At 42.1% G+C, this 72,089-nt stretch overlaps 3 protein-coding genes across 7 annotated transcripts in view; all 3 read right to left on the reverse strand.

Moving 5' to 3' along the window:
• Positions 1–3,496: 3,496 nt before the first annotated feature.
• On the reverse strand, positions 3,497–18,326 carry LOC120549217 (polypyrimidine tract-binding protein 1-like). Of its 3 annotated transcripts, none has more exons than XM_039785937.1 (16): positions 18,209–18,326; positions 17,364–17,417; positions 17,065–17,095; positions 13,095–13,155; positions 12,753–12,925; positions 11,982–12,128; positions 11,518–11,688; positions 10,984–11,094; positions 10,601–10,775; positions 10,343–10,423; positions 9,962–10,116; positions 8,556–8,589; positions 7,389–7,481; positions 6,998–7,214; positions 6,679–6,756; positions 3,497–6,508 (listed from the first exon to the last, which is right to left on the reverse strand). In XM_039785937.1, the coding sequence occupies exons 1-16, from the start codon at positions 18,214–18,216 to the stop codon at positions 6,376–6,378; spliced, it is 1,722 nt and encodes a 573-aa protein (XP_039641871.1). In that variant the 5' UTR covers positions 18,217–18,326; the 3' UTR covers positions 3,497–6,375. The 3 variants fall into 3 exon arrangements, with proteins under 3 accessions (XP_039641871.1, XP_039641870.1, XP_039641872.1); XM_039785936.1 differs by having other exon boundaries at positions 10,322–10,423; XM_039785938.1 differs by lacking the exon at positions 18,209–18,326 and adding an exon at positions 17,637–17,729 and having other exon boundaries at positions 10,322–10,423.
• A 3,073-nt stretch (positions 18,327–21,399) lies between these two features.
• Positions 21,400–48,214, reverse strand: palm1b (paralemmin 1b). Of its 3 annotated transcripts, none has more exons than XM_039786024.1 (7): positions 47,679–48,214; positions 32,781–32,969; positions 32,617–32,659; positions 31,650–31,730; positions 25,816–25,931; positions 24,964–25,034; positions 21,400–24,718 (listed from the first exon to the last, which is right to left on the reverse strand). In XM_039786024.1, exons 3-7 carry the CDS (start codon positions 32,656–32,658, stop codon positions 24,339–24,341), a joined length of 690 nt encoding a protein of 229 aa, XP_039641958.1. In that variant the 5' UTR covers position 32,659; positions 32,781–32,969; positions 47,679–48,214; the 3' UTR covers positions 21,400–24,338. The 3 variants fall into 3 exon arrangements, with proteins under 3 accessions (XP_039641958.1, XP_039641959.1, XP_039641957.1); XM_039786025.1 differs by having other exon boundaries at positions 32,781–33,006; XM_039786023.1 differs by lacking the exon at positions 32,781–32,969 and having other exon boundaries at positions 47,679–48,211.
• An 8,541-nt stretch (positions 48,215–56,755) lies between these two features.
• plppr3a (phospholipid phosphatase related 3a) overlaps positions 56,756–72,089 on the reverse strand; it is a 23,197-nt gene continuing 7,863 nt past the window's right edge. Inside the window, exons 4-9 of the mRNA XM_039786994.1 lie at positions 71,318–71,447; positions 69,798–69,993; positions 66,530–66,587; positions 63,220–63,393; positions 61,460–62,284; positions 56,756–61,011 (exon numbers count right to left, since the gene is read on the reverse strand). Coding sequence (XP_039642928.1) covers positions 59,995–61,011; positions 61,460–62,284; positions 63,220–63,393; positions 66,530–66,587; positions 69,798–69,993; positions 71,318–71,447 — 2,400 coding nt within the window. The 3' untranslated portion in view covers positions 56,756–59,994. The remainder of the gene's footprint in view (positions 61,012–61,459; positions 62,285–63,219; positions 63,394–66,529; positions 66,588–69,797; positions 69,994–71,317; positions 71,448–72,089) is intronic.

A 72,089-nucleotide genomic window follows, 5' to 3' on the forward strand; every position in this document is an offset into this window, starting at 1 on the left:
TAGCCTCAACTCACTGAAAACACTTTTTATTTTTTTATTTGAGAGAGTTACCTGACCCTTTTGGATATGACATGAATTATTAATTTGGGTCCAAGCAGATGCATTAAGATGATATATTGCAGTTTGCAGAAAGAAACTGGAAATTGTAGTTTTGTTCGTCTCCGTTTGTGAATGTTTACTTGTAGGCTTATTAATCACCACTACAACCATCTGTGTGACTGAAGGCGGTTTATTTGCATCGCAGATGGACATGGTAAAGAGCTCATAAAGTTCACTGTGTGTTTGAAAGCTGCGGCCTGATGGATGGGCTCAGAGAGAGAGGGAGAAAGAGGGCTTCGGATGGATCGCTGGAACAGTGGAGTCATTTTCCATCAGTGTCAATTAGGCCCAAAGAGCAAGCGAAGGCAGCGCCGAGTCTAAAGCCTGTGAGCCATAAACCTCCAGATAGCTCTGTCTGACAGAGCGCTACCACCCCTGCTGCCTCTGTGCTGCGCGCGTGTGCGTGCGTGCGCAAGACTCCTCTACAAAAACATATCCATCTTAGGTATTTAGCCTCAGCGCCAATGCAGGGAGATCTGGTAACTACACTGTTTCCACAAAGAGCTCCGTCATTTTTCTAACATGTGTCGATAACTTGGGCAGAATGAGCTCCAGGGAGGACCAATCCCCTCTCAGCAAGATGGGAATTGATTTGCAAAAGGTTCATTTGCATTCTCTGAAAGAGCAAAGGCCAAACTAAGAGAACTAGCCCACAATCTAGACTCGAGAGAAAAGCATGTTCTGCAGTGTACAAACCCTTTCCCCAAATCAAACTGACTTACTTGTCCCACCCTCCCCACCCCTAACAGGCCCGTGTTATATATGTTTGAAACTGAATCTCTCTGCAGCTCCATCCTTCACATCTTATTGTGCTTCTCGGTTGGATCCTTTATGCAAAGTGTCCTACTTTTGCCCTGCCTGCAAAGTAATGCCTATAATTTGGGCTGCATGAATTCAGGCAGGGAGAGAACCCATGCACCCCCATAACCCAAATACAGCTGCATGTTGTCCGCCTCTGAGGATGAATTATTCAACATCTGTCTGAGGCGTGCATATGTAAACAGGTGGATCGTCTCCTGATGGCTTTAAAAAAAAAAAAAAAGCCACTACAGACCAAAGACATCCTTTACCTCAGCTTCAGGCTTTTACTCCTCAGCGGTGTCACCCTGAAAGTGAGTTTAAAGCTTGTGTAAGCTGTGCAGGCTACACACTGTATTGGCTGGATTCAGATATGAAGGCCTCTTAAGTGATCCTAAATCTAAAAGAAATGTGGGTCAGCGAGTCGTGTATGGATACATGCCTCCTTAAAAGGGCATTAAATCCTGGAATTTATAGCCGGTTAAGTCTGTGATTGCTCTCTGCAGTTTAACTCCGCTCAAGAGAGATATCAATTATAGACACATGAGTTATCTCCCAGCTCCAGATCTTAAAAACATAAAAAATAAAAAAAATAAAAAAAACATCAATGTCTTTTCAAGCTGTTGACTAACAAGCAGCCATTCACATTCAGCCAACTTTCATGTTTCACACATCAGACACAGCTTTTTGTTTCTCATAGCGACTAACTGGCTTTTGTTGAGATTGAACATGTCACAAATTATATATACAGGACAGTCTCTTGAACCACTCGAGCCCCCATTCAGTCCCCACCAGGCATTGCATTTGTGTGTGGCCTTGGTCTTTGCCAGTATGTGCTTGATTAGAGACCGCAGTACTATTGTAAATAAATGTTGCCAGATGTGGAAGGATCACTGCCTCACATGGTTTCATTTAGGCCCGTGTACGCAGCGATGGATGAAGCCAGGCTCTGGATTCGGCAAAGAAATGGAGAGGAGGTGGGGTACGTTAACACGCATGACACACTGAACTAGTTTACAGTGCAAATGGAGTGACATTTTTGGTGTAACGGAGCTTATACAGTAGGCCTATGGCTTCTTTTCTTTGGTGTCAAATAACATTTGGAAAATAAATGTGTGCCCTTGCTGTACATCTAGTGCTTGCCAGTTTCAGCTTTTAAAACATGCGTCTCGACAGATTCAAAATTATATCAAGTACCATATTTTGTGTGCCAGAGACTTCTTCTTCTTCTTCTTTGATAAACCAAAAACATCACAAATCTATGTTTGGAGAGATTTACTTTGAGTTACCCTTCCACCCAATTATGCAATCTCTTTGCATTTCAGTATATTCCAAAGAGGATTCTGTGTAGACTGCTCCTTGCTCTAAATTACTCTCAGTGCAGAGTGAAATACTAAGATGCTGCAGATAAACAAGGGTCTGAGGTATCAGAGCAGCATCAAAGCGTCAAGTTGCTGCCACAGAGTTCCCTGACTAGTAGGGATTTATTATTTAAAAAATAAAATAAGTTCCTGAATATATCTTGGCACAAGTGACTTCCAGTACCTCAAGGGGCAACATTAAAATAAATGATGTGCTCATGAGTACAACCTTCTTTTAGCATCCTTAAAGCTGCCGTTGAGATTTTTTTTGTCCGGTTGGTTATACTCAGCAAGTATGAGACAGGTCTGTCTTTTTTTTTTTTTTTATATGACCTTCAACAAGCTTTCTTCTGCAAGTAACAAGACATGTGCCTTCGCTGTGGAATTCAAACTAAATTGGAGCAAACCATATTTAAGACCACACTCCACAAACTGCTGGGATTAAACAACAGAATCCAGCTCCCAGCAGCCACAAATAACAGACCTGCTGGACTCAATTCTCCTCTCATTTGTCCCTCTCTGAAAAGGCAGGGAAGATCTGAGGTTAATCCTCTCTACCGCTCTGTAAGGAAGTCGAAGAAAAAGAAGGTATAATGCCAGAAAGCCGAAGGAGGCACTTGAGATTAAGCCACTAACTATTGACATTGTGTGAGTGGCAGGTAAAGTCACCTCTGCTCAACAGCCCTTTGGTTCCCAGCAGAGAGCAAGACCTCCCCCTGGTGGTTCAGGAGGTGTAGGACTACTCGGTCATTCAGGTCTCCCCCCACATCCGACAGACTTTGTGCTAAATGTGGATGTCAGATCTATCTGATAGCCATGCTTAAGTTTTCTCTTAATTATTCATCTCATGAGATAGTCCGACTTTGTTTCCACAGCAACCCAGCTCATCTCAGAGTCAGACTAAGCCGAAAAGGTCAAAGCAGAGGCACAGGAGGATGAAGGATTATTCAGAATTATTGAGAACAGCAAGGATCCAGCGTCGCCTATCGAATGAACTCTGCACCCTGCCATCGTCGCAGCAGATTTATCAATGGTTTGTAATGGGATCGAGATGAGCAGTCAGTCAAGTTGCAGATGGGATGAGTACGAAGTTGGAAACATAGTAAAAGATTAAATAACCCACCAGAAGTAAATAACGATGGGAAATGTGGGAAATGTTACGAGATGTTAACCGACACAGAGCAGCAGTTCCACAGGACAGAGAGGAAGAGACAGAAACCAAATGAGGCCAGATGAAAGAAGGAACAAACTAAAGATTTATTGAAGGCAGCAGAAGATGCAAGAGACAAGAACAGAATAGCAAGGGGGGGGGGGGGGGAGCGGGGCACATACGGAGACACTTCTGTGTTCAGATAGATTTAATGTATTTGTGTTACAAAAGTTTTTTTTGTTTTTACAGCTCCATGGAGCTCAATAAGGTGTGTATTGTTTTTATCAAAATATACATGTTTTGAACGTAAAGTGGATATAATCCAAATGATTTTGTGGTACAAAAACATGAATATATACAACCATCAATCCCGCTTCATACAATAACCCCACCCCCCATATAAAAAGGAGAAAAATAAAAGCTTTTAACAAAAAAAAAAATTGAAAGGCATTTTACTCTTCTACACCATAGCTAGGACTGCAGTTCAATTAAGTATCCATTCTAAAGCAATCTCTACCAAAGTAGGCTCTTCGTAAAGTCAATCCAACAAAAAAGGAGATACAATATACAGTATAGGCTGAAAGATATTTTAACTTCATGTGACATTTGTCCAAGGCATCTGAGAAACGGGGGGGAAAAAAAAGAAGAAGGAAACTGAAGCCTTGTGTACATAAGGAAATGTGGGAGAGAAAAAAAAAAAAAAAAAAAAAACTTTAGAAGTCACAACACTACAAAACAGCAGGGGTAGAAGATACTTTGGTCCTTAACAGCAATAACCGCCTGTAGCTACATGAAGCTTCATTAAACCATGCATAATAATCTTTTACAAAAATAGAGACAGAGCGTATCTGTATCTGGTCCAAAACTACAGTGGTCGAGGCTGTGGAAACTGGTGCTTGAGGCACTCAGGAATGTGACAACATTTAAGACTTGAGCGTGATGGATCTATCACTGAGGAAAAGTGCACTAAAAGGACCCGACTGTGGTGTAAGTGGACACAGACAGGAACAGGCGAGGGCTATCCCACATGTTATCCTGAATTTAAGAGAGAAAAAAAATGATAATGCTGGGTTTAGGATTTTTAGACACAGTCCAAGACTGTTACTTTCAGCTGAAAATGGCTCCAAGCTGCCCTCTCGCAGGTAGGATTTCCTGAATATAAATGGGATAAAGGCATCTTTGCAGACTGGAAAGATAAAACACCTGAACGAGAGGTAAACCGGGCCAGAATGGGTTTCAGCCTCAGAATAAAAACTCAAGTAGTCAAGGCACTGCGATCAAACCCAGCCACTACATATAGGTATCAGTTAAGCTTAGAAGAGCTACACATGTAAATACTAACATTAAAAGAAGATAAATGAATATATAGTCATCCACATATAGATGAATAAATGATTAAATGATGCCCCAAACACCATTGTCCCTCCTGAGATGGGACTAAATGGAGGCGAGTGGGGACTGTAAGACAGGAAAGCTGGATACAGCTCTAAATCCTGCCACAATACACCTAGCAGACCTACGTCACCTAGCAAGGATATTAGGCATCTAACTGACTTACATTCATAGTTTCTACATACATATAATGGGGATATATGCATACAAATACCTAGATAAACATTTGTGTTTAAGAATAAACAGAAGATTGAATGAGCCACTTCCCCACCCCCCATTTTGACAATGCTGGTAAATACCACAAGGAATTAAAAAAGGCATTTTGTGAGCCACTGATTATCCAAAAGCCAGAGCGATGCTTAAGGCAATCTGGTTGGGGCAAAGTAAGGCACAAGACTGCAGATACAGATATTGAAAGAAAAACGCATCCTTATTGAATGACCTCAGATAGTGGTATGGATCCCCCAAAAGCAAATAGGCGGGTAGTTACAAGATAAAATCAAAATGGATACTGGGAAATAAATTGTTTGGTGGTCTGTTAGCCAAAACTAAATCCTTTGTATCAAACCGTTTCTGACTGGCCAAACAGGTACAAAGTGGCATTTCAAAAAAGGCACACACATATCCACATGACTATCATAGTAAAAGGAATGCAGAAGTGTGTCTGGTGTGGATAGGATTCATCCACATAAGCATACATCTGTGGTGGAGGGTGTCTTTTTTTTTAGCAATTTGGTCTAAAGTGACAGTTTAGCTGCCCCTACTTTACCTCCAATGCAATAACTTGTTTCATTGCAGAATGTTGCCCCTTTCCCAGGGTCCCACTTAAAACTTTATGATGGAACACATTAATGATTTGGTTTGAGTACCAAGAACTCTGTACTAAAAACTGGAACCAGAAACACGCTTTTCCATTTACGGATTCCTAAAATAAGTTTGTGACCATTTGCTTACCTTGTCCGTTACATTTGCGCCAATGCCCGTGAGTAGGGTTTACATCGTTACAGGCAGGACCTACTGCTTACAAGTGTAACTAAACTTCACAAAAAGGGAGTAGTGATACAGGAAAACTGTCACCACCAAGCAAAAACTGTAGCATACTGCGGCATGGTACAAGAATGGATTTAAAAAATAAAATAAAAAAAAAAAAAAGGTTCTGGTCAAAATCACTATGCCCCAGCATCAACTAATGTTAGCAGGACTCACTCGAACAAGTGTAAAACGGCAAACGATCAATTTGTGCGTGGCAAGATGAAATCTTGTCTACATTTTGAAATACCTTGCATTTTATGCTGAATTACAGTTTATCACAACTTTAATCAAGAAAGTAATGCGGTTCATTTAACATATTTTGGTAACTTATGACAAAAATTGGAACCAGGAATCAAATGCAGAAACGATAAAAATGTGCCCAACCCTAATAATGATGGGGAATGATTAAGAACGGTGAAGCGAGCAACATTCTACAAAGAACCACAGCCATATACATGTAACGGTGGCCATTTCCACTGAAGGCAACCTTGACAAAAGTAGCATTCAGATGGCAATAGACTTGGAGGGAGGAAGGAAAGGCACTCAGATGGTGGACTTTGAGAAGGACACTCGAAGATGGTGGTTCTCTCCCAGATCGTGGTTGTGGAACTCGATGAGGGACTCAATTGCCTCCTCGACTGAGCCCATCTGGATCAGGGCCATCTTGCGGTCTTTCCTGTTGAATGAAGAGGGAACAATGTGTTCTGAGCGGCTCAACATGCTGCCCTCTTCTTTGAAGGTTGCTTGCCATTTTTACTACATTTTGACTGTTTTTTTTTCCTCTGCTCTACAAGACATATTTTTCAGACTCTAAACAATAATTTGAGTGAATGGACGGAGACTTACTGAAAGAACTTGAAGGCCTTGACTGTGGCTCCTGAGCTGGCAAAAAGCCTCCTGAGGTCATCCTCCACCACAGAAGGCCTGAAAGCAGAGGGGGAAAACAAAGAAGTTGACATTCCCTTTACTTATTCATATTTTCTAGATCTAGATCTAAAAATGAACTTCTATAGAGTAGCAAGTTTAGAAAACACTGCCACAACTACTCAATCCCAAGCACTTGATAAGGAAAACAATGGGTCAGGACAAGAAATGAAAAAGCTTACAGCACAAAAGCTGCTGGGTAGTGTGGGAATGAAAAGGAGACTCTTGCAGCAGCACTTACGGTATGTTGGAGAGGTGGAGTGTTGCAGAGGGTGGGAAGATGTTGGAGTAATTTTTGGAGCCAGGCTTCTTGAAACGGTGCAGCGGTGAGTTGCTGTAGTCCTTTGTGAGGCCCTGGTCCTCGTGGCCTTCTCTGGGCAGCTGCACTGTGGTGTGTTTCGATGAGGTCACACGCATGGCCCTGCCGTGGAGACGCTGGCCATTCAGGTGGCTCATAGCTGAGTAACATTAAACAAGACAAATTAATTCCTGCCTCGTTTGCTCAGTTGAGGCCCACTAGGTAAAGGCTCCAAACAATGTATGGTAAAACTATGCAAGGAGAAAGCAAGATGAAAGAAAATGATATGTCAAAAGAAAGCAAATTGTGTTTTGCAGGGAACAAGTGTAGCTACCTAGCTGAGCCTGTGTGCTATCAGACATCTGGATCAGAGCATTCTCCTTTTTATTAAACAGGATCTTGACTCTCATGACATCGCCGTACACACCTAGGGAGGAAAAAGGAGGGGTCACAACACAAGTGCAACAAAGAACACAGCCTTAACAGGAGCTACACAGCCAATCACAGCAACAAAAAAACTATTTAAATCATCACATCAGGGACACAGATAGTCATATTGCTACTAAATTAACACTTATCTGATTAATAAGTAATTGTCAGGCTATTCTACTAATTGTATGTTCAATTCTGCATGGGGTCTCTACAACTAATCCTACATAAGCCCTCTTAGATTACAATTACACCGATGCCGGCAGCTTAAATGGTTATGCTTGAGAAGGCAGAGGTAGTGATCTGAAGGCAAAAATCAAAGTGTAGTAAAATGAGGTGTTCTGATCGGTTTGATCGCTCTACAGTGAAGAAAAAGCTGATTTCTTGACACACTTATGGGCATTATAGAGAGACATGCAGGAATAAACTAAACATGCATTTATCTACATTAATGTAAATGAGACAACCGCAAAGAAATATGGCGACATAATCAGAAGGATATGTCAACTCATAACCACTAAAAAAAAAAAAAGCAGCAGCATTTCATCTGATTATGTACCGTTACTGAGCGACTCAAGGCAACCATAGAAAAAATCAACCTGACAAACTGAATTTGCTCAGTTCTCATGGCTTGAAATTAGACCAAATAAAGTTTACCGTTATCCTCTTACTGGGGGTGATGCTTTAGAATTTAGATCGGCTTCCCACTTCATTCCCAAACAAAATGATCCCCGCGTTTCTATTTAGTGAGGCAATAATTCCATTGAGAGGCTGTGCTCTTTGAAGAGGAGAAACTATCCATTGCCCATAGACCGTAAACCACTGCCGTAATAAATGAAATGCTGCAGCTTTGCGTGGTGTTCTCGCCTTACTTTGCTCACACAAACCCACAACAACCAAAACAGGTCATACAAACCCCAAAACAAACAGACACCCCCACCCTTCATAGCCCTGTAGCCTGATGAGCCATCAGTGGTTAAAAAAAACAAAGCCAACAACATGAGACAAGACATGCCCACCTTGCCAGGTAACAGTAGTAATAAAAAAAGGAGATGAAAGGATGATAACGTACCGAAAAGAATAAAGAGGCAGTGTGGCGTAACGCTCTTTAGAGACAGCAGGGGGAGCAGCGGGGCAGGGGGCCAAAGGGGGATAGGGAACAGGGGACAGGGGAAAAGAGACGGAGCGGAGGACAGTGGAGTGGAGTCAGGACATGTCCGCAGGCCACAGGCAGCGAGGTCCACAGGAAGGCCACAGTACCATGGAGGAAGGAGAGGCATGAGGGACGAAGAGAATGAAGAGAGGACAAGAGGAGTAGAGGATTTAAAGAGAGCATGAGAGAGGAGGAAGTAAAGAAAAGAGATGAGGTGGAGGAAAGAAAGATGGCGAAGGGACAGATGATGGCAAAATGAGGATCCAATGTCGTGTTTTTGTTGCGTTTTCAATTTGTGGGTGGTGTCCAAATTGGGGATGATGAATTGGGGAGAAAGAGGGTTGGGTAGTAGTAACAGGAGTGGCAGAGGGGAGAGGGAGGACAGAGGGAACAATTGGTCGTGGGGCGTGCAGTCAGTTGGCAAGAGTTGAGGTGAGGGGTTTTTAAAACAAAGAGGGAGAGGGGGGACAGAGAAGAGAAGAGAGAGAAAAAGGAAGTAAAAAAAACAAGGTCAGTATACACAAAGAAATGTAGTGCTTCAGACAGTAGAACTGGCTAAATTAAAATGCACTGTCACTATGGGAACACTAGGAGAAAAAGAAGAGAAAAAAAGATTAACAATGAAATACAGAAAAAGGCAGAGACAATATGTACTTTTAATTACAGGCTGTTTGTTTAGATTATTTAAAATTACATTAGAAAAAAACAGTCAAATCTGAATGTCAATTTTAATATTCCTGTTCCAACTTAAAAGCTGATCTTAAACGAACATCTTTAAAGTAATGACTACATAACTACAATAAATGTAATGAGCGTGACAGACTACTTATACATTCTAAACACTATAAAAAAATAAAAAAGACCTAAATCATGTACATGGTTCGTTTCTTTAAAAAAAAGATACTAGGAAAAAAGTAATATTGTCTCTCCAACAACTCAAGAATGATTTCAACTAATGGACAAAATGAAGATATGAAATGGTAAGTTTAAAAAAAAAAAAGAAGTTAGTGTTTTGAATAAACTTAAAATTCACAGTGAGCAAAGTGGCAGGTCAGAAATGCAGCAGGTTTGGTCAAACAGAGAGGTCCTGAAAGAGAAGAGGGTTTGATGACCCCTTTTAATTAAAAACCGTGGTTAGGGGACCCCAACTAGTCTGATCACTTATGGGTGTTGGGCAATTGGGGACAAAACACTGGAGCTCTTGCACAAATGGATCCAGGCCCATTAACCATAGTGTAGACAAATGGCACTAACACGTTTGTTTCTCAGCACTGCACTGACAGAGGCAGGATGTAGAACTGTTTAAACCTAGCAAGTGTACTGACCTCAGGGTTCAGATTGCTGACCAACAGGACATGGTGTCCCCCAGAGGCCGTGAGCCCCGACAGGCCGAGGCGGCTAGCGGCCGCTGCAGCAGCCGCCATGCCACCATGGCCCACACCCAGGGACGCCAGGCTGGGCATACCAGGCATCGACAGCCCTGAGGAGGAACAAAATTGACTTTCACTTTTATGTATTGCGATCTACATGCTGAAGCAAAGATGGTAAATAACAGAACATAAATACCAGGAAATATATGAACAGTGTTAGCATTAAGGCCAATAACATACTGCAGATAGCAGGCAAATGTTTGGAGAAGAGGTATAGGTCTCACTCAAAATTGAATAGCTGGTAGAAGAACTGACCTTGTACTGTATAGTACTGACCTGATGCCTGCTGGATGGCAAAGGTTGGGGGGAAGGCATGAGCTCCACCATAAGGAGAGGCTGAGATTAGGCCTGGAGCAGCTGGGACAAGAGAAAACAAAAAGGAACAAAAATAAGAACATAAAAATCTAAATTTGTGCTTGCGATATGATCAGCACCCCCAAGCAAATTAGAAAATGCTTGGAAAGTGTTTACACATTTGGCAGTAGTAAAACCTAGAAGTGCTAATTCAAAAGGCAACTGGACTATGCATTTTACCAAAAGCAGCCATGGTCTGATGGTCAATGGAGGGCTGTGAATCCGCATTGGGGAGGTCTGGTCGGGTGTAATCCCTGCTCTTGTCATTGTTGTACTTGACATTGAGGCTGGTGAGCTTGGAGAAGCTGATTCTCAGGGTACAGCAGGCATTGTAGATGTTCTGTCCATCCAGAGACTGAGACAGATATTGGAGCATTAGACTTCAGACAACATAAGCAATGTTTTTCACTTGCGATTTTAACTACAGTTTCATGTTACGTCAATTGGTCCCACAGGGTTTACACTGAAGCTGCAATGTGCAAACTCAACCCTACTGCTAAAGTGGTGGCGACAACGTCAGACTGAAACAGCATGACTAAGAGCAACAGTTGTACCAGTCTTACCAGTTTGGAGTGCTGAGCTGTTAAGCCATCAGCATACTGGATCAGAGCCTGGAACTGGTTGTTCTTAGTGAAGGTTATGATTTTCAGCACTGTGCCAAACTTCGAGAAAATCTGGAGGGGGAGACAGCACGATTAGGGTCACATCACATTTTCTTTAAAACTGTACCAGAAAACAAAAAAGGGAATACAATTGCATATGCTTTCAAATCTACCACTATTACCAACATGCATATTTTGTTTATGTAGCGCTAGCAGATTAGCAATGTATTTAGCTGAGAACGTAATAAATGTGAGCCACAGAGAAACTCGGTAACGAGGAACGGAGAAACAAACTCATCAAACTATCAACAGAGTAAGTAGGTTGAGTACACATGGTACAATGCAGTTGTGTGTTCCGCTGCCAATTTTTTTATTGAGTACAATAGTAGAAAACGAGGTAGGTCTGCTTATATAATTGCATATAAATAAAATAAAAAACATTTACAATTTAGGTAACTGTAGTTGCTCAAACAAATTACAAAAAACTGCCTGTACCTGGTGTAGTACATCCAGGGTGACGGGGTAGAAGAGATTTTCCACTATGACTCTGAGTACAGGGCTTTGCGACCCTGCTCCTCCCATGCTAGCTGGATCTGCAGGAATGGCCATGCTGGCCATCCCACCTCCATGCAGTGCATTGACTGCCTGCAGAGCTGCCTGTGCACGCTAGGGAGAAAAGAAAGCACAATTTGTTAGCATGGCTGGAGAAACATGCAGTAATAAGTTAATGAGTTAATTAGTTTAAGGCAACTGAACAGAGGCCATTTTTAACATGCCATTTCTGTGGTTTACCTATAAAATTCTCACAAACCTATTGCACTCTTCAGTGTCTTTAAAAAAGGATCAACAAGTTCCTACCAATAAATTTGAGACTCGTGGAAAAAATTAAGATTTCTCCATTCAGCAAACAGTTGACGTGAAAAGCAAGTGTGCGTGTATGTGTGAGCACAAACCCTTACCACTTGGTTGGGGGAGTTGTCCGTCTTGAGCTCCTTATGGGTTGAGTATTGCATGTAAATGGGGTGGTTTCTGATGACAGGGGTGACAGAGGAGTAGTAGCTCACCATCGTCTGTGCACACTCCTCGCTGTTCAGTTCCAAGAAAGCCTACAGGGGAGGACCAGAGAAACTTCTTAGGCAATGTTTATTAAGCATTACAAATGATTCAGCACGTCCGTTTTAACCCTTGCATTTTTACTGCCCATCACCGGTTTTTACTTTCAATTTGCCATCTTTCTTCTTTTGACCGGTTGTTGAGGCTCCGTCTAAAACTCTGCCATTTTCGACACATGGATCTAAAATGGATCATTTTTTTATAGTTTATAGCTGACTTTACCAGGTGACCTCTCTATTGGCTGTTGAAACAGGTGACGTCCCGTTCGTTCTAAAACCAGCCTCTGTGCCTCGACCGGCTGAGTCGCAGCAAAACCATCAGTTTGCTTGAGTCGAGCTGGGACGGGATGGTTCTGACCTCTGCAACTTCTCCCTGCGACATTCTAAGATGGTTTCGTCTCTTCGCAAATCTTTGGTCTGAAATGGACTTAAGGAAATCTCAAATAATTCTCGTCCTACTCACTAAACCATGAGGATGTAACAAAAAGGGTAATGGTCATAATATTCAGGTCAGGACAGAAGACTAGAAGACTGATCCCTTGTGCCAGGCTTAAAGAGAAATTCGTACAGGTTTGGTGAGCAGACCTGCACACATCCAGTACACACATCAGTCCTTACCTGGTTTTTCCCTTTCAGCATCAGCAGATTAGTGACCTTCCCAAAGGGCAGTCCCAGGCCAATAACTTCAGCCTCATTTATGTCGTTGGGCAGTTTGCGTACATGGACCACACGTGACGGAACACCAGGGCTGCGGACGTCACCTTTGAATTTTTTGCTGTCGTTGCCATTGGCTGCAGGGAGAGAAAAAAAAAAAACCCGAAGCAGATACAATCAGGGGTGGAACAGAAGGCTCTGGTTCGCCTTGAATAATGGATTGATCGTCATGGCAACACAAACAGAAATGACAAGCACTTCAATAAAAAGGATTCACCCCTCCATGGCAACCCCCCCTCCCCTTACCTGCATTCATGATATAGGGCCCGTTGGATATGCAGGAAGAAAAGAGTTCGTCGGATCCCCTCTGCAGAAAGAGAGAAAACAATGGTTCACTTCACTGTATTCACCAATGAAGACACAGCATAGCAGGTGGAGAGCCCAGCTCTCATATTACAGAGCCATTGTGTGATAAAGCAGGAAGTAATCTGATAACCAAAGAGAGGATTGAGCAAACCCGCTCGAGTAGAACTGCACCTCCCTCACCAGGAAGAATTAAATGACCTAGCTTGTCAGCAAGGATATTTGACTTCATCATTATCATGTCTTCCCGTCCCATTTATACTATTCTCCAACAGGATTTCCTAATTCCAAATCTTAGCCACAGTCACGATGGCCTTTATTTTCTGACTTAGGGCAGTGTGTCAAATGATCACTTTTGAACACCAATCACACTCAAGGAGGAACAGCTTCTACTCCGCTTAAAGCACACAAGTCAGCAGTAACACCTTAGCTTGACAGCAGCTGTCAGTCAGTACAACCCATCTTCTCATTGTTCAGCATGAGGAGGAAGGATAACGCACAAGCCCTCTAGATCAGAAGACAAGATGGGCATACAACACTAGTTTACTGTCTGCTGAAACAGCATCGTCTGTCCTCTCTCTCTCTCTCTCGTAGATATAAAGTGCTGTTTCAGGGCTGTTCTCATGGTTGTGTGCGAGTTTGTGGTTGTGCGAGATGAAGTATAGCAGTCACAAGAAGTGGCTCAGCAGCCTAAGCCCTACAATGAACGTCCTGTTCCGGCTGAGACTAGGGGCATTGTTACACGGCAGCGCACACACATATGGAGCCCCAAGGACTCTCTGGGAGTTCAAGAGCCCCGAAGCGCTTTAACAACAACCAGTCATGCAGGTTTGCTAGCATTCTACTTCACCCTTGTGAAGCTTGGCCTTTACATGTGGAAAGTGGAGGAGGGGGGGGGGTCCAGTCAGGCACATTAAATGGCAGAAATAAGGTGATTTGAAACAGAACCATTTGGTGGTCCCTCTTAACACTTTGAAGGGGCGGTGTGTTGCCATGAGAGCACAAGATTGTAAGCAGTAGTATAAACTACCCTTGGACTTCCAGATGGTTTGGCTGAGTCAGTCACTCTCACTCTAAGGCCCACACAAACTGGGTCTGCTATCTCAATTCATGAATGTAGAGCAACAAGAGACATTCCTGTCTTTTCACTGTGGCTTCATGATCAGGGGCCTCCCAGTTTGGCAAATGTTCAAATCTTTACATAAATGGAATGCATAGTTGGCAGGCTGAGGTAAGAACTAAGGTCTTTAAAGTTTTTTTGTTTTTTGGAATGGGAGTGTCCAGTTAACTCATTAAACACACACCTAATGGTTAAAATATGAATGTCAAGACATGTAGTGAGTTAGCTGAAAAACCAAAAATATTTTTGCTTGATAAATGGGCCAAGGCCAGATGCAAGCCATGAGAAATGAAGGAAGTGGCTCACCCCCGAGTCAATGTTTGTGGGCGGGCAGCTTCACATTATCAGTCAGCAGACCAACTCCAAACAGGAAAAGCAGCGAGATCAGGCCTGCTTCCAGTGTTTTACTAAACTTCCTCCTGGGGACTGATGGTTAGTGTTCTACGGCAGGACTCTCTCTCTCTCTCCCCCTCTCCTTCCTCATTTTAAAAATAACCACAGAGCTAAGACAGTCTAGTCTATAGTACAGAGCAGTATCATCAAGTCACATACAAAAAACAGAGGATTGTGTAATACATAACTGAATAATTTACCTATAGCTTTGGAAGGGAGTGTGGACAAGTTAAGTTACAAAGTAAGGCTAGGCGTTTAATAGAAAACTAGTCAAAGCCGAAATTCAGAACTTCTAACCAAAGTTATTTTTTTTTTTTTTTTTAAATCCTATTAAGTTAAGCAGACAAAACGTGACCGTCATGCAGCTACGACAGTTACGTTAAGACACCAAAATGGCGAGGATATTACAAACACCCGTTTATTTTTTTTACCTTTTTAAGAAACTTGATTAACATTAAAATTGAACTCTTCCCCCAAGACATCTTAATTTCAAGCTGTGTGTGCTTTGTTAGAAATATTCAGTAAATAACTATAAATATATCGTCCATTCCTATTAAAAAAGCCACTAAAAGAAAAACTGCTTGTAAAAAGAGCGACTCCAACACCGCGCCAAAACCTGTTTTTCCAACTAAAACCCACTAAATGTGTATCGACTTGTTCACATCCTTTGTTTGCTCGGGACGCTGACAGTATAATAGCAACCTTCAGGAGACAATGACACATTAATGGCCCGCATGCTGAAACTGTTGAGCGGCTTCCTCTAACTTACAATGGCAGTGGCCTACCTTGAACTTAATTTTAAAAAGGAAACATGGACTGGGGGTATTTTCCCTGCTCTATACACCACACCTGGTTTGCATTGCATCAAAAAGGATGAGAAAAAGAACATGGGTTTTTGCAGCATTCGGAAAAAAAACATCACCATGTTGTAAGGAAACTAAATCTGACGATTTATTGTACTTGTGTTGGCATCTACAAGCAACCTCATTTTGGACTCTGTTGGGGGGGTGGTAATCTCTCAGGAAAAAGCACAAAGGAGAGGAGCACAGGTACAGACGTGTTTGTTCACTGTGATCCGCCTCTGCCAGTGGAGGGGGCAGGGAGCTGTGCCTCACCAGGGGGCTGGAGGGGGGAGATTGGAATGCGACCGCGGAATGCTAGACACTCTGCCCAGACGGAATAATTACAGATTCCAGCAAGGCAGCTCTCCATAACTCAGCATTTTCATTACCACAGTACATTGAATCCAAAAAACCCATTAAAAGTTAAAGAAAGAATCATATGAGGAGTCAAATCTTGAGTACCGATCAACACATTAAATTGTACATTGTTCACGTTTAAAAACAAACAGGCCTTACTGAAATGAATAAAACGGGTTGGGTGTGACCCTGTTACGGGTCTGTGTATCAGAGTGCTTGTTTAAACAGTGTAAAGACCTTTGGCCGGGAGGATGAGGACAGTTGCGGCAGGATGGTTACAGGCCTAAGTTTGAGTTCAATTACTCCTCCTACACATAGCTGCCTCAGGTCCTGTTAACAAGGATTACTACTTAGGTTATTTTTGTTGGTTATGCAAGTTAACAACCAGCAGTTTGCTAAAAGCAAATGTGACCCCCCCCCCCTTTTAACACAAACATGTAATGAAGGGCTGCTATTACAGTTACATTGGCATACAACAGCTTCCACATCACTGGAAATAAGAGCAGATCCATACAAAAACACTAGTTTCACTGGTGTTTGTTAAATAGTCTTCTGCTAGAAACAAGGCTGAGTAAATATCAAGCTACGGGACAGGATTCAGCTGCTTTCTTAACATTCCAGTAAGGACAACATGCTATTAAAAGAACACAAAAAAAGAACACAAAAACCCCCCAAAAAACAGGAAGTTTCATTTCCTTACAGCCACAGAACACAAGAGAAACAGGCCTGGAAATTATAATACCCCAGCTCAGAATCTATTCTAAATGACTAATATTCCATGTCCAGTCTTGGGAGTTGCTGAAACCTCTATGTGCTGACCATTGTACATCAAAAAAGATGAGCCAGTCTGCAACTGAAAACTTATTACACATGAGAAATGGCTTTGGCCAGCAGTCCTGTAATTATAGGAAGCTCTTGCAAACTGTGTCTCAAGTCCCCAGTGTCACCACAGTTCTTTTCCATTTCCGTTCGGACTTGAAAAAAAAAAAAACGCTACAAAAACCTACTGGAACCACAGTTTTACAATTAACACGACTCACAAAATGTACAACTACAGAGTTTACTTTGAAAAGGACATCTCAGGAGTTTAACACAACTACATGCATTTGAACTTGTGATATTCATTTTCTAGTCAGTGAAATGAGGTGAAGTGACAAAAAGTACAGCTGCAATATGAAGAGGATAAAAAAAAACTGCCTACCTTTGTGCCAACTGATATGTCATGGACACCTCTGTGAAAGAAAAATAAAGTTCATTATTATGTGTACACAGGAAAAGACAATGGACCATGATCCATTATGAGATCCAGTTAAAACTCCTCACAACAGCAGAATAGTATGCACTCTGCAAACTCTATTCTTTACAAAATGACCGATACTACGATTCAACCATAAGCATACTTGACTTCCTCATTCATTTACGAAACTTGAAATTCAGAACGCTGTACACTTCAATAATTCGAGCTAAAGCCAGTCACGCTAAAATAAACAAAATACTTACTCAATTTCAGGGACGTAGCCGGATCCCAGAGGATACAAGTCAGCGTCTAGGCGGCTGTAATGGGTTGGCAAAGCAAACTTCAGTGTGGACACTTGAGAGCATACTTACAAGAAATAATGACACAAATCTCGAATAACAAATGTAGCTACGTCGAGCGTATTACTGAGGGAGTTCGATGCAACAGTGCATTGAAAGTCCTTGAAACGGTCGAATTCAGCTGATCAAAAGGGTAAAATACGCTTGATTGTAACAACTTGGCATTATGTATCATACCCTCTTAATTCAACCCGGTATAGTCCCTGATTAAATCAACGGGAAATGTTAAAGCCAGACATCTTCAACATGGCACTGGCACTCTGCAGACAAATGAATGCGGAAATGAGACACGTTGCTTTAGCTAGCGCTCGAGCTCCCTTATAACCAAGTTACGTTACGACGGTAACGTTAAGTTAACCAATGTTAACTAATGTTTGCGTTACTACGAGTATGTTCCTGAAATAAAAAGTGTGTTCACACTCGTTAACTAACGTTAACGTATGCTTAGCGTCAATACCGTTTACATAAAAGGATAAAAACATGTCCGTTCAAACGTTTCACATAACTAACGCTTGTTAGCAGTGGCGATGGCTAGCAGCTGCTGGTTAGCTCAACGTTACGGTCCAGCTAACTGTTGCATGTTTTGATGAAAAAAAACACGGCTTAAAAACTTTCCAGGTCTAACGGTTAAGTGAAACAGCAATCGGTATCAAATTATTGTAATAAGCAACTGAAATATGAAAGTGGAATACACAGTGGTCGGTTTGCCTAATAAAATTAAGTCTTAAGTGTGGTTCTTTTTCACTTACCCGTCCATTGCACAAGAAAAAACTGCAGGTCTGAAGCGAAGGTAGGGCGGCAGACTTGCTTGATTTTCTTACAAAATGGCTGAACACACGGAGGCGAGCGCTGATTAGTCCAGGCACTTTCAAGAGCCAGAAATAGGCGGGGACAAGCTTCTACTTGAGTCGCGATTGGACAAGACGGCTATCATTTTGCGGAAAAAAAGGAGGACGCGGCAAATTTCCAGAACATCATATCAAGTGGTCAGGTTTGTTAGATTTTTATGTGATGAAAAGCGTACTTTGAGTCATCAAATTGGGTAAATAAAAGAAGCCTGTCGAGTTTTCCGGGGCTAGGTGGCGAGTATGGAGTCTCAGTTAAATATAAGCAGTTAAATAAATGGGCTCTCATAATATCTTATGATTATACAGTCAGCAGCACAAACAAACTTTCAAAGATGAGTAGCCTACCAAGGAAGTGTTTTAGTGGCGCATTTAAACGAGCACCAGAGTCCACAATACCGATATAACAAGCAGTGGTAGAAGTATTGAGCTCTTTTTAATGACCAGCCTACTAAAGGTAGCAATGCCATATAGTGTAAATTTTAATTCACCAAGTCCTAGCTACACTTAAAGTACAGAATCAGCTAAATGTAGGCATAGTATTAAAAATATAAGTAGGCTACTCATGCAGAAAGATAGCCCATGTGAGTGTTATGTAGCCTATTTAACGTATTTAATTATCAATGTGCATTAATATGTAAGTAGCATTTGTATTTGTATTGACAAGCTGGAACCAATAACGTTACTTCATGTACTGTATAGGCTACTATCGGTACATTATAATCTACAATAAATAGCCTATCTAAATAAAATGCTCACATTTTGTGTGCAAAATCTTAAAGGTAAAGGTAAAAAAAATGCTTCTGGAATGTAGTAGAGTTGAAGTTGCATTAAAAGGAAATACTAGAGTACCTCAAAATTGTGTAGCCTAGTTGAGTAAATGTATAGTTAAATTGATTTCACCACTGTAAACATGAGAGAATTCAGGATTAGGATAGTCAAGCGACAATATTTGCATAGTGGATTGACCACTGGCCATCAAGTGTTGGGAGAATCCAGTCACATTGTGACCAGAGCTTTGTGGACCTATTCAAATTTACAGATTAAAGTAGGCCTATTCGGATTCAGGGAACCAACGTGCTGCAGTTTTCACCACTCAGTCTAATGTGTGAACAACACTACTGGTTTTGGTGGGGGCACAACCCAATCGAGATGGTAATTGCCCTGATATTGTGGTTTGTCGGCTCCAGTATCGATTCAGGAAAAGATCCTGAATACAAAACTTGTAGCTTGAAATTGCAAACGAAAAGGGTTCTGGGGTTACAATGAAACAAAGAGACAGTAGAGTAGATAAGCACCCAACAGAAGCATGTGCACACTGGTATCATCACAGAAGGAAGCAAAACACAAGTAGGAGGCAGTTTTTACCAACACACTGGCCTGCTATTTTTTACAAAGAAGAAAGCAAACACAGAAATCTGTAAATCATACAGTTGTCGGAGTTACCGGTTTGTATCATTGTTTTGGAAAATGAGGTGAAAGAACAGAATGATGGGGTGTCTTAAAATATAAATTTGAGAAGTAACAGGAACACACATAAAGTGGCTAACAGCAGCAGTACAAAGTGTCAAGATGCCGCAGTTGGTAATGGGTGTGTATGAGATGTGTACAGTAATTTGTTCCTGAAAAATATGAGCCACCAACAACAGCTGGTGCTGAAACACTGTCACTAACACCAAGGACCACATGTTGATTTTAATGGTTCCTACAGGTAGTGAGGAAAAATAGCCTAGTCATTTTAGTTTGAATAAGGTTGGATTTTAAAGGAAAATGAGTGTTATTGTTTCTTAACTTTTTGTTTACGTGCCATAGCAGAGGCTTACATTTAACAAACTAATGACAGAGGAAAGGTAATCACTGGTATATGTTACCATAGCAGCAATTATAATAGGGCTGATTGAGATGGTTTCTGTTTTGGGACTTCTGATCCTATCATACTACCTTTCAAATTCATTTTAAATTAAAAAATTCCATCTCCTTTTTAATTTCAATGACTTTTTATATTCCACAGGTCAATCCAGGACATGACATGTTTTTCTTGTGTGTGTGTGTGTGTGTGTGTGTGTGTGTGTGTGTGTGTGTGTAAAAGTGTGGTAGCCTAAAGCATTGTCAGGGGTGTGACCTATAAACAGCACACATTCTATTCTCTGTCTGGTGATGTGGAACCTTCTGCTACTTCTATGAAATGGTAAAACTCTGTCTCATCACAGAGAATGTGTCTGCAAACTCACGTTCATACTGGGCTGACAATACTTTTGATATTATTTATGGAAGCCGGAACTGCTGCAGCATATAGCAATATAAGTATCTGTTTCGTTGAATAGTGCATACCTGACCTCCATCTGATGAATGCCCTGTTTAAATGACCCTCTGTTTTTTTGTCCACCTACCCCCAACCATGTTGCCGTGGGTACTTACCTCCATTTCCTTTGCCCACAGCCTTATTGGCTGGAACATCTGTCTCCAGTTCTTCAATCTCTTGCTCCAGTCTGTGTGTCTCTCTCTCTCTGTCTCTGTCTCACACACACACACCTTTGCTAATAATATGTTGCTATAACTTTCTGGGGTCCCGGACCCCCTGTTGAAGTTCTTTGCCTTACAGTATATTTGACAACATTGTAACAGGATCAACTTCCAAAACAGTGGACTTATGCTCTCTAGTGGCATGTTCTAGGTAGTGCACTTTACAGAATAACCCAGCCAACATGTAATTCTAATAATGCCGAAATCCCATTTATGCTCAATAAACAGGTACTTTTGGTGGAACCGCTCTCGATAACGCTCTGTTTTGAATGTTTCCATCCGGTCTATAATCTCTCTTCTCAAATTACAGCTTACTCTTCTACATTATCCATGCTCCATAAATGAGTGGTAGTTCAATTGTGTATTATTTTCAGTGTTATTTTTACCTGCCAATTGCGTAAGTCTTATAATAAATGGATGGTTTGTCTGAGTATTATTGTGTGTACGTCTCCACAGAAGGGGGTCCATCTGTGACTCCCATCAAGATGCCAAAACCACACACATCAGTAACCATGGCTTATGTGTACTATCTACAGCATGTGTACATGTGGTTGATTACATACACACTTATCTGACTTGCTGTAAACAAACAGTAGTTTTATTCAAGATTAAACATTTAGACGACCACAGAATAGATGAACAGGCATTGGTCTAACACAAGGTTGCTTTTTCTGCTGCTGTCCCAGAGACCCACATTTAGGCAAAGCTTTAGCTCAACAAATTTACATGTATAGGCTACATATGTATGTATGCAGATACATGCACATGTGTACTGTACATACATACATACATACATAGAATGTCATTTAGTCTCCTGCATAAAGTTTGTATCCCCTTAAAATGTTAAACTATGGGTGCAGTTTGGCTTTTAATACGTTTTTTTGTATGTGTGGAATAAAAAACAGAATCTGTCAGTTACAGTGAAATCAACAAGTCTTTAAAGTTATAACAGGATACAAAGTGTTTTCAAGACACCAACAGTAGTCTGCATATGACCTATTTTCTGAGCTGCATTTATTTATAGTTATGTGAAAATTGTGAATATTCTTCCATAGTTGTGTAGTAACCCTCTAGAGTAGAAGGCAGTGTTTCCCATTGGGTCATCATGACCAGGAGTAGAGCAAGAAAAACCCCGGTCTAAAAATGGCGGCAGACAGACAAGTCCAACCAACTGAACCTGACAAAGGCACCAACAATACACAGATGTAGTCATCTTTTAAAAAAAATACACACATCAAATACAATATACCGCCCTGCAAAGAGGCCATAGGAAAGAAAAACATGAGTCAATATCAGAAAGAAATTTGCAAGTTGTACAATTACAGTGGAACTGTACATATGGAAAGCATAGACTATATTTCATCTGTCCATGCCTGTTGACCTCCCTTTGGAATGTTCGAAGGGATCATTTCTCTGGTGGTAAATGTAGGCAGGACATGAGAGAATGCATCTGGCACTGAAGGTTGCAAAAGACTTATTCTACAAGTGTATGCAGGAGGCAGATTCCCACAATCCCCCTCATCAGCGATTTGAGTAAGACAGAGAGAGAGAGAGAGAGAGAGAGAAAGAGAGTTGAAAAGTTGGTGGATGGAGAGTGTTAGACAAGACTCAGGATTAGCACCAACTTCAGAGGTTTTCAAACCGCGTGTATCCGAGCATAGAAGGTAGGGCTGTGTGTGTTTGACGATGAGGGTGGCGTTAATGGTGATGGTGTGTGGGTGAATCAGAGATATGGATGAGTCAGGGTGGGGGGTGGGAGTAGAAGCCTTGGTGACGTAGCATCACAGACCCAGAACGTCAATAGCCTCTACTGTCTGCCAAACAAATGAGTAAACTAGGGCCAAAATGTATTTCAATAGGCTTTCAGGGCTTTGAATTGCTATAGTATACATGCACGATGTATCTTGCTAGCATCCTGCGCTGTTTAAACTGGTTCGACAGATTTTTCCTTATAGAATATGACCTATTTCTAATACTATAACTACTAAAAAAACTTGGGTACCTGGGTACAACCAAATTCTTTATATTGTGTTCTTATGGCTGAAAAGATAGAGGGTGTCATTATTAGTGAGAAAAGTCTATTCAAATGCCCCAAATCTTTTACTGCAAATCTATTCAAGTACTATTAGGCCCGTTTCTACAGACAAAGAGTCAGGGGTTAAACTGGGAGCGAGCAGGACAGAAACCAGCAGCCGACCAACACACAGTGAAATTACAGTATCATTAGATTTTTATTTGGTTCAAAAAGAGACAAAAAGCTTCGTTTTTTTGTTTTTTTTTTAACGGTAAACTGAGTTCTCATTATGGTAGAACTAATCCCAATTTAACCCCTGGATTTACATTCATGTGAACGTGATAGCGTATAATTAAGACCTAACAAGTGACAAGACAGTCAACACAGTTGCAAGGCTTCATGCAGTGCTACCTTATAAGATTTACATCGATTCTACTGTTGATAGAACACAATTATTTCAGCATTTCTAATCTTTGCGCAATGGTTCGTCACGACTCTGTCGATCATAAAGCAAGTGTGTCCATCTTATTAAAAAAATTCAAAAGCTGTGATCTTCGTGTACATGTGTCACATATATTATCTATGAGAAGCTAATGTGGTTTGCAATATGGTCACTGTTCTAATTAGCCGCTTTGTCTCCGTGCTGTTCTTTTTAAACTTAATGAACATCTCTAACAATGGCAATTATATCAACTGTTACTGAAAGACTTGTGTGACTAAAGATATGAGCACATATGAGTTTAAGAAAGCAAAGACACTTGTTATGATTGTAACGCAAATCTGGTAGTGCTTACAAGCTTACATGCAAGTTAATGGTTGGAGATGATATAGAGAACCAAAAACAATAAATACATTGTATAAAACATAATTTCATATCAATATATTAAAATACTATTTAAAATAATATCTTAGACAATATTGCAATATGAAATTGACCGATAAATAGTTGGTAGGCCTACACAGAGAAATATATATATATTTTTAAGTATCGGTATCCTTCATAGTTTGCTGTTTTGACTTAAATGATTTAAAGATTCCAGATTTCCCCCAGCGGGTAGCAGTACAATCCAGAGAGCTAATACATTTTCTTTTTTCCAACAATAATAACAATGAACTTACAGTACACAGTCCCATAATAAAGATATACATACTGAATACAATATAAATGTCAAGACAGAAAAATAGAAAAATATCAATAGAAATCAAAAGTCAAATACATATCAGAGAAAGTATACAGAGAAAAGTGTACTTATGAGTCTTTGTGGTTCTTGTTGTTGTAGCTGGAGCTTGTATTGGCTCTCATTGTTGTTTTATTGGCTGTGTAACTGGACACACACACACACACACACACAAATACAGACACATGCAATGGCACACATTCCTGCACAGGTGCAGGTCTGTACTTACCCACACACCAATCACACACGCACGCACACACACACACACACACACGCACGCACGCACGCACGCACGCACGCACGCACGCACACACACACCTCACATGACCGTGCAGCACTTGCAGGTCTGTTTCTTCTCCTTTTCCTTCTCTCCATCCTCTCCACCTCCGTTGGCCTTTTCTTTCTCCGCCATGCTCCCGTTGGGTGGAGCCTGCTCTTCTGTGGCTGCCTCTCCTCCTGCTTTCCCCTCCCCATCCTCGATCACAACAAACTCAGCCTTGACGTTGCCATCCACCCCTTCCATTCCCAAGGCCGTGCGGGTCTCCTGCTCCTCATCAACGGTTTTGTAGCCCATGAACACCAGGGTGACGGGGTTGTCCGCGCTGGCCTGGTCAGGACTGGGACCCAGCAGCTTGGCCTCAATCCCTGTCACCTCTCTCTTGGGGGTCTGACCAGAGCTCTGCACTACTCCATTCTCACCTATAGGGAGCACCAGAGTATCATTGAGAGGTTAGGAGAGGAAAAAAAGAGAAAGAAAAGAGGGTGGTCAGGGAAAGTCAGAGAGACAAAGAAAGGGGGAAATATTGTTGTAATTACTTCTGGCAGAGAGGAACAACTTAATAGAGCAAATGAAGAGGCCGTTATTAGCTCGCTTTCTCTTTCCGACACAGGTGGCTGCGTTGCCATGGTTTCCTGTGTGATCATATGTTGCCATGGGTACTTACCTCCATTTTCTTTGGCCACACCCTTATTGGCTGGAACATCGGTCTCCAGTTCTTCAATCTCTTGCTCCAGCCTGGCTCACACACACACACACACACACACACACACACACACACACACACACACACACACACACACACACACACACACACACACACACACACACACACACACACACAGAGTAATTAATTAAATTTACATTAAAAAGACTATAATGCTACTGGCTGACACTGGCTATATATAGGCAAACTTATTACCAAGATGTGTTCTTTAAATCATTCATCTTATCGACCATATTAGCCACAGTGTCCTTACAATATTTGACAATAGCATTTCTAGAAAAAGGCAAAATAAAAAATTTACAAAAATGCTGACTGGTTATCCATATGCCATTACCTATACTTGGACTTGGCACTCAGACATATACAGACAGGTTTCAATGTCCCATATCTTGAGATTTGTATTAGTCTGGATACTCAATTTGGATTACATCATCTGTAAATAGCAACGCATAACCCTCACATGACATCCAAAGCATCATCAACCCTGTTAGCTGACTGTGACTACATTTCAAAACATAGTATAGCTGCACATATCAACCCCTTCTGTCTCTAATGTTGTCTACTGTGACGTAACAATTATATTGCATGATTTAATATAGCTGTGACTTGAAGAATGAGAGGATACATCCTCATTCGTCCCGCAGCTTTTAGTTTTGCTTTATTGTTGGAAAAAAGCACCACTTGAGCAAACGTTAGCATGCCTACATATATGACCCATTCACTTTCTTTCATTCACTTTCCGCAAAGATCCGTTTTCAAAGATCGGACACGCAAGGATTTTTAGATGCTGACCTGAGAATGACTTGCTCCAGGAGTTTGGTCTTCACCTCGTCCTCATGCAGACGTTTCTGAGTCTCTTCCTCCGCTGGAGCTCCATCTAACAACCAGCGTTCCCTCAGTGCCTTCGACTGCAAGAGGACATCACAGACAGTGCTTTCATTTTTCTATAAATTCTTAATTTGTTGTAAAAAAAAACAAACAATTAAAAGGAACACATTTTACTACAATTTCCCCCTGTGGTGTTGAGTGTGTATGTCAGCTATTTTGAAAAGAGAGTAAGCAGGGAGAGGGCTTTTGATCATGCTTCTTTCATCAGGAGCAGTTGATTAATTCATCAGCAGAAATGCAACCAAAGATTAGGGGTATTTTGACTGAGAACGACGAGTCCTTTAGGTGATCTACAACACAAATCTAGCAGTGAGTGCGTCCAGCACTTCTCTGCTGACTGCTGCCACTTCTGTCACATACTTGTGTACATGCCAAGTGGACTATGGCACCCAGCCAGGAGCATCAAAACCTCTGCCATTCAACAGAAAAATCCAAACTATGATATGGTAATTCTCCTGTTACATTCAATTGAGCATGGGATTGGAAATCTAGATAAGTCACCAACAGATAAAAGCACAATAGTCCTAATCTTAAACCGCATCTTCCTCCGCATTTCCTACAGGTTGACAATAATGACAAGAAAATCTTTATGGGCAAGATGAAAGCAATGACTGCGACTAAATTGTAAACTGTTAGTCTCATTGTCGTTGCTGTAGATAAAGTTAATTTGAGGACAAGACAATTAAATACTACATATGAACTGAAATGAAGAAGAACACAGGAATAAAAGGTATATATTCTGTTCTGAAGTGGATCTTTCACTTTATTTTCTTACTTTCTACTTCTTTAACTTTTTTTCAGTCTGCTTATTTCCTCCATCCATTTCCAAACAGTCCTGTATCATTATTGACTGCCCATCCACATTCCCTCCTGTAGATAAGCCAATATCAAAGCAAATGCTTGGCATGCTTTGAGGTAAATATAACAGTGTCTTACTCGCAGCTGTCGCAACCGTGCAGCTATATTCAACCGCGCTTTGCCATATGGAAAAGAGCTAGAAAAAAGCTCTTGTTTTCACGAGATGGACTGAAAATCTGGACCTGTGCTTGATGTGAATTCCTCTCCAGTGATGCAACAAGAATTTCTACAGCAAAAACTCCCCCTGTTTTTTTTCTTCTTCTCCAAATCGACCCCCGCCCCTTCCTCTGCATGCATCTCTATCCATCTGAAAGTTCATGAACTTTTCGGAACCTTTGTGCATGGCATGTATAAGGTTGTAAATGTCAGAATGTATATTCCTCAATTCCAATCTGTGTTTATCTGCTTTTATCTGTTAAAGTGCCTGTTTCAACTCTTACTTTCCCCATTGAGTAATTCAGCTCCAGACATCCAGCTCAACAGAGCTTTACAGCACACACACTCTCACGGTGTAATTCAACACTCTTCATACCCCAGTCCTGCATGGTCTCTTGGGCACTGAATCCAACTACGCTTCTCTCTCTCTCTCTCTCTCTCTCTCCGTCTCTCTCTCTCTACTTTTTCAATCTTGCTCTCTCTCAGCCACACCCTACTACCCCAACGCCTGACATCACTTAATGTACTCACTCATGCACGCGCACACATGCACACACGCATGCACGCACACACGCATACACACATACACACACACACACACCAGTCTGCACGAACAGTCGTAAAGCTGGAGCGCTGAAGTTACATCTCTCTCCATTGTTCTTTGGAGTAAAAGCTGCTAACGTAGCAGACAAAGGGTGGAACTGTGACACACATATACACACACACACACACACACACACACACACACACACACACACACACACACACACACACACACACACACCTCCAAATGTACTGAGCAGCTGTTGTGGTAGGAGCTTTATTTAAACATTAATTTTGCATATTTTCTTTTACAAAGTGAAAACCCAAAAGGTTTTATTCTTTGAGAAGATATAATTCATGCTGACTCTATTTTACCAAATATTGTTTTTAAAGGAACAGTTCAACATTTTTTGGGGAAAAAAAGCTTTCTTGCCATGACCTAGATAGATATTGATATTAATACCACTTTCATGTCTTTACGGTAAATATTAAACTACAGCCAGGAGGTAGTTAGCTTAGCTTAGTACAAACACTGGAAACAGGGGAAAACAGCTAGCCTGGCTTTAAGTTTGTGTTCCTAATTACTTTGTAGAAGTATGTCAATGGCCAGTATACTGGTCTTTTCATTTTGGAACATTACTTCTTCCCTATAAACGGTGCATTTTACATATTTGATGGATAGTATGTTGACAATCAGAGGTTTTGATTAAAGAGACTGCCATCTGCTGCATGCCTAATCATATCAGCCATGGCTGGCTAATTAAAAACAGAACTCCTATTAAAGCTTTCTGTGTTAACAACATTGTATTACGTCATCTCACCAATTTGTCTGTGTGATGCTGAAGGCCATTTGTGTGATTTAATGGTGGGGCAGGTACACCCTTATAAAAATTTAATGTGTAAACGGAGACATTTATTGGGTTTTCCACATGAAAGCCGCCTCTGGAAAAGCAATACTTGCTGTGGTTTGCACAAAGAGCCTTCTAATGCTCATGTAGCATGATTACACTTCCCCTCAATGTGTGTGTGTGTGTGTGTGTGTGAGAGAGACGAAAGCGGGGTGCGGTGGGTGTAAGAGCCCTTTCCTGTTGGTGGGAGTGGGACAAAAATCTGTTTCCTCTGCCAAAGCCCTCTGTATTGTCTGAGGCTTCTGTGTTCTTTCATGAAGCCACGCACACAAAAACGATCTCACACACACACACACACACACACACACACACACACACACACACACACACACACACACACACACACACACACACACAAAGGTTTGCTCTGAAAATAGAAAAAGTGGGAGCACGCAAGGGCAATTAGCACAGGTCAAAGGCACTTTTGCCACAAACGCACACACGTCCATGCCAGCGCATACACACCGCAACCTTTGCTCATATCTGTGACCCTCCGAATTGTCCGGGGTTGAAATAGCTTTGATAGTGCTGACACATACGCTGACAAAAGCCTTGGCTCTGATATAATGAGTGTGTGTCCACATGCACACACATTTGAATGTGTTTTTTAGGGAGTGTGTGTATGTGTACAAACAGCATGTGGAGGAGCTGCTGGTGTTATCTGCTGTCCATTCTGAACATTCTGTGATATCTCACTATGTGGGACAGATAGATTTAAAAGGAATTGCTGGGTTTAATTGTGTTGTGTGGGTGTCTAATTCTACAGAAAACACAGAACTGACAGTTCAGTATCAGCTTTGTTTCAAGTTCTGGTAAGAGTAAGGGAGAGACATGTAAGTGTTCAGATTAAACCTGGAATGTATTTTATCCATAAACACATTAATTTATCAGTGTGTGGACTCCAGTACATTTCAAAGTGGGATTTAAGTGTTCTCAGAGGATGTCGAATACAGTGCTAGGTGCATATACAAGATGGTGAAAGTTGTGAGTCAAGGTGAAGGTGATGACCAAGGCGAGCTATGACTGCAGTGAAGTTACAGCTAAGGCCCGGGACACATTAACCCGATTATCGGCCGTGGGACAGTCTGGCGAGGTCAGTGACTCAAATCTGTTCAGTGTGTCCCGTGCTGTCGTCCGTCTGGGGGGCTGTCGGCGTTCATTTTGGCCGACCTGACATGTTCGGTCGGCGGCAGGGAAATCGTGACTCACCCGGAAATGACGAGCGCAATGAGGTGACTACAGTCTCTCAAAATCTGATGAAAATCTTTTAAACTGACCTTTGTTGAGCTGAAATGAAGACGGATTCAGCAACTGCATGGCCTATTTCTCGCTTAAAATGTTTTCAGAAACACGTTTCAGTGAACTATTTTAGTACAATATGAGATCGTATTCTGAACGGCCGCCATGACAGTCTGGCTCTCAATATCCGGAGAAAACAAACCCATGTGACGCGTTCGTCCAATCAGCTGCCGGTTTTCATTTCTTGGGCAACATTACAGATTAGCGCCGCCTGCTGTTATGGAGATGTATTACGTCTCGTCTCCTCTCGTCTTTTTGGTCTGTTCTGTGGCAGTTTTTTGGACCTCGGGGACGCGACTGATCATATCAACGGGGTTTTCTGTCAACGGTCGCCCGTCGGCTATATGTGTCCCGGCCTTTAGATGCTTTGAACCGAACCTAGTATTGTTTTTCACAGCAACAAAGTAAAAAAAGAAGACAAAGGGATGGTATAGCATGTTAATCCCTAAACCAAACAGGATGGACAGATTTTCAGATATATAGGAGGACATATTAAAGGTCCCATGACATGGTGCTCTTTAGATGTTTTTATATAGACCTTAGTGGTCCCCTAATACTGTATCTGAAGTCTCTTTCCTGAAATTCAGCCTTGGTGCAGAATTACAGCCACTAGAGCCAGCCCCACAATGGGCTTCATTAGTATGTGCCATTTCTGTGTCTGTAGCTATTGAGGAGGAGAGGGTGGGGGGCAAGGTGGAGGGTGGGGGTGTGGCCTTGACCAACTGCCACTTTGCTCGTTTGAAAGCCATGATGTCTCTCTCTCATGGGTGGGCCAAATTCTTTGGGCGGGCAAAGCAGAGAAAGGGGAGGTAACCTTGCTCCTTATGACCTCATAAGGAGCAAGATTCCAGATCGGCCCATCTGAGCTTTCATTTTCTCAAAGGCAGAGCAGGATACCCAGGGCTCGGTTTACACCTATCACCATTTCTAGCCGCTGGAGGACCAAAGGCAGGCTGGGGGAATGCATATGTAATATCATATATAATGTTAAAAAAAAACTCATAGTGACATTTTCATGCCATAGGACCTTTAAGATTATATAGGGTTGGGTTATACTAGAAAATAACTGCTTCTTACATTGTGTAGTCTGACCACGTTGTATAGAAAAACGTTTTTATGGCCACACTCAAAGGCGGGTTGAAAAATGTGCCGCCATAGAGAGGGGGAAGGTAGCCTACAACTGCCACAACTTGGAATGGCAGGCTTGGATCCACCATGCAGAATGTGTTGATGTGGAATGTATTGACTGGCCATAGAGCAGGACCGTGACAACAACATTGTTTAAATATGGGAATAACGATGCACATTTTTTCACAGTCTGCTAAGAGCATCTACTTTTCTGCTGTCTTAAATTGTTCTATGTGTGTTTAAGAACAACCATAATGAATACAGGTACTCTAATTACAACATGCAATGTTCTTGAGGTGTTGTAAATTCAACTGAAGCTATACAGTGTGGAAAATAATGTGTGATTTAGAGACCTGAGAATGGATTTCTTTCGTGGATCTGCCAACCTAAGGTGGACATAACAGGTAAACTGGAAACACGTTTCCCAAGCCTGCTGCTAAGGACATAGAAGTATTAATGACGGAAAGCTTGTCCAAATCATTACAGTTTCCTTCCCTGTGCAAAGATTTGGATAAAACTCTGAGTGTGTCTTGTGCACACTACAGCGATCAAAGCTCAATGTGGTGCTACAATTTGGTCTTAAATGCACAATATTGCTATATACCAGTGTGATTCTGTTTGCTCAAATGACAATGTAAGGCTGCAATAAAAAAGAGCATCCCAACCCTGCTAACTGTACTGTAACTAATGAAACTCCACCTGTTTGCAGACAATATCTCACATTATTTTAATTTACTATTAGTTTTATTTTAAAATAACCGAAAATCAGTAGAAAAATACAGTAGAAAAAAATAGGCCATGTGCAAAATGTAAATGTGATGTATGTGGAAGTGAGTGTGTGTGTACCTTGAGATGCTGGAGTTGTCGTCGGTCATCATCCAGCTGCCTCCTCTTGTTTTCAATCTCTGCCTGCCTCTTCCTTTTCTCCTGTTACAACACACACACACACACACACACACACACACACACACACACACACACACACACACACACATACACACACACACACACATTACAATTACTCTGCACAAAACAATACTAAGAACATTATGAAACAGATGTTTTTAATGAACACCACACTGTGTCCTTAATAGGGCTGGGCATCAATGCATCAGGTATTAGAACTTAAACTCAAGGATCATATCGACATCGATATCAAAACATACTCAGCCCTAGTCTTTAATGGTAGTGCAGATGATTTAATGGTAACTTTTGCTGACTGAGTACATTATGTGTCAGTCAATGTAATTGTGTCTGAAAAAGAGTGAGAGAGAAAGAGATGGAAGCTGGTGTGCAGGTACTGTATATACTATATATTTATAGGCACATGTTGTTCACTCAATATGTCAAGTCCATTACAGGAAAATGTTTGAAATGTTGATGAGAAACTGTTCGATATTGAAGTGTTGCGATCCTAATGTTGACAATAAAAGTTATATTTATCATACTACATTAAGCACCTTCTATGGAGGCCATTTCTTCTGACATATATTTCAAAGGTTGAATTGTATGTATGAAAAGACAAAGAGAGAGAAGATAAAACAGACCGAAAGGATGAAAGACCAATAGAGATCGGATGGATCTCTAATGGGTTAACGCATTCTCAGGATCTAAAAGTCATGACTCAATAAGAGGGGCGGTCAGACCCTGACAAGCTGCAATGATTTGTTGTTTCCACAGCCATTAGTGTGCACTGTATGTGTGTGTGTGTGTGTGTGTGTGTGTGTGTGTGTGTGTGTGTGTGTGTGTGTGTGTGTGTGTGCAGAAAGAAGGGAAGAGACAGACTGTGTGTTTGTGTATACAAATAACTTACAGCGATGGCCTGGAGTTTTTCCTCTTGTGACACCTCAGCCATCCTTGAGGAAAGAAATAGAGACAGATAGAGGCAGAAAGAGAGAGTTTTTTTTTTTAACCACACATGACCACCAGCAGCAGACATGGCACACAGTGACTAGCATTCCCTCACCAGCCATTTACCTTCCAAAGACTTCCCGGTGACTGAGGTTAAATATCTGTCTGCTCGCACTAAATCAGTGTCTCTTTCCTGTCAGGGAGAGTTGGGGAAGGCATGCTAATGCGCTAGCAGGGCGCTGCTGGAGATTCCTGCTTTAATAGGTTCCAGACCAGAGCTGAGAGTCCAGAGATGGAGGATGGACAGATCCAGAGCTGAAGAAAGAGTAAAAGGACTGCCACTCTATCTCCACTGAGATGGGACAAAGATATCAGACATGCTCTCTCAAAAATCATATATCTTACATCAAGTTTGAAACATTTTTTTCTGTAGCTAATGGCTGACATGATCTCTTCCAAGTAGGAAATTGTTCATGACCTCTCTATTTTTTTTTTTAAACCTAAAGTGAATTGACCAAAATTAAGATTAAAGCTGAAACAATTAGTTAATTAATCTATACATTGATCAACAGTAATATAAATGTCAATTATTTTGATTATTGATCAATCATTGAAGCACAAATGTCAAACAAATGTCCTCGTATTGTGCGTATCGAATTGTGAAGACTTGGCACTTTTCTTTGTTTTATATCATTGTAAAGTGAATACCTTTGGGCTTTGAATGGTTGCTCAGATGTAAGACATTTGAAGACGTCAACTTGGACTCTGGGACATTTTGTATTACAGTTTTCTGACATTTTATAGACCAAACGATTAATTGATTACTTGACAAATCAAATGCAAAACAATCCATAATGAACATAGTTGCAGTCTTCCATTTTGCTATAATACGTAGAAGACCTCTGGAAACTTTATAGCATGGCTGGAATGAGATAAGCAATGTAGCCCAAAACATTAGCTTGTTACAGATTGGAGGCGATGCATGAAGCACACTAAGAGATCACAACATCTTAGCAGCAGTGTGCCTTTTCCAGCCTGAAATCACAACACATATGGGATTCTAATTACTCTCCGATGGTCCAAACTAAACTCTTACAAAACAACTTTGCCACAACAACTCTACAAAACTCCCCACCCAGTGCCAGTAAAATGTGTTAAAACTGTTTGATCATGTCACTCCTCCTGATGAGTGGCCAGGACACCCACTGTTAACTTGCTTGCATCATTTGATTCATCATTCCCAACTAAATACTCACAAAGCTTGAATTGTGAGCATATCAATACAGCAAATCATTCCTATCTTGCCCTCAGGTTGGCCTAGTTGCCACACTTTCTTGAATGCCTTTGCGACACAAAAGGCATGCAATGCAACACTGGCTCCTTTCAAAACATAAAGAAGCATACATGTTCTGTCATGCCTGTAAGACCACTATCCAATCACAGAAGCTGCAGGACTCACTAAAAAGCTCAGGGGTTAGGGTTATGGAAGGACACTCTGTAATATGCAGGATTCATGCACACACTACATATTCAAAACACCACACTGCTCTCTTTCACCAAGCCACATCACCATCACATGGAGACGCTTTGGAGAAGAATTAAGACCACAATCATCTGATCAACCACACACACACACACACACACACACACACACACACACACACACACACACACACACACACACAGACAGTACTGTCCAGATACATTATTTCACTTTTCCTGATCCAGCACAAACAGGAAGAACACTAAAACACACCTGGGGATGCACTGAGTGAAACAAGACTGAATAAGAGAAGCCATCACTATCAAATTCATTAATCTACTATGTCTAATATCTAATATAATACAGCTCCAAAATCAAAACTACATTATGTTGTTAAGACCTCCATTCAGATACTGTTTATGTTGTGCGCTGACAGTGTTTTCTAACTTATTTTCTCCCTTAAATCTCCTTCCCTTCCCAGCCCTCAGGTTACAGTGGAAGCAGGGCAGTTAGCTGACTAAGCATCGTGGGGACACACCTCTGGATCAGTTCACCAGGGGTATGAAGGAGGCCTGGAAGCACCGGCTGACCATCCTGACCTGGGAAAGGTCACGTGTGAACATCAGCAGAGACGAGGCAGAACACACCCACAGCATACTGTAGCTATGACAGGCGCAAACTGCATGGAGACTGGAGGCGCTTGCAGAAGGAGTGCCATGTTTTACAATTACTGTAATGTTACTGTAATAAGCTCTGTTGGATACATCAGCTATGAAAATGCAGGACACTTCTTCCCCTTAAATATACCAGCGTACAGTGTAAATCCCAAATGGCTAACGCTACTCAAAATGTTATTGGCAACAGCTTGGGCACAAAACATCCCAGTATAGTAACGTGAGGGTTATGTACACCTGACACAAAATAAGTGTCAACTGGCTCTTAACTTCAACAGAACTTTTTAAAAAAAACGAATTCTATGTAATATTAACAGGGGATACACAGCATAGATTCATTTCTTTGGTTTATTAAACACAAAATATGTATTGACATCTTTAAGTCAACTTGACATACTTTTAATTTTCCAGCTACTAGTGTGTTTTGTCAGTGTAATTAGCCAAAATCTTTAAAGTTATGTCGACCTAATTTTAATATGAAAGTTGAAACTGTAGGTTGTATGTTGTATGTAAGTGTTAACGCTTATAGACAATGTTGAACACTTGTTCCAGAGCCATTTATGAGCATCTAATTAGAGGTGGGTAATCTTTGACATGTTTTGATACCAAGGCTGATACTAAACCTGAGTTTTACAATACTTTTTTAATACTTTACTTTAAAGAACATCTGGTTTTGGTGCTGCGGAGGTTCCATGCACCTAAAACAATCAATCCTCAGTGACAGTGGAAAATCTAGTTGTGAGTTGTGATCAAAACTATCCAGTTCATGCCAAAGTTAACAACAGATGTCCACTGGACCAATTGGGAGTTAAGTGCTCAGATTTTCCAAGCTTGCCCCAAAATTCAAACCTAAATTTAAATGCTAGCCCTGCCTCTCTAACCTCTAGGCTACAGCTGTAATGAATTTTTAAGATATATCGGAGAAAAGAAATATGTCCACCGTGTTGGAACATTGTGGGTCTATGTCCTGCTGCCTCTCTCATGAATTATGGACAAACAAGGAGAAAGGAAAGCAGACACAAATACAGGCATCTTTGCAGTGTGGTTAGAAGAGTAATTACATTTATGTCTGAGAAAGGATGACATCCTTCCAGGGAGGCCGGCAGTCGCTCACAGACAGGCCAGCAGAAACATATTGAGACTGATAAATATAATAGATCAACATTATCAGTCTGACAGGGCTCAGAGAAGAAGTGGTCTTAGCCGTCAGACTTGCATACAAACAACAGACTAAAGCTAGGGATGTTTTTGTCAAGGCAGGTGCATGACAGAAGAAGTCAGGGAAATGGACTAATGACCAGCTCTATTGCCTGTTGAGTGCACTGCTGCTGTAGCGTTTCCAGGAACACATTAACTGCCTGCACAGAGCACCAGCATCCTCTTCTAATAGCATCACGGTCCTCTGGCACCAGCAGTCTCTTTACACACTCTCCATCAACAATGAAATGGCCTAAAAGTGATTATTTTAAGGCGCATGGAGCCAAATGAATGATAATCCTGCTGAGCATCTTTGTTTAGAGATATCATGGTTAAAACACTCCATTCCAAGGTGAAAATTAATTTTTTTCTTTCCACTGAATTTACAGGACGCACCAAACCCAAATGAGATATCTCCTCTCCTACAACAACGCTGGTTCATTATAGCATCACATTTTCACTTTCATTCTACAAAATGATTGTCCTTGCTGTATCAAAAACATCACTTTGGAAACATTTAAAAGATTGTTTCTGTAAAGGAAAAATGTTTCAAAAATTGGGTTAAGAGTCTTTGTATTCATTACGCTACACAGTCTGCGAGTAAAAAGGTCAGCAAGTACACGCTGTACTGAGCTGTACAGTTAGACGAGTCACACGGTGTGACTCCATGTCAGCAACGGGCCATCCCATCTATGTGTCTATCTGTTGGGGTGGGGGGGGGAAGATTACACCAGGTCTCATCACCACTAATCTAGGATTATCTTAAACAAACACCACGGCAACCTGGAATTGGAGTGATTCTGATCCTGCCTCCCACGATCACACATGAGGCACACAGATAATGTTTTTTTTTAAGCTTGTTGTTAAAGCATCTGTGCTTCATTAGATAGTAAACACTTCAATGCACAATGTCTGAATTGACCTAACACCTTCAACGTTGCAACCATATGGGGCGAAAAAGAATGAAAAAGACGTATTCTATATTTTTCTTAGTGTCAACAAATTGCACAAAAGAACTGACATTGAAGTAATCCTACTAACAAGCCTGATTTAACTTTCTTTAAATTTCTCTGCCAATGAACCTGGGCACTGTAGTTTATTTTCAGGCAATCTCTTATACACCACTTTATACACTTATCACCTGCTGTGAAATCTGACTTGCGCACTGAATCCACCACTGAAAATAGTCCTCATCAGATCCACACTACTCCTGTTTAAGTAACAAAACTACAGTGCCCAGATGTTTGATAAAATGATTTAGCTTCAAAAAAGAAATGAAAAAAGTATATGTTCATGACATGTTTGATGTTTTTAAAGATGTTGATTCAGTGGAAACGAATGGGCTTAGGGCTGAGAGCCACAAAGCTTGAGAGAGTATTATTCTTTTTATGGAATTGGTTGACTGTGGCAAACATAGAATATCCCCGGCTTAATAATCCTTTAAACTAAACTATAACTGTATTTTACACTGATTTGAATACCGAGGAAGAACTCTGAAATGTCCCTGCACCACATACTCTACATGAAGAACAGTTGAAAGCTTGTTGGCCAATTAGGAACCTTCTTGTTTACCGATCAGAGAATAGAGAGGCAATAGCTTACAGTGAGAGCAACAGGTATGTTATCAAGCCAAACAAGCAGAGGAGACAAGTAGCCAAACAGAAAGAAAATGAAAGACACTGAGAGAAACTCATTTTACAATATTCATATAATGTTCCAAATTACAACAAATAATCTTGAAAATAGCCTCTAATGGTTCCAGTTATACAATATTGGCACGCAGATTCTAATGACCTTTTTCTACAAAGCCCTTCTTGCCTTGTGTAAGGAAAATAAGTGAGGTGTTCATTCAGCAGCAAGAACCTTTTAACTGATATTACGCAGCCATTATGAAACTTCACAGCATAAAATGGCCTCTAATCGTTTCACACACAAGCACACTCACACAAATAACTCCTGTGTAGAAAACAGATGGAATTGAGAGGCAGGAAAACATGTAAAAAAAAAAAATATAGGTCATATTGAATCACTAATTACTTCATATTACTTAAAATCTGGGAAGATAGATGTGAACAAGATAGTAATATCTGGCTATTCCTGAATGAAAAAAGTGTGACACACACACACACACACACACACACACACAAAAAGAAAAGATGACAAAAAGAATGATGACTGTGAAAATCACTCTTGAGCTTAATGACCCAGGCCCTGCATTAGAAAACTGAGAGAGTCTGGAAGAGGAAACTAATCTCCAATCCCCTTCACATTCACTGAGTTGGAGTGGCACTTATTTCTCCTTCGCTCTACTCCCCACTTCCACAGTTTCCTTCCTTCAGCCAAAAGAGCACAGGGACAACAATACTCCTCCCTGCCTTTCTGCCCTGGCCACACACACGCACAAACGCACACATGCATGAACGAACTCGTCCCAGGCCGATACCCACACCACGACTCCTCCACCACCACCACACATGCAGCTCTGCGTCCTTCTATCTGAGGCATAACACACATTCTGCCAAACATAAACACTGCAGTGCCAATAAAAACTTGAGGACGTCCGCTGAGGTCACATGTTAGTATTCCAGGGGTCAGAGGGGAAATCTCCTTTCACCACCTAAGGTCCCCCATAAATAACAGCTCTGTCAGCACAGAGGAGAGTGACATACTGTGTAAGAAGACAAATGAGAAGCCGCACGCAGACTGAGGCACATGGGGTGGGATGAGGAGGTCAGAAAGAAATGACAGTCAGTTTTTCTGTCAACGATTTTCTATGAAATGAATATCTTGATGCAAGTTAACAAAGAGGAACTATTAAAAAAGTTATTTTGTGATTCAGGGATTCGTAAAAAAAAAAAAGAATAAAGAAGCAGAGGCTATCTTGAGATTTACTGTAGTTCTTAGCATTGGTCAAGCTCCTCGGATCCTACAATACCCATAATACACCTACAGTTAATAGCGTTTTAAATAGCAAGACACCCTGTCCAGTAAATGCCCATGTGTTTCAAATTCCGTGGCCCCAGTTTGTACACAGCCTTTGCGTGTAACGCTAACCCTAAACGTTTTCACAGGTTGTGTAGTACTGTCCATGACTACTGAAATGATTTGGATGTGTAAAATCGGTGCAAAGACCCTTGAAGGCAAATACACAGTCTGTTTCTTCGGTGTCGTGTGGACAGTTTGAAAATGGTAAAAAGATCCAGTTTAACTTTCAGCAAGGGATAGTCTGCATCACCTGATTTGTGTAACTTTCTGACAAGCAAACAACCATGCCCGCTTTTGACAACCATTGACCAGGGCCTTTGTGCAAGCAGCAATAGTGAAGAGCTTTTAAATTGCAGTTGCATAGCTGGAAATGTGGCGACCTTTGTCTGACTACATCTGAAGGAAATCTGTATCTATAGCTGTTCCAGCCACACTTTAAGGTGGGATGAAAAGCCTGCCATCATAAGAGGGACAAGCCATGATACATTATTTTAAATATGTGGATCATGGTACACAGTTATAAAACAATCTTTCCTCGAAAGAATTCATAATGTTGCCGTCATTTGTGCACACAAAAGGGAAATAGAAGTGTAAGAAATGAAAAAAAGAGCTTCAGAGAAAAAAACAAATCCAGCCCACTTTGTCACCTCTGCACACCTGAGAAATCAACGCATAAAGTGGGCCTGATTGTTTTTAAACTCCTGTGGATTTCTGAAGACTATTGGTTAACTGCTCCTCAGATCTCTGCAGGGTAAATCCAGACAGCTAGCTAGACTATCTGTCCAATCTGTTGCACGACTAAAACTACTTTTGAACGTACACGTACCACCAAAACAAGTTCCTTCCTGAGGCTACTTTGCAGCAGCACCTGGGCTCCATCCGGCTCTTAGCGCCGCCCATGACGATTGTGATTGGTTTAAAGAAATGCCAATAAACCACAGCACATTTTTCTCCCATCCCAGTATGCTGTGTGGACTAGCCAGACCCTCCTCCGCAGCGCTGTGGAGGAAGGTCTGGCAATGCGAGACTACAAAAATTACTGGATGCAGCCCCCCAAATCTGAAAGGTGTGGGGGAAGGGGATTTCAGACGCTGTTCAACCATTAGATACACTTCTGCCTCAAGTTCCCAACCTGACTAAAAGGTCTGTCCCAGTTCTTACATGCCTTGCAGAAACCCCTTTTCTTGTTCTTGCTCTTGTAAGTCCTGAGCTGAGACGATGTCCCCACCCTGGGTTTCTTCTCCCTGGATTCTTCATCAGCTCGCCGCATTTCTTCACTTGACCACACTCGACCTTCATTACTTCCACAACAATAAACTTTTACACTGCAAATCTGTTCAGTCGTGGGGGTTTGCTTGATGATTTTTTTATATATCCAGGGAATGCACGTTGAGTCTACAGCTCTTCTGACACTTTATTGATTGCTGTGTTTTGATTTCAGCCACTGCATGGAGGTCAGAAGTCAGGTCCAGCTTGTAGACTGTAGAAAGACATCTAGCGTCTTTGATGTCACATATAGGTCTGTGTTGGGTTGTTTCAAAGCCTGGAGTTTGGTTTACTAATCAGAAAATCCAAATTTGGGCAACAGGGTGGAGCGACAGCCAACATGGCTGAGAGTGATATAAAGGCCCTTTAGCTTCCCACCTGGTAAACAATCTGTTCTGATTTGCAAGCTGTGTATTTTTAGTAGGGAGTGAGCAAAGTCTCGCCAAAGACAACAAATGCAGAAGTTTGTGAGCTTCTGGACACAAGAGCAGAAGTCAATATAAATTGACAGATAACCTGCATGGTTAAAGATTTGGTTGCGTATAGCAACATCACAAAGCTGCTAAAAGAGAACAAACAGAACAGAAGGTCCATGACCTCAATAAAAACTGCAAACGATAGGGATGCATTCACTAGCCTTACTGCTATATAGAGCAGAACCAATTAATTGGTATTGATTAGTCAAGAACTTGATGCTCGTGTAATATATGATAGGATATGACAAGAGCATCAAGATCTTTTTAGGGTTTTAGACTGTCAGTTGAATAAGCCATAGCCTAGGCTGTTTGAAATGATGGGGTGGATGGGGATTCGTCCACTTGTTTTCAGACATTTAATAGACTAAATGACGAATCGATTAACCAATGAAATAATTGCAAGATTAGTTGATAAAATCATTGGTTGTATGCCCTATACAAAGTGAGCAACAGGTCACTTTAGAACAGAGACACTTCAGATCGAGAACAGCAGTTCTACAACTTGACCAAACGGCTTGAATATGGGTGCTCCAGAAAAAAGGGTCAATCTCCCTGCTACTGCTTCTCACGGAACAGATACACTAGAGCAACTGGATTTTGTACAATGTGTGTAACAGCTCAGAAACAACAGCAAACTTGAACCCAAATGCATGACTCACAGGAGGACAGGTTGATATAAAAGTTCAGATTTACTTGAACCAAAAGACGGGCATGGGCGAAAAACCAGCAAGGGAATCAAAACAGGCAAACGTATCCATTCATCATCAGTATGTGGCTCAGACAGGCAAAAGGAAAGGCTTACAAATGCACACAAAAAAAGACAATGTGACAAAGTGCAGGTGGAAATGGGCTGGTATATATGCCGCAAGACTCAATAGGGAAATGGGGATCAGGTGGGTGGGGAAAGTCAGATGATGGAAATGGCGGGAAAGGGGTTACTGCAGGGCGAGAGGGAGTGGCTGGATGTGGGTGTCAGGTCAAGGGGACAGGTGGAAAAGTCTGAGGGCATCTGGTGGACAGGTAGAGAAATGGCAATGAACCGGCACAGAGGCAGAATGAACAAGTATACCTACAACAGAGGCAGACATTGTGTGACAGTGCCAGTGTTCCCCTTGTAGGAATTCTCTCATGATTTAATATGAATGCATGTATAGGCACTGCAATAAAAAATCTTGGGAAGTCCTAATGTCCTGACCCACAGATATAGCTAATTAGGAATGTTGGTAGATTATAAATATGTTGCACAAAAATGCTACAAAATGCCTATTTGTGTCTTTAACTATTAGGGCTACAACTAACAATTATTTTCATTACAGATTAATCTGCAGATTATTTTCTAGATTATTCTATCTGTCTATAAAATGTCAGAAAATAGTGACTAATGTCCATCCCACTTTTGCAAGTCCAAGGCGATGTCAGCCCTAACCTAAAGATATTCAGTTTAATATGATATAAAACATGGACATCTTAATATTTGAGAGGCTGAAAACTGTATTTTCTGACATTTTTGCATGAAAAAAATTACTTTAACAATTAATCAATTATCAAAATAGTAGTCAAAATAGGCTATTATTTTTCTTGTGATCGACTAATCGGTTAGTCAACTAATCCTTGCAGCTCTAGGGCTTAAACATATTTCCAGAAGTTAAGAGAGTTGAAGTGGAATGCGTAAATGGGTTGGCGGTTGTAATTATTGACTTTTCCCTTAGGCTGCATCTTTTTGCGGGAACAATGTACAAACATTAGCATTAACATGACCTGCTGACAGAACTGCTTTTACGCTTACAGACAAGACAGTCAATTTCTATAGTGGACCGTCTCCTGTGTCCTGGTGTGCCTTCAGGTCAATCAGTAAACTCTATATAGCCGGATATAGGAAGCCTATGGATTTGCATTATTGGAGAATCCTCTCAATGTTAACACAGGAACCATTAGGCCAAATAGGTGCCTTCCCTTATGGCAAGGTCCCAATCCCCACTTAAGGCCCTCAAGAGGCTCAGGAATTGTTTATGCTAAGTATGTTTGTCCAATATCACCCTGTCCAATCTCTTCTGGGATTATAAAAAACAAGACCTACTATTTCGTCTCCTCCTTCCCCTTAAACCAGATGGGAATGTGTGTAAGTGTGTGTGTGTGTGTGTGTGTGTGTGTGTGTGTGCGCGGTGTTAGTTTCAGGTTATCTACAGTGCAAAAAGAGGGATGCATTCTCCCTGCCGCTTATCAATAGTGCTTTTGATATCATCTTTTTAACAACACTGGTGATCGTCATATGAGCGTGTGGGTGTGCACATGTTTTGGGAGGGGTGCATAAGAGAGAGACACACACATTTACATACACACACACCACTGAGCACATTTCCCTCTGAGATTAAAATGACTTTGTGGCTAAAAATGACAGTTTATCAGAAGACAGACGATCTGCTGGGAAGAGAGTGGAAAAAACAAATCCTCTTTCGCCTTATCTGTCATGACAAAGCAGCAAGGAGAAGGGTTTGAGATAGATAGTCAGAAAGAAAATTTAAAAAAAAGTGACTATCCAGGAGGAAAAGAGGAGGCAGAGATTAATAGAAAGAGAAGAAAAACCCATAGAGACAGAAAGGGCCAGGTGGATTGCATCACTTTATCAAATAATAGCTCACATGTCTACTATCTGCCCAGATGTTACTCCTTATATGTATGCTTGCTGAGCAAGCTTTCACTTCCACTTCCTCTTTTTCCCTACAATACCATCTTTTAGCATAAAACAGTAACCGCGAGGGCTTCTGTAATGCATGACATTCATTTTCCTTGAATACCATGCTGATTTTATTTCGAATGCATAAATGTTTTCTTAATGACAGCAAGGTCATTGAGGATAATTGGCAATATCTATCACTCTGGGGCTACTCGCTCACGGCAGGATGTGAACCCGTGAGAGGCCTGCTGTCCTCTGGTAATGATGTTGAACCAACCAGCTCTGCCACTGAAATACTAGCAAATTGTAGTCATGCATTAGCAGTTGGTAGTGATATGTGATAAATAAAGAACATGAGGTGTTTTCTGTCACTTATAATGTAGAAGTTACTTTCTGGCATTTTCATTAAATGCATTAACTGCTTTTTTTGACGACTTGGGGACAGTGGAAACAAGCTGTTAACACAACACTGACGTTGGTACTATCACCTAACTAACTAACTAACTAACTAACTAACTAACTGCAAGTTGATATGATGAACGTGTTAGCAAAGTTAGTTGTTAGGTGCTTATTTACAGATCCAGCAGATAGGGAGCAACTTTAGCATTCATTTGGAGATGGGTTTCTGAACGGACAAATATCCAGTCTTCTTTTAAGCTCTGTTTTGATCTCCATTACCTTGACACTGCTAAATGCTGCACTATGTTCACCAGTGAGTCCCCAACTTTGTTTGTCTGCCATTTGGTGCTTTTCGGATTAAAACAGCTCTCTGCTGCATGTGGAACGATGTTGATGAGAGCTGTGAGACTGAACCAAAACAGCAAAGATTTGGGGTTGGGAAACCCCCTCCCAAAATGAGGCTGAAAGATGCTTAAATGCTCTGCAGTGCTAAGGTGAACGGAGCTAATTCTCTGTGGTTTGTCATTACATGCAGCAATGTGATCCATTGTTAAAATAAGGATATTGATTACTTTAATGACATGTTAGTGCGACTTATCTGTACTGTTAGTGAGCATTAGGGGTGTTTTTTTTTTTTTTTTTGCATTACTGTCAGCGACAAAACTGTAACGTCACTTGGATGTACTTTGCCTATTCTAGCTGTTTATCAGGGCAGTAAGTGAGTGTTATTTTTGGCAACAGTTTTACACTTTCACTCCAAGAGGCAGCTCAATATGATCTGTTTTTTTCCCAGTCCTGCTCACTGAAGACTTCTGATATTTAGAGCTCACTAAAGGGCACTTTAGTAGTAGGCTACTGTAGTTAGTTGGTAGTAAGGAGTGTAACTCATTCACATTTCACCTCATTTTTCATTGACAGTCCAAGATTAGGATGAAGGACCATCCGGTTACCAGCCCATTTCCCCTATCTAAATTGGTGAAAACAGATCCATCCCAGTGCCCAGCCTTTCAGGCCAGGAGACACTCATCTCTCTCTCTCTCTCTCTCTCTCTCTCTCTCTCTCTCTCTCTCTCTCTCTCTCTCTCTCTCTCTCTCTCTCTCTCTCTCTCTCTCTCTCTCACACACACACACACACACAATCTTATTTTCGGGGGGAGGCATACATGCAAAGACTAATACACACACAAAAGCTGCACAAACGCAAACACACAGATAAGAACACAAAATCTGACACACAGAAATGTGGCTGTCCAGAGTCATAATGCCACATGATGATTGGGTGGACAAGACAAGTGCTGTCAGCTCTACTGCCAGTCGCTGACACAACACAGAGAGCAGCCAACCGGATATAGACCCTCAGCTCACACACAGCCAGGATGAAGCCTATGGCGGACTTAACATGTCTCGCTCATACAATAAAATGACAGAACAGACAAACAAACAGTGCACTTCCTTTTTTTATGTCACTTTGTGTTACTGTGTATTTTGTATTCAGTAATAAAGAAGGACAAATTTCCACTATGTTGGACAATGAAGACTAATGCACATAATCTAACAAAGTAGAGGTCGTGATCCATAGGCAACTGTGATTTCTAACTCACGTTTTCTAGGTTGTGTCTCCTGAAAAAGAGGGCATTATATAATAAGTATTTTGTTTAATGACTCATGATCATAAGTATGATCCTATCATGTGCGTTTTTGCTAGATTTCTAAAATGCAAGTATAGCTGTGACCAAAAATACCAAATAAATGGCAACAAAGAGCCCAACATGTTGTGTAGTGCAGAAGACTTCTCTATCTCATCGTTACACTAAAGAAACATTTTTCCTTGCACTTGTCTTGACCTTACAAAAACACGCCCTTAAGACTTGAAATCCAGTCACTTTGGCTCCTTTTGGACATTTGACACTCAAATTCACACCTGGGCTGGGCCTCAGAAGAAAGTGTCATGAAAGAAGAGTCAAAAACAGGTGTCACTGTAGCTGTTTGGATGAATAAAGCAGAGTTGATGTCCTGTCTGTACTTCGAGTTTTCACATTAATTCTCTGAGAAATATGATGGCTATGTTATGTTTACAGTCAGGGGCAGACGTTGTAAACATTTGGGGTTCAGCCCAAACCTGGGGGTTAGGTCATTTGATAATAGAATGCCAGAAAAATCTGTAGATCATTTGGGAAAACATAATAGTTAGTAACATCCTATTTTTAATCGACGTTTGTCGTTTTTTTGAAAAGCTATTTTTTTTTCAGGGTTTTTGTTACTTTTTTCAACATCTTAATTGTTTTCTCCGACGCTTTTAACGCTGTTTGACCCTTTTGTTGCTTTTTCCACGTGTTGCTTTTTTCATCCTATTTTTTATCTGATTGTTCTCCAACTGTCTTTATCATTCACAAACCTAAACACAACAAACATTGAGCATGACTCATTTTCACTCCTGCCATCTAAAGAGAGGCAAAAACTGTCCAACGTTACTATTTTTTACAAGTTCAATAACATAGGTATAGGGTTGCTCCATTGAGTTGCAGTTCCACTCAGAGGGACTGAGGGGAAATGACACAAGTTGAAGTTATTTAAAAAACAAAAACTCAAACATTCGGGGCTGGAGCCCCAGAAGCCACCCTCTGGCTCCGCCCCTGGTTTACAGACTATGCTGTCATCATGAACTTGGTGGTCTAATGTCAACAAGATGTTGTCCACAACAGTGAAGTCTGTTCACAGGACAGAAACCCAAGGAGAGAAACAATGGACACAAGACCAAACAACAACACGTTGGCTGTCTGGTGTCACCTGCTGTGATCAAACATAATTACAACAACAACAAAAAAAATCGGAGTTGGTTCAATTGATATTGTTCTATTCAGAGACTGGAATAGAAACAGAAGGAGAATACACAAAAGCCTACGTGATGCTGTGAGAATAGGACACGGGAGCCTGACTCTATCACCAGGGGCAACCTGAGCTGAAATGAATTGGAGCTCAGGCGGTTAGGGATGCACAGACTCATTCTCTGCTATCACACATAAAACCCGACTGCCTGGTCCACTGCACAGTGTGAATTCCAGACAGGAGTATGTAATGGCCAAGGGGTTTTCAGCTCACGCGCGCCATGTTGGAGCAGACCGCTCACATCACAACACACCGTAGAATAGCCCGTTACTCTCCTCTCCTCTCCTCTCCTCTCCTCCACAGCCTGTAGCCAGGCACTCAGCATCTCCCAGCCATGCAGTGACGGCCATGCACGGCTGGCGCCACTGGAGCGTCGCGTCGAGGCATTACAAAAAAAAAAAAAGAACCCAGACATCCTGAAAACACTCTCCTCGCAAAACCGATCGATACTAGGCTACATGATGGCTCATTAAAGGCATTCGCGTAAACAGTCGTCCCGTTACACCTGTAGGCCTGACTGTATCATGGCTTCAAAGTACAGTAAAGCGGGCCTCTGGGGGATCTAATAGGCTAAAAGCTGTTGATATGACATGCTCATGCAGCTATTTTTGTTCTTCTATTTCTCACCTGCGAACCAGAGCCTGACTTTATTGTGAGCTTGTTATTTTTAAATGTGCATTTATGTCCCTTTAAGGATGCTGCGCCTCTTGTGATTTGTAACCTCGTATTAACGCAGATCGCCCGTGTTTACAATGAGGAATTGCACTGGCACATAAAGACACCGCCAATATATTGTCCTTATTTGTATTTCCCCCTTGTCTCCATCCCTCTGTGCCGCTCGGTCATCCCTCTCCTGCCAGAGTTAAAGAGGATGCTGCCAGGCTGGAAGCTTAAATATTGCGCCGCTGGACAAACCACCAAAAAGCAGGTCAGCCACAGGAAAACACGGGCACATAAGCACCGCACACTGTAAATCACGACTTACTCAGTTGCAGATCCCTTTCGCTTCCCGCCACAGACGTGTTCTTGTTTATTTTCTGAGCAGAATACTCTATACCCCTTCCTCTCCTCCTCCTCTTCTTCCTCTTCCTCCTCCTCTTCTTCTTTTTCTTCTGGCTGGCACCCCTCCTGTTACTGCCGAGGTGATGCCGTGGGCAGCCTGAGCGCGCAGCCCGACAATAATAAAAGCCCAATGGTTTCCTCTCGAGCGAAAAAGACGCACGACGGACTTGGCTCTGCCCTAAGTGGAATTCTCATGGGCGGTGGGGCGTCGTCTGAAGCAGGTTGTAGTCTAGTTAGTGCATGGCAGTGAGAGAGAGAGAGAGAGAGAGAGAGAGAGAGAGAGAGAGAGAGAGAGAGAGAGGTATGTGAAGGGAGTGGGAGAGGGCAAAAGGATACGCCTCCCTGCCTTTTGGAGATAAAGGGGGCCCTGGCCGTGCGCGTTGACTGAGATATGGGTCCTCCTCTCCAAACGGGGGCCCTGTTTGGCTCTTCTCCAGCCTTATCATATGACGTCCAAATGAACCTGGCTGTCTGCTTCAGGGCTGCAGAAGAGCGGTGTAGGCTACGTGCAGCCTAAAATCGGGATCAAATTCATTTCTCCTTCCAGAAGAGAAAGGACCATTCGTTCAGCTTTTCTGCCCCACTTCTCCATCTAGCGGCGGAAACGCTCATTGTTAAGACTTCTAAAGATGTGTTATTTCATGCTGTTACATAAATAGCCTCAGGGTCTGAGGCTAAATGGCTTCACACCCTTAGGTGTTTTTGAACCGGGCATGTTCGATTAGGCTATCTATTCGGAATGTTTTATCGAGTCGAAAATACACAAAATGTAACAGTAAAAAATGAATATATATATTATATGTTAATGAATATATATATATATATATATATATATATATATATATATATATATATTTTTTTTTTTATATATATATATATTATATATTTTTATATATATATATATATATATATATATAGACGTATTTATAGACGTATTTAAACTATTTTGGTGTCGCCTCTTATTGTCTGACCCAAATTATTCTGTCACATCTGCAAACCTCAGGGCTGCCAAAATATGTTGCACCTGCACCCAGCATCCAGCAGGTGGTGCTCGTGTTCCAGACATGCTCCCTCATCGTTCCAGGTTTCTAATGTTGAGAGATAGTTTTTATTGTTTTTTTTTTATCTTCCAAGAGGACTTTATGTATGACATGAGTCATGGGGCATTATAACCTCATGAAGGTGTAGGATTCATTGCAGGCTTGTTGTATTAGACTGCATTAGTTTTAGCTATGCCTGAGTGTATATAGGCTATATTACAAGAGACAAAACTAACATTGTCACAAATGTTTCTTAGTTATTTTCTTGAAACGGTTTTCTGTCATTAAAATGAATCATTATTAATTAAATGCGGTTGATGTGGGTTTGTTTCTGCAAATTTTGCAAATGTATTCATGCAATGCGCAGCGAATTTTATGCCTCAGTTATCCCTGTGAGTCAATGATTATTAATATTATTATATAATTTCCCTTTCACATAAAAAAAAAACCAATCGCTTAGTATGGAAAGTTGAAGCTGTATGTTCATGCAGGAGGCCATTTCTCATAGTAAGAAGCTGATAGAGGAAATAGGCTTTCAGGGCCGTGATGAACCGTTTACAAAAGGTCACCTTCCATTGAGAAATATTTGGAGGATACGCAAGTCAAAAGACTTCTAGGTTAAAACTGGACTAAATGTTCGCATCCAGGTTACTTATAACGGTTTCAACAGCATTTCAGTGACTATAGGCATCCAAAAGACCTCACCTTTCAACTAAATTGAACTCGGTTCAGATGTCTTTTCACCTGCAAATCATCGAATCAGTGCATATTTGGTTGTTAGAACTCAATATAGTGTAGCATCAGCTATTAACATGGGGCATGGGAGTTAATCTATGGGAACACAAGGAGCATTATGTCCTTGTCACTGTAGAGAAAAGTAGACCATAAGGGCAGTTTAAAAAAAAAAAAAAACAACAACATGGTTTAGTCTTACAGACTACTCTTCCTGGGGTGTTCCACCATTGTGATCAAACTGACAGGCACCCCCCCCCCGCCAAACACAAGCTCAGCTTCAGTCTCTGGCTCTTCTTTTTTTTAGATAGAATTTGGGAAGATGGAAAATGTGCAGAAGAGAGGGGGATCAGATTGGTGTGTATTGGCTTGGTGCTAATAGAGACAGGTGTGGAAGTAGGAAAGTGGCTGAGTAGATTTGGGAGCCGGTGATGGAGAATAAGAAGGATTTTAACCCACACTTACAGAAGAAAAAAAAAAAACTCATTTTCTCTGTGTCTCTGGCTCACTTTATGCGCATCACGTCTCTCATATCGCTCTCTCCCTCTAGCCATTTGAACTGCAAATCCGTCTACACCTTCATGCACGCTTGCATACGCAGAATCACCAAGTAGGCAACATACAAATACAATTTAGGAGGGGGCGGGTTTGAAAAACAAAAAACAGCCTCGCTTGTCGTGTGTGTGTGTGTGTGTGTGTGTGTGTGTGTGTGTGTGTGTGTGTGTGTGTGTGTGTGTGTGTGTGTGTGTGTGTGTGTGTCTCATGACATCATGATAAGCCTTGCTGACAGATGAGGGTCAGACATGTTTTGGTACGGACATCTCAAAAAGTAAGAAATTGTTTTTTTCTTTGAACAAACAGAAGCAGCAAAGGGAGGCAGCCGGCCGAGTCTTAATCTGGTAACGATAGTGGCGTTTCACGGGCAAAACCCCTCAGTTTGGACGTGATGACAAACCGAAAACAGTGTGTGTGTTTGTGGGAGGGTTAGCGTGTGTGTGTCTGCAAACATGTGCATGTGTGTTCCAGTAGTGTTTATGTGTATGGGTGTTTGAGTGTGTGTGTGTGTGTGTGTGTGTGTGTGTGTGTGTGTGTGTGTGTGTGTGTGTGTGTGTGTGTGTGTGTGTGTGTGTGTGTGTGTGTGTGTGTGTGTGTGTGTGTAGACTGACTTGGAGCCCTCACAGCCCTCGGGGCCAGCTCAGCACTTGGCTTCTTATCTCTCTCTCAGAACCCTGGTCATGAATAAACATCGGGCGGAATAAAAAAATAAAATATTACCCAAAATGAAAATAACTGAGTGGAATTTGGAGGAGGCGGTTGTAAATCCACAGCAGGGGAGGGGTGTCGAGAAAGTGAATGGATAAGAGAGAGTGAGGGAGAGACCAAAGTATTGAGGGAGGGATCTGAAAAGCAGATTGAGGCCTGGGGGGAGAAGGAGTATAAAGAGTTCCCTCCATCCCAGAATATCCTCGGTGCACTGGGCCCAAAAAAATGCCAAAACGTTTCACTTCTCTTTTACTTTCTCTGTCAACCTGCCTCAGTCTCTGTCTCCATCACTGTATGCTTTCAAATGTCAATTGTGCCTCTGTGGGCTACTGTCGATTGTATTCTCTTCAATTATATGCCGTCGTGCTTGTGGGTGTGTGTGTGTGTGTGTGTGTGTGTGTGGGAGTTGGAGGATTTTTTGTACTTAGGGTAGTAATGAGCAGTTTCACTGGAGTACATCAAAAGATAATGTCTCTCTCTAACCCCTTTTACCTCGTCTCTGTCTAATTTGCTTTACTTTGTCATCCTTCCTCTCTTCTCTCCTTCTTCCCGTCTCCTCTTTTTTTTTTTTTTTTTTTACTTCTCTTTGTGCTTTTCTCCATGGTGACAGAATACCGCCACTACAGACATGAATAATGAAAGCTGCGCATTTGGTCTCCGTCTGAATCCCTAAAAAATAAAAATTCTGTTCTGTCCTTGTGAATATGCACACAAATGTGCATCAGTCTGCTACTGTAAATCGACAGGGGAGTAATGAGGGTCATGCAATTGGAATGTGTGAGTGTGAACCGATGTGTCGGCCTCATTATGAGGCGCTACTGTCACTGGTCCCGTCACTGCATTCGCCCACCTACCCACCCACACACCCACACACACACACACACACGTTTGGCTCACTGCGGAGCTGTATTCCTATTTTCTTTTTCTTCCTTCTTTCCCAATATCTGTCTGTCTTTCTGTCTGTCTGTCTATCACACATGCCATCACTATGCCCCTCCTCTGGTGCTTCTGGATCAAATTGGCATCAGATGTGACAATGTGTTAATCGGTGGCTGTTATGCCGGTCAGCGAGTAGCGTGGTGAAGCCAGTGATCCATTCATAGGCTCGACTGGGAGTCACAGCGGAGTGACAGCTCCTTTACTTCTGTCTCACAGCCATACAGTCACTTGAAACTTGACCTTTTCCTCTCCATTCATTTAGTCTTTTCTCTTGTTTTTCTTTTCTTACTGCCTTATTTCCTCCTGTCCTTTAACCATTCCCTCTTCTCTCTATTTTTCCCCCTTCTGTTTCACCTCCCCAATTCTCTTTTTATTTATCCCGTCATTCATCCTCTTCTTTTGGCTTTCACCTTCATTCCTTATGTGCATCCCTCCCTGTCTAATTCATTCACTTTTGTTCCTTCCATCCCATCCATTCATCCCCTCATCCCATCCATTATTTTGCCTCCTTGTTTCTCTCTTTTCTTTCCTTCTTTGCTTTCCTTCCTTGACACTCCTCCATTCATTTCTTCGGTCCTTGTGCCTGGTTTGTTCATTCCTTCATTCGATCCTGCTGCTTCCCTTCTTCGCCTCCTTTTTGACTCCCTGTATCTCTCTTTTCCTTCCCTCCTTCCTTAATTTCTCCCCTTCCTTCATTTACTCCCTCCTTGTGCTATTCATTTGTTTGATCATTCTTTCCCCTTTTCTCAATTGTCTTCTCTATGCCTCAATGGCTTCCTGTTAACCCATGACCCTTTCATTTTCCTTCTTCAAGTCTCCACTCTTTATTCCTTTATCCCTCATAGCATCACACTTTACTCAATTATTTATTATTTCCTTCATTTTTCTTGTGTATTCTATCCATCTACCGTCATTTCTTTTTTCTCTCTGTCCCACGTCTCCCTCTCTACTTCCCTTTCTTAATTCCTCGTTTTGCCTTCATTCCTGTTTGTTCCTTCTTTCCTTCCTCCTTTGCCTCTTTCTTCTTTCCTTCCTTCCTTGCCTATGTTCTGCAGTGGTTTCATTTTTTAGCAATCAATGCACGTTCCTTCAACCTCTGATCATCACTCATCACGTATGACACAATGACAAGATCTAGCATGACTACATGGTTAGAAAACACTCAGAAACAGTCAGACACACTTCAACCCAGTCAGATACATTTAGACGCAGTCTTTGTCTCTGCTCCCCTGCTTGCAGCTGATATGAAATAGGATGCATCACAGGCATGACAGATGAGTGAAGTGCCGCAGCGTTCTAATTTACTCATGACCGACTGATTTAAACTATCGTCTTTCGTTACATTTAATATTGGATTTTTTTGCTTTGATGAACACTTATGCAAGCTACAGCATATGTGCACTTGCAGATTTGATAAAGTGCACTTTTTAATTGTGACATGGCGGCTGTTTAGTTATGTGCAACATTGCAGAGTTAGATACATGTTTTTTTTTTTTGTGTATAATGCATTATATCCCTTAGCATCTTAACTGTGGCGATGTGAGGACCGAAACTGGGTCAAACGGTTGCGGGAGTGTGTGATCATCTGCCAAGAGCTTCCTTAGAAAACTGTGACATATCTGACGCTGTTTTCCTGGCAGGAGAGATATTTATGAATTTGAGAAGACGTACGGGAGCAAAGGTCAGACGGGGTTGTTCATGTGACATATGCAGTCATTGCAGATGCATGCAGCAACACACACGCACACACGCATGCAAGCACACTTAATTTCTTACATCCACATTTGAGAAGGTTAAGAGGTGAGAGGGCAGTGAAGCAGTGAGTATCGTGTATTCTACACAAATGCATGAAAGAATCACACATACATTAAGACATGCATACCAAGGCTCTTCTAAACACTGTACACACACACACACACACAGTCCCAGACCAAATTAGTGTGGTCTGATAACTGTGTCAGTGTGTTACTACCCATTGCTAGGCCCGTAGGGTGTTTAAGCCATGTACTATACAGTCTTACTCATGCATGTAAGGCCACAACCACATCAGCCCACTCATGCTCAAATACACTGCACTGCCCCCCCTCATCTGCCTCTACATGTAGCCAAAAAGCAAAAGTACATTGGTCACGAGTGTGTATGTACATTTTTTTTCAGTCTGTAGAAGGATGTTTGTCTTAAATCTCTAGATCTTGGTTTCAGTGAGCATGTTGCTGCGTATGTTCATGGGAATCCGTAAGTGTGTTTATGTGTTTCTGCGTGTGCACATGCATGTGGGGTAAGGGGGGGTGCAGGGGTGGGTGGGCTTCCATCTCCATCTCTATCACCTCAATTCTCAGAGGAAAGCATGAGGAGACAGCCAAGAAGACACATCACCTATAATAGGAGAAGCGGGGGAGAGAGAGTGGGGACCGAAAGACTTGCATACATGCTTTGCGGAGTATACTTTTAAGCTGTCACATGAAAGCCTTGCATCTTTGCAAAGTCAACTTTCGAGGATTTTTTAGAAGCAGTCTTATTTACAGACCCTCAGCCATAAGCCAGTTTTTTTTTTAAACTCTACCTTGGATGAGCTTCATGTATTTTCAGCCATGCTGGCACTGTGGCTCGATGGCAATGTCAGTCTGTTGGTCAGTCCACCACAGACAAAAATATCTCTATCAACTACTGCATGGATTGGCATGATATTTTGTACAGACATTCATGGTCTCTAGAGGATGGAATGATACTTGCATTGATTATCCTCTGACTTTTCCCCTAGCGCCACCAGTGGGTTGACATTTGTGGTTTTGAGTAGAAATATCAGCAATTATTAGATTGATTGCCATGACATTTGGTACAGCTATTCATGCCCCCCTGAGGATAAATTGTAATCACTTTAGTGATCCCTTAACTTTTCATTTAGCGCCATTATCTGGTCAAAATTTAAATATGTCCAACACTTCGGTTTATGACCAAATACCTGCAAAACTAATGACATTCCCATCAGCCTCAGCTGCACTGTGTTTAGTGCTAATTATCAAATGTTAGCATGCTGAGATGCTGAACAAAGACGGCGAACATGGTAACTATTATGCCTGCTTAAAGTTAGCATGTTAGCATTGTCATTGTGAGCATGTTATGGCGCTGATGTTCGCATTTAGCTCAACGCTGTGCCTAAGTAGAGCCTCACAGAGCTGCTAGCATGGCTGTATCTATGCTATACAGACCCTGAGTTCAGGTGAGAAAATGAAACTGGTCCATGCCAGGGATATCTAAAGAATCAGTGTGGTTGAAAATCAAGCTCCTGTAAAAGCAGCCGTGGCCTCTTGAGGTGAGGAAGACCCTACAAAAGGGCTCCCAGCTGGGCTGCTACAGCGTAACATGTAACCTGGTAGGACTTTTATCACCCTCTATAGCCTGCGGGTTAAAGAGTGAGCGAGCTAGCATATATCCTCAACTCCAAAACTGTATCCATGGAGGGAAATAATTTCTCCCACCAGCAAATATTGGTCGTGGATGTTGGGTTTCATTACCAGCTATTTTGACCGGTAGTACATCACAATTTTATTCTTTTGTTTGATCGCATAAAAAACAGATGGAATGTCTTGGACCCCCAGGTAGAAACAAGGAAACACAGCTAAGTCTTAGTGACTCAGTGAAGCAAGCCTCGTAGAAATGTCAGTGTCAGCCCCCAGCTGTGGCGGTAGATGGCTGACTGACATATTAAGGCTGGTTACCATTTGGGATCTGAAAGAGCTCGCTCCAAGGTCTTCAGGATTTTTAACGTGGTTTAATTCTTTAAGGGCTTGGGCCCATTGTCAATATAGTCAATCCCTGTAGATTCTGTGAACATCTTTTCATGCAAAAAAAAAAGGATCAATATTGGATTGTTAAGAACATTACGCCGTATATTGATCAGACTGAAAGTAAAATGCTCCCTGCAACCCTTTAGAATCCTCATCCCTCATTCAAAAAAAGAAACAGAGCTGGAGGAAAATCAGGATTGAAGCTCCAAAGATCCAAATCCCCCTTCCTTCATGTGTAAAGGTTCATGAGGAGCCGAGTGAGATGGTAGTAGGTAGAATGATAGTGACAAGGTGAGTAAGATAAAAGTGGAGCTGCGGACAAAAGGCTTTTATGCCGTTCTGCAGTGGTAAATCAGTCCTGAAAAGACTGTCAGCAGCTTCCCCTGGACAGCCACTCTCACTGTCACTGTGACACACACACACGGTCGCAAAAATAGACATGCATAAAGACAGCTCAGTCCGCATTTTCGGTTTCCTCCTGCTGTCACACACAAATACACACTTGTTATGTTGTGCTTTCTGGGCCACCAAGGGGAGAGAGAGTAAGAGAGAGAGAGTAAGAGAGCAAGACAGAATTGAGAGTTGCTGGCTGAGTGTGAGTCATGGACAGGCTGACTGTCCTCGGGCCTCAGTACACCATCTGCACCCCCCGCTGCCTGTACGGCCTCATCACACAGCTCAATGCTCATAAGCACTGGACACAAACTCACACACATATGCATGCACGGCGAAACAAACACTCAAACATGCATACAGATAGAAAAATGCACAAAATTGACACATATCTGAATGGACACATTCCATTACATCTGGACCACATACTACGTGCGCGCGCGCACACACACACACACACACACACACACACACACACACACACACACACACACACACACACACACACACACACACACACACACACACACACACACACACACACAAACAAACAAACACACACACACACACAAACACACACACAAACACCCCTGCAGGTCATCTGGGATTGACCAACATTCTAGCAGGATTCATTATGGAAACCTGACACTAGCCAAACTGGGTGTGTGCTGTATCCGTCTGTCTGTGTGTATTTGTGTAAGTGTGTATGTCATTGTGTGAGTGTAAAAGATCTATTTCATTAGAGTGGCGGTAAAAGCTGCTCCGGCATCGACCCTCCCTCTATTTTGAGCCGTACAATATGCACCAGCCACTGTGCTGTCAAGTAACACAAGATAAAACCTCAGTTAAGAAGTCTTCGTTTTTTATTCAATCGGGTTATTAATGTTACACATCACCACAGATAGAAAACATTAGCCCATAAAAGAGGACTGCGGAATAATAATAGTATTAATAATATTAGGTAATATCAAGTATTTTTTTACAGTCAAAATGGGGGAAAGTAGTACGATAATCACCAGCACTGAAAGATGCAGCATGTCTGTCTGTCAAAGGTAACGGCACAGACTTGAAGCACAGAAGTTAAAAAAACACGATCATACACACATGCAGCACAAACCGACGAGCAACATTATCTACCAGCTCCTCATCGGAGGAGCTCCACTACAAAATACAACTTGTTCCATTTACCTCGGCCCTTTCTAGCACAACTAAACAAAATCAGTTCATGAACCCTTCAGTTGTTGTGGTGCCAACTATGTCATCTGTGCGTTTGTGAGTCTGTATTTCTCGTTTAAATACGATCAAGGTACAATCTTAAATAAAGCACTTGTCATTTGACGGAATATCTTCGGATAGTTAGAAAAAAACTTGGATGTATGAAATGATAGGTACCAGATAACGACTTTATACAACATAGTATAAATACACACAAGAGGCAGAGGTGAGCAGGAAGAACACACATTTCCTCTCAACTTGTAGATGTTGGAAGCGTATTTCTAAAGGGCTGCAATATTTTAATTAACGATAAAGAATTAGATTCATTCTACGGTTAATCGCTTTGTCTAAAAATGTCAAAACCTAGATGCAAACCTTTGAGTTGTAAGCTCTTTCTTGACCTACTGTATGAAACAGCAGTTGACAAAACAATCTTGCTTGTTCTGGACCTTTTGACTGCATTGCATAGACCTCATCAGCAGATGTTGTTTGCCCATAGTTTGTCTGAACATCCAGCAGACATCATCTCCAGACGAGGACTGTGTAAAAGCTCCAGAGCAAGCAAGTGGACCTTTAGTCAAGATTGTTTTGTCAACATATTTTTATGGATTTACTGCCCCGTCATGGTGTTGGTTGGCTGTTTAGTGGTATCACTTTCTAATAAGGCATACTTAAAAATGGGTAGCCCTGAGACAGACTTGGCGATCTCTCGTGACTCGGATTAACGGGTATAGATAATGGATGGATGGAAGACTAAAGCATTGTAAGACTGGAGTTGTAAATATTGTAAACATTATTTAGTCTTCCTGCAGAGCACCTTCTAAAAAAAGGAAATAGCTAGATAAAAAGACGCCCACCAAAAGACCTGGTTCTGCCTGAGGTTTCTGCCTGTTTAAAGGACGTTTTTCCTCGCCACTGTTGCACCAAATGGTTGCTCTTGGGGGGGAATTGTTTGGTCTTTGTAAATTATAGAGTGTGGTCTAGACCTACTTTATTTGTAAAGTGTCCTAAGATAACTTCTGTTATGATTTGACACTATAAATAAAATTGAATTGAATTAAATGTACAACAATGAAAGATATTTTACAACCTGACAACCCAAAAGTTCTTAAGAACGTTTTAGTACCGATCTATAAAGCATAAATAAAGGCTCATTAATAAAGCAACAACTCATAAACCCCTTATAAAATATGCATAGTTAGAAAGTGGTACCAAAATCTTTGAAATGCTAACAGCTACAATCAGAGACCGCTAGCAACACAAGCCACTTCTTCGCATCCAACCGGCACCCGCTCGAGTCGAAGTGCATGTCGGTGGTGATGGCGTGCCGCACTGCTGGCTGGGCAGCTTCCCATTAACAGTCCCGTGACCACTGTGTGCCAGAGGGCCAAATGCGAAGGGCTACGGAGGGAAGACTTTGCTAGCATGGTTTGATAAACAAACGTTAATCTCCTTAGTGCTGCTTCAGGCTCCGTGGCAGGTTTTGCACACAGCAAAGACAGGCTGGCTGCCTGGCTCACTGTTCCCAGCCATCCTCTTCACTTTAGGAACAATTCTCTTTCCATTCCACCGCCTCTCATGTTTACAACAGTAATCCATTCAGTGACGTCTGTATCGGGGTGCCCAACTGTGCGTGATCCTCCTTATGCCCACTTCTCCTCCTCCTTCTTCTTACACCCCAACCAGAAGCAACGCTTCCTAAGCTGGCTCTCTCTGGTGGATACTGACAGATTTGCTTGGCGTCAAACAGAAATTTCCCCATTTGGTTTGTGTACTCAGAGGGGTAAAAAGACATTTTTTGTGGTTTGTGGCTAATACTCTTGAACCTGTGGTTGAACTGAAAGCTATAGTGCGTAGTTTCTGTCGCCCCCATGAGGAATCCCATGAGGAATTCTAAGTGATGACAACACCACTGTTGTATCCACATGACACAAGCCTTCCGTAATTGTGCACGTGCCCCCACCCCTCCTCCACGCAGTTGCTAGTATCCAAGGAGGACACGGAGGATTAAAAAAACATGATGGACTCTTCAGAAGAGGTCATTTCTCACCGGACGAAACCAATTTCTAAACACAGCCATGCTGAGAAATACAGAGAGTTGTGTGAAGCTGTCTTAATTGGCTTTGTATCAACTCATTTGGCAATGGCTTGAATGTAACAGACATTCATTAATATAAAAAAAAGTTACGCAATAAAGCTTTAACATTACTGCATTATTTTCTTTATTCGTAGCTTCTGGGTGCTTTAAAGCACACGTTTTTCGACTGGTTACAACAGAAAATTCTCTGTGTGTAATGGCTGGCAGCCTCAAAAGGCTGCACTAGTTGAAGGAGAGCTAGTATTGCCTGTAGTTGTTTTGTTTTCTCAGTCTTATCCCCCCTCTCAAGGGAAACTTGATTTAGCAAATCCCAGACCGTTCATTGTGATATCTCTCTTTCAGCTGCAGCCTCTTCCACTCCTTCTCTGAATGTGTCTTATAGAAACACGGAGGATGTGCATGCTGAAACTAGTTGTTTTTTTGCTATTCTTCACCCGGCTCTTTTTTTGTCTCCCCTTTCTCGTCTGTTCTTTTCCCAGTCAGAGCTGTTGAGCCAGCGCTGTGGGCAGTACGTGTTAGCAGGAGAAAATCAGATCCCCTGCTGAGTGTGTGTGAGCTGCCAGACCTCCCAATGGTCCCCCATCCCCCGCTGCCTCTTCATGTCCAGCATTTTGACCCAAGCTGCTGCTCTGGTCTCAGAGTCTCTAAACCTTTTTGTCATTTTTCAAAAGTCATAAATCTCTATTCACCTGCCACAACCTACTTTGTTTCACCGTCTCTTTCAGCCGAGTCTTCCGAAGTACAATCATTGGTATGACAATGGTGCCTTTACTATAACATGCGCTCATTCTGCATGGCCTTGTAGTAGTGCTCCTGCTCGGCGTGGCTGCGGGCGGAGACAGAGGGCCGACGAGGCAGGGTGGAGGAGCGGGACAGGGCCTGGCTGTGGCCATCCATCAGCAAGTCGGGATGGGGAGGAGGGGGAAGCATGCTGGAGCAGGACGGGTGGGGAGGTGGAGGCATGGAGGATGAGGGGTGAGGCGGTGGCGGCAAAGGGGAAGAGGACGGATGTGGAGGCGGGGGCATTTGACAGGAGGATGGGTGAGGAGGCGGGGGCATTTGACAGGAGGATGGGTGAGGAGGCGGGGGCATTTGACAGGAGGATGGGTGAGGAGGCGGGGGCATTTGGGAGGACGACGGGAGGGGCGGTGGGGGCATCTGAGAGGACAGGTGAGGAGGGGGAGGCATGTGAGAGGAGGCAGGGTGAGGGAAAGGAGGAAGCATTGGGGAGGAGCTCGGGTGAGGAGGGGGAGGCAAGGGGGAAGGAGACGAGTGAGGAGGCGGTGGCGGTAGAGGGGATGACAGCTGAGGAGGGGGAGGCAGAGGGGAGGAGCAGGTGGGGAGGGGTGGGGGAGGCAGATCCGGTCCTCCTTCGACGCTGCCGCTGGCCGAGGAGGAGCACAGCGAGTCCGTTTTCACCGGGAGCGTCCGGTAGTCCCGGTAGTGATTGACATTGTCCTGTCGCTGCAGCGCCACGCGGTGTTGTTCCCCTGCCGTGTCGGTGGCCATCATGTTCCCGCTGATGGTGTTTCTCCACTCCCACGGCTTGCCGTTAGTGGCCGACACACGCACCACTGGGTGGTGAGGGGCGTGAGCGTCGATTGTGACGATGCTCCCGCTTCCGCCGATGCTCCCTGGGTTGCTCCCAGTGCAGCTGTCACGATCGGATGGGATCCGGTAATAGGGCGACTCGGAGCTGTTGGATCCACCACCGGAGGAGGATCCACCTTCTGACGCCTTGGTGGACGAAGAGACTCCGTGACCCTGCTGCTTAGACATGGCTATCACCTGGAGGACAGAATGAACATCTAGTCAGAATGAACATAGGAAAAATGCAGAGAACGTTACATTGTAGCTTGTTGGAACTGATGTCGTTCCCATCAGTCACTTAGACACAAAGACATAGGAAAATAGGGTCCAGGTTGAAAAACAAACGAAGTTACCCTTTAACTCCAACTATAATAAGCGTCTGAACCCTTGTGAGAGTATTTTACATCGGAAAGTAATCAGTGAAATTGCTTCCACTCGTGTTGTTCTGTTTGGAGTTTACCATCAAAATAAATCATCAGGTGTGTCGCACACAGCGTCTGGCAGCTATTAAATCTCTTCTCCTGTCCAAACTATATTTTTTAAGAACTGGCCACATGCCACTAGAAATCAAAGAATAAATGATTACTGCTCAAAACGATGTAATTATTATGATTGGCAGGCATTCATTTTCTAATTTCTTCCTCACCTGAGTGACTCTTTGCTGGCTGGGCGGCTGGTTGGGCTGCGTGTTGGGCACACGGGGTGTCGACACGGCGATCGGCCCTGGTCCCGGCTCCTTCACCCCTCCCTCAGTGAGCGACAGCCACTTGGCGCGGGTCTTGGCACTCTTGGGGGAGACAGGCGGCGGCCGAGAGGCCTCCTCGGGGATGTGAACGAGTGGGGGTGCCACCACCATCCTGGCTCCGGTCGGTGTGGCGGTGCCCTTGTTGGCTTGCACTGTGGGATAAAGAGAGGAAGGCATCTCCTGCTCTCCTTCTCCGGCTGCTGCTCCTTCATCTCCTCCATCCCTCCCGTCCGTTCCCTCCTCCTCATCCCGTGAGCTCTGGCTGCGGACCTCCAGCGAGCGCTGCCTCCACTCCGACACCAGCTGCCGAGACCTCTGGGGGTCGAAGGGCACGTGGAAAGTCATGTGACGCTGCGTGGTGGGCAGCTCGTCTGAGGGGGAGATGGGGCTGTTGCCGTTTGCGACTCTGGGCAAGGTGTTGCTGAAGGTGACCATGGTCTCCTTGCCCATTGGACCCCGGGTTGCCAGGAGCTCCACATCAGCACTGGCTCGTTTGAGGGAGGCCAGGGACGCCTTCTCCCTCCTCACCTTACTGCGAGCCCCGGATCCCAGCCCTGCCCCCAGCTCTTCTCTGCTCTCAGACACCCTGGGAGTCTTCCTGTACAGGGAGTCATGACTCCGCTGGCTCAGCACCCTCAAGCCGTCCTTCTGCTGAGCTGGGGTCAGCCTCTGTAAGGAGGGAGCATCTTCGTCTGATGCTTTGAAGTTTCCCACTGCGTACACAGCCTGACAAAGGGGATACAGAGAGGAAGGGGGGGGGTGGGGGGGGGGGGAGGAGAAACAAATGGGGAGATAATAAGTACCCAGCATGTTAAACAAAGACTGAAGCGTGAAAATGTATTCTCTTCAATGTTTTAGGAGAAAAAAAAAGAGTATATTCCTATTAGTGGGGAGCCTATGCATATATAAGTGAATAGGCATTTTTCCTCCTTCCTGTGTAGTCTGAGGTCAGTATAAGATTCACTCTCCACCCCCTTTCTCTTTCAGAATTCCTCCTTTAATGACAGGAGGAAGTGCCCCTTATTAAAATGTGAAAGACGAGAGAGAAAGAGAGCGAAAGGAGGAGGGAAGCGTGGAAAATGGCAACGACAAGTTTTCTTAAAATCAAGTGTGAAATTGTCCCAGAGAATTCTTATCGGATTATTCATTCTCTCTCCCTTCCCTCCGTAATAGAAAAGGCTATATATAGACCCAGCCAAAAAAACTGCTAGGAGAGAGAAGTACGTATGGAAGCCACACGGAGAGGAGAGGTGATTAAAAAAAGAAGCATTTGTTAGCACATGCTGGGATAGCGTTAGAATAATACAATGGGATAATTCAGTCACAGCAAAACAACTAAACCACTTAATTAAAGAAAGAAAAAAATCTATTTGTGAGTATTCGGTGATTTCCACCACGCTGCATTGCAGACGGTTAACTATTCCCCGGGGAAAAAAACAAATCCCTAAATGCCTACAAACACATGCTGGCGCTCATTTCACAAAATAAATCCTGAAATAGAAAATCCATTTTGAGACAATTCCACTTGTTCAAATGTCTTTCAGCGAGTCATATTAGCATAAAAGGTGTACTTATCATGAAACCAGCTATATAAATTAGGCCCTTGAATAGATTTTGCAGCCTGATGAATATTTTGCTTCTGTGCACTTTGCTTAACTAACCAAGTAGACTCCGATGCCGGCTCCTATGAGGTATCCCACGTAGACGTCTATTGGGTGACTGCGGTGCTGAGTTATCTGCGTCAGCCCGGCGAGGCCCGCCGCCATGCAGTAAGCAAACACCAGCAAAGGCTTCAGCAGCTTGGTCGTGCTGCTGATGCTGGCATTCAAATACATCTGCGGAGAGAGAAGCACACATAAATATATAAAAGACAGGTAGCCAGACAAACAGAGACTGAGGTGGAGATGTCATTAAAATGCATTACAAGACACGTTTGGAAAGATTTAGCCTATAGTTTAGATGAATTATAGAAACTCGTCTTAAACTTTGTTGTTAAAAGAATAATTTGACATTTTGGGAAAGACACTTGCCGAACGTTACATAGGAAGATTGATACCACTCTCATATCTGTCTGTCATTTCCCTTGTTTCCAATGCAACTCCAAATATTTGAAGAATTCTCTTTAGGTGACATTGTATTGAAAAAGTAAAATAAACTGTCTTATATTCTTTTTGTTCCATGAAAATGTTGTAACTGTAATTGTTGATACCATCTTAATGAGCTGTTTTAAGACAAAAAAATGTAGACTGCGTATGAAGTTAACGGAGTCATTAAGATGAATATTCTTTGACAGAAAAACAGAGTGGGGAAGTAAGCAGGAGGGACACGGGAAGGGAGACAGAATACATTCATATATTTACATCGAAATTCTCCGCATGCACACACTACATTTATATTACATAAAGTGGAGGACAGCTGAGTGACAGACAAGCAGACTTTGCAAAAATGATCCATTTTAACAAGCTTGTCCATGTAGTAGTGAGCATAAAAATGAAACTTTTCTTGAAGCAAGAATCTGTCAGAAGGGTGACATTTCAGTTATTTCCAATGCCATAAAATAGTTTTGTCTACTTTGTCAAGTGATCTGCTATTTCTGTCGAATTTCAGGAAATGTCTAAAATACATACAGTATATATATATATATATATATACATACACACACACACACACACACACACACACACACACATATATACACTCACCTAAAGGATTATTAGGAACACCATACTAATACTGTGTTTGACCCTATCCTATAAATATGGGCCAACATTTCTAAAGAATGCTTCCAGCACCTTGCTGAATCAATGACACAAAGAATTAAGGCAGTTCTGAAGGCGAAAGGGATCCCCCACACCATTACACCCCCACCACCACCAGCCTGCACAGTGGTAACAAGGCATGACGGATCCATGTTCTCATTCTGTTTACGCCAAATTCTGACTCTACCATCTGAATGTCTCAACAGAAATCGAGACTCATCAGACCAGGCAACATTTTTACAGTCTTCAACTGTCCAATTTTGGTGTGCTTGTGCAAATTGTAGCCTCATTTTCCTATTTTTAGTGGAGATGAGTGGTACCCGGTGGGGTCTTCTGCTGATGTAGCCCATCTGCCTCAAGGTTGTGTCTGTTGTGGCTTCACAAATGCTTTGCTGCATACCTTGGTTGTAACGAGTGGTTATTTGAGTCAAAGTTGATCTTCTATCAGCTTGAATCAGTCGGCCCATTCTCCTCTGACCTCTAGCATCAAAAAGGCATTTTCGCCCAGAGGACTGCGGCATACTGGATGTTTTTCCTTTTTCGGACCATTCTTTGTAAACCCTAGAAATGGTTGTGTGTGAAAATCCCAGTAACTGAGCAGATTGGGAAATACTCAGACCAGCCCGTCTGGCACCAACAACCATGCAAAGCTCAAAGTTGCTTAGATCACCTTTCTTTCCCATTCTGATGTTCAGTTTGGAGATCAAGAGATTGTCTAGACCTGGACCACACCCCTAAATGCATTGGAAGTGGTTGCCATGTGATTGGTTGATTAGATAATTTAATTCATGTGAAATTTAACAGGTGTTCCTAATAATCCTTTAGGTGAGTGTATATGTGTATATGTGTGTGTGTGTGTGTGTGTGTGTGTGTGTGTGTGTGTGTGTGTGTGTGTGTGTGTGTGTGTGAAGAGAAGGTATGGAAGCAAGTGGAATTATTTCACTTCATTGTAAAGGTTTTTTGAGACTGAATACAAGAAATACATGTTTTAATGTGGTGGGCAGTAGGGCTGCACGATATGAGGACAATATCTAATTGCGATTATTTTGACTGATATTGCAATTGCAATATGATTCACGATATTGGAGGGAATGATCACTTTTGTATCATTATTCTCATTTTCATTGAAAAATATAAATAATAAAAAAAAATGATTGAAGTGTGATTTATTGTGAGGATCTGTACCAAACAAAGATTTTTTCTTTAGACTTTAGGATAGGATTTGTAGGCTGGGATGTCTCTGCAGCACCACAATACTTTATTCAGAATGGTTTGACACATATTTTGCCTTTAACAAATATTGCGGCCCCCTGCGATTTGGATATTGCACTAGTTCATATTGCGATTTTGTTTGTTGTAACTCTAGCAACCAAAACAGCTGCTTTCCTCCTCCTCTCCTGCCTTTTCTCTCTCATCAGAAACCAGTCTGGTGAGTTTTAATGAGCACACTTTGGGCTCAGTGAGGCAGCAGTGGTATGGCCAGTAGCTGAAATAGCTATTGGTGGAGGGCGTTTGTGTGTTTTTGTGTGTGTGTGTGTGTGTGTGTGTGTGTGTGTGTGTGTGTGTGTGTAGGAGGGTGTTACCTCATGAGAAAGTGACAGTGCTACTCTGCCGTACAGTTCACATGCTGCTGCTGTCAGCACCAAACTACAGAATGACAAAAATATCCTACCAATATGAATTAGGATGTAATAGCCAACAGAAATCTGACCTAAAAAGACTTTACAAAGATTTTTTTATGTCAATTTGGATGGCTCTTTTGGCTTGAGGGTACTGTTGTCTGAAATCTGGAAATCTCTGAGTGAGTAAACAGCGTGACGCAATTGTGATTTATGTATGAAGTGACAGTGATTTCATTCCAGCTAAAAAAAAAAATCCTCTGATATGCAGGAACTAATCTTATGTTGCCAGCAGCAACGTTCGTTAAATAGAGGAACATCTGGATAGTTATCAAGTGCGCAAACTCATGAAAATGCATGAAAGTTAAAGAAATGTAGTGCAAAAACACTGCTGTAATATCAGCGTATCACAATTCGATTTTTAGGAATATGTAAATGAAACAGTGACAGTGAATGGACTGTCCATAAGAGAGATGCACCCATTAAACCCTAAACACATACACAACCACATGCAAGCATACAGTATATGAAAGAAATACATCATACTCAATATACACAAACATAGAAGGCAAGTAAGACACAGAAGTGCTTACGGAGATATAGACAGCAGCGAAGCCAGAGAGCGTTGCATGCTGGGATGGAAATGTTTTCCTGGGGGGAGAAAGGGGAAGAGTTAGGTGTGAAAGAGGCAAGTCAGAGAGACAAAGAGAGATTTATGTTTTCACAAAAAAGCTGAGTGTGTTTATTGCCTCTTGAATAAATCTGAATAAAGCTGTTTGTGATGTCGTGGTCGTATTTGACATTAAAAACCTGTGTGACTGTGTGTTTGTCAAACTGAGCGTGCGTCCTTGGATGTGAGCATTAATAAACACAAACAGAATACCATGGGGCATTAGTGGGAACATTAGGGGAGAGTGAATGAGTTGAGGTCAAAGCTGCTAATTAAGAGTTTAGAAAACTGAATCATGAATCTCATTTAATTTGCCTTACTAAGGCACTGTTTGTGTGAGTGTGTTTATCATTGTGTATACCTCCTCCCACTCAGGGCTAAACCTGTGTGTGTGTGTGTGTGTGTGTGTGTGTGTGTGTGTGTGTGTGTGTGTGTGTGTGTGTGTGTGTGTGTGTGTGTGTGTGTGTGTGTGTGTGTGTGTGTGTGTTGTTCCTTATTTTTTCAAAAGTCTGTTTGAGGGTCAAGGCTTGGGTTTTCAGATTCAGGCTAAAATTACATCTAGGTCACATTTATGCTAATTGTTGGGATTAGGCATTTAGTTTTAATTGTTAGAGCAATAGTTCAACATTTTGGGAAATAATATAATATTTGCTTTGCCAAGAGTTAGATGAGAAGATTGATGCCACTCTCATATCTGTCCAAACAATATAAGGCTACAGCGAGCAGCCGGTTAGCTTAGCTTAGCACAAAGCCTTGGAACAGGGAAACAGATACAGTAGCCTGGCTCTGTTGGACAGCACATTTGGTTATGTGCCAAACTATTTCTTGTACGGGTGCAGTAACTTCCTAACCTGACGAGCCAGATGGTTGGTTACACAGAACCATCCGAGAAGGCGTCATTGGAAACTGTTTGGAAAAGGGCAGGCACTTTCAAAAAATACTTGGCAGGTGATTAAATTAATCATCTTTCTATCAAACTTGTGGTGAAGCCAGTCGGGAGAAGAGGTAAAACATCTTTTTCATTTAGAAAGTCGTTAGTGCACTTTGCTCTTCTTTCAATTCCGATATAACTGATGATATTGCAGCATCTACGGCGCTAACCTCTTTTATTAGCCGCCATTGTTGTTTTGAACAAACAGTTGCCTCTCTGTATCGTCACACACACACCTAAACCACATTGCAGCTGCCTGTAGCTCCTCACAGGACTCTGATTGGTCTGAACCAGGGTGGTTCGGACACAAACGCACTACTTGAAGCCTGACAAGATGAATTTTCGAGTGATCTTGTGATCCATCGATATCGAAAGAATCCCTCTGCTGTGCAAGGTGAGTAACTTCCTGAAGTCTCCAAGGAACTGCTCTTGTCCAAGAAATAGTCTGGCTAATAACCCCTTGTAAAAAGGCTAGATGTATGCATCAATATAACCATCATAAACGGTTATATATAATATATATATATATATATATATATATATATATATATATATATATATATATACAACTCTACACCATGAAAGCAAGTGGGCATATTATCCAAAATGTTGAACTAATCCTTTGAGGTTAGTTTTAGGAACTAGGGAATGCATTACGTAAATATGAGTCTTAACAAACATGTGTGTTTGTACTACTAGGATAATGCCTATATCGGCTCTTTTATGTCTGTATGCACTTATGCCTGTCTAATACCCATATGCTGTAGCTGCTTTGTCTGACCTCCGTCTGTTTGTTACACTCTTTGCTGCTAAAGAGTTTCTTCAGAAGCCAAACTTAGCTACAACACCTGCAAGTGAGATGCTACAGCTGGGAACACTGAGAATTTGTTAGGGCATTGTAAGTCTTGCGTGCAAATACACACTTAACTTTACTAAGCAGCATATCATTGATAAGCAAATATTGTATTATTTCTGAAATCCAAATGAAACAACAATTTCACTCTTCTATTTTAATCTCCTGTAATCCTCTTCAAATGCATGTATACAATACAGGCGTCCCCAGAGACTGCTGATTAGTTTTTACCGGCGCACAATTGAAAGCATTTTAACATATTGCTGTATTGCGTGGTATTCTAGCTGCACTGCTGCGGACAAAAAACACCTGCAGAGGGTTGTGAAGACGGCTGAGAGAATTGTCAGTTCCCCCCTGCCAAATCTGCGCGACATCCATTTAAGCCATCTCCTCTCACGGTGCGCAAGCATCCAGCAAAACCCCTCACACCCTGGAAACCTCTTCTACACCACCCTCCCCTCAGGCAGACTGAGAACCCTAGGAGCATGCACCAACAGGCTTCGGAACTGCTTTTTCCCCAGAGCTGTAGACAGGCTGCAGAAACCGACCACCATCACCACCACCACCCAGCGATAGGGCTGTGTAGCTATATTCAGTATCTATCTATAAATTGCAGGAATGTCTGTCTGTCTGTGTGTACGTGTGTGTGTGTGTGTCTGTGTGTGTGTTATGCACATATCTCTCGAACCGTTAGTCCGATGGATTTCAAACTTGACAGTTGCCTTGCTACGGGCACGAATAAGTGCGGTGCCAAGTTTGACGTTGTTTGGACCTAGCATGGCACTTGGATGGGTAGCGCACTGCCATGAGTCCATGAAGCTAATGTCTGATTACGCCACATTGTCATTGTGATATTTTGTGATTACATTCGGAATCTGCAGCGTTCTCGGTCAGGTAAATATATAGCACAATGTCTTCCTCTGATGTAGAAGTAGCCTACACTGTAAGTCAGAAGTAGGCTATACAGTGGAGTTGCATATTAAGTGGTTTGGGGTCCTTCTGTAAGTAATTTTGGGGTACAATTTGGTTTTTAAAGAATTCTACAAGCAGCAATACCACAGGCCAAGCAATCGCCCGTTCCAAAGAGGCACATTTTCAGTGGGCACTGCACTAGTACTAAGCAATTACCGTAAATCCTTTTATTACTGTAACTCAATGTGTTCTGTAGCAAAGGGATCTAACATGGCTGAATTCTTAATAAATGGCATTGGAGCAGCCTGCTAGGAAAATAAGAAGCATACACTAATATCCTGTAATAAATGCACTGTATATCTGTTTGTGTTCATATTGTATGTTTTATATATTTTTGTATAAGTGGATGCAGACTTTGAATAAAGGCAGATGGAGACTTTCTGTGTGTCCATGGAGGCTGTTTTAAAGCTCTCTACATGCATCTATGTGTCTTACCTCGCTGACATGATGGCATACTGGTCTTTGCCCATGCAGATGTCCCGTGTGATGTAGGCATTGTTGTCACATGAGACTCCCGGGGCCGTGTAATTGGGCTGGCAGACGGTGAGGAAGAAAGGGGCGTGGTAACCAGTTGCTAACTGGATGACATCTGTCACCAGGGCTGTTGCCAGGAGACCGAATACATGAACACCTGAGGGAGAGAGGTAAGAGACAGAGATAGTAGATGAACAAAAAGCCCCTGGTGTTTTCTTCACTAGGCTATGAGCTGTTCACTTATGATTACCTGCAGTTGCGGATAAAAAAAATAAATAAAATAAAAATAATTTACTCCAACGACCCAAAGTGACACCCCAAGCCTTCAGTTTGTTACCGTGTAAAGCTTTTCTGCAGACAGTGAAATTTGGCAAGGTGAATTAATTACCCTTTTCACTTCAAAGCTCAACGTATGCCTCGAGGTATTTCTCATGGAGCATTATATCAAGTCTATTTCTTTTCAAGTCATGTAATTTGCTTGTTTCCCTACTCTAAAAAGTGGACTCAAGTTGGAGGCTCAGCCGGTAAGTTAAGCAATTTGTCTGAGCCAAAACTGATTTCCATCTTAAAAAAACAACAACAGCATTTCGTTCTTTACTGTCAGCGGGCAGTTCTTTACAATGTTGACTCTGTTGTTAGCCTAAAGGACCAAATGTGAACTAGAGATGGGGACATTTTAATCTCCCACTGACCTTACTTTAAAGGATTAGTCCTCTGTATCGATGGCCATATGCATGAGTTGCCAATTGACTTAAATACACTGCATTTGGACAGTGATAACTCATAAAATATGAGAAATGAAATACAATGCAACATAAGCATATGGTGAAAGTGACTGTTGTAAATACGTTACATTCCATTCTGTAAAAACTCTGAACAAAGTCTCTCTCATCTATTTGAATTGGTATCATACATTTGTATCAAATTGTTACATGGTTTTCCTTCCTGAAGATTTACCTGCGTGAACCTACCTTGAATCAATCTTCCCTTCCTCTGGTGCCTCTTTCTTATCGGTCTACTCTCACGTCATCAAAGTGAATGGAGCCATTGTTAGAGAAAGTATATATTCTAGTCTCATTAAACCTTTAGAGCATTGTGAACTGAACTGTAACTGAGTGCTCGTTACTGCTTTCAGAATCAACTCACAGAGGTCAAGCCAGTAGATGATAGACAAAAACTGACAAAAATTGAAACATGGCTTCTACTATAGTGTCACACTTACGCAGTTCCCAATTAACTTAAATACCCCGAATAAGGAATCGCTTCGGTGCTTGTTAGATCATTTTAAAATGCCTCTTCATCGCAAACAGAATAAGCATCCGTGAGAAAATAATGCCGTTTGACAAATAAATACGGTTAATGAGTCCCTCCAAAAGATGACCCCTGAGGCAAGCTACATTACAACCGTTGCTTTTATCACAACGGCCACATATCCAAAACTCCCTCCAAAAAGCCCCAAAAGGATTGGTAGTTGGACATACCGACGAAGCGCACGGTTCTGCGTAGGAAGGAGTTGAAGCTGCAGCCTCCAGCATTGATGCTACTCTCCGACTTGGGACATGTCTTCAGTTTGGACTGCAAACAGTACATCAGGCCCTCCCCCATCATAATCTACAGACACAGAGAGAGAGAGAGCAGTAGGTAAAGTTTGTGGAAACGTGCTACATTTCTACTACATTTATGTTGTATAGTGCAAAACGTAAAGCACTGAGAGAGAAACAAAGCAAGAAAGAGACAAAGGAGAAAAAAAATAGAGAGGAAAAAGGGTTAAAGTGCTTTTAATGTCAAATCCCTTTGTGTGACTGTCATCATACGGTGAGAGAGAGCTACGGAGGGAAAATGGAGGCAAGGTGCTATTGAATAGTGATCACTTCCAATCTGAGTGATAGATGAGTGTTGGAGAGCTCTGCTCGTTTCCATGCTGCTGATGGATTAGCAGTATGTGTGTGTCTTCTTTGTATTGATTGGGGGGGGGGGTGTTTGATGGTGTGTATTGGAATGTCAGGTGTGTATTTATCAATGTGTCCATTGATTCTGCAAATAGAATTTGCTTTGTGGCTGTTTGGAGGAGCTGCTGTATGCATATTTCTGTGATTTATGTATTTGTCTGTACACAAGCGTGTCTGTGTGATGTGTGTGCGTGTGTGTGTGTAGAACTCACAAACAAAACCCCAAACCCCAAGACACATTAGATCCCTAACCCTCTGAGACAAGATTTATCCTTCTGACTACGATATGGGAAGTTTTGTTCTT

This window comes from Perca fluviatilis, chromosome 20, assembly GCF_010015445.1.
Source record: "Perca fluviatilis chromosome 20, GENO_Pfluv_1.0, whole genome shotgun sequence".
In the NCBI taxonomy this organism is placed as follows: domain Eukaryota; kingdom Metazoa; phylum Chordata; class Actinopteri; order Perciformes; family Percidae; genus Perca; species Perca fluviatilis.

Excerpts from the sequence above, each read along its gene's own strand:
- LOC120549217 (XM_039785936.1), bottom strand. Across the intron at positions 17,096-17,363 it reads GGCTACGTCCCTGAAATTGA|AGGTGTCCATGACATATCAG; the intron begins GTAAGTATTTTG and ends TTTCTTTCACAG. Across the intron at positions 11,689-11,981 it reads ACAACTCCCCCAACCAAGTG|CGTGCACAGGCAGCTCTGCA; the intron begins GTAAGGGTTTGT and ends TTTTCTCCCTAG.
- palm1b (XM_039786024.1), bottom strand. The coding sequence starts at position 32,658 with ATGGCTGAGGTGTCACAAGAGGAAAAACTCCAGGCCATCGCT. Across the intron at positions 31,731-32,616 it reads AAAAACTCCAGGCCATCGCT|GAGAAAAGGAAGAGGCAGGC; the intron begins GTAAGTTATTTG and ends GTGTTGTAACAG. Across the intron at positions 25,035-25,815 it reads CTGGAGCAAGTCATTCTCAG|GCTGGAGCAAGAGATTGAAG; the intron begins GTCAGCATCTAA and ends TGTGTGAGCCAG.